Source organism: Nuphar pumila, chromosome 11 (assembly GCF_984573655.1).
Source record: "Nuphar pumila chromosome 11, dmNupPumi1.hap1.1, whole genome shotgun sequence".
In the NCBI taxonomy this organism is placed as follows: domain Eukaryota; kingdom Viridiplantae; phylum Streptophyta; class Magnoliopsida; order Nymphaeales; family Nymphaeaceae; genus Nuphar; species Nuphar pumila.
Genome location: NC_143259.1, coordinates 5,002,262 through 5,074,350, shown reverse-complemented (window position 1 = coordinate 5,074,350; position 72,089 = coordinate 5,002,262). Strand labels below are relative to the sequence as shown.

At 37.6% G+C, this 72,089-nt stretch overlaps 3 protein-coding genes and 1 non-coding gene across 4 annotated transcripts; 3 read left to right on the top strand and 1 right to left on the bottom strand.

Annotated features, from left to right (window-relative positions):
• The first annotated feature begins 19,372 nt into the window (after window positions 1-19,372).
• LOC149821724 (adenine phosphoribosyltransferase 3-like) lies at window positions 19,373-27,370 on the top strand. The gene is made up of 6 exons (XM_089980678.1): window positions 19,373-19,796; window positions 19,903-20,013; window positions 22,413-22,505; window positions 24,656-24,805; window positions 26,012-26,070; window positions 27,155-27,370. The coding sequence occupies exons 1-6, from the start codon at window positions 19,688-19,690 to the stop codon at window positions 27,206-27,208; spliced, it is 576 nt and encodes a 191-aa protein (XP_089836804.1). The 5' UTR covers window positions 19,373-19,687; the 3' UTR covers window positions 27,209-27,370.
• Window positions 27,371-30,850: 3,480 nt separating this feature from the next.
• On the bottom strand, window positions 30,851-30,924 carry TRNAT-AGU (transfer RNA threonine (anticodon AGU)). Its single transcript has one exon. It is a non-coding gene; the product is annotated as a tRNA-Thr (tRNA).
• A 2,630-nt stretch (window positions 30,925-33,554) lies between these two features.
• On the top strand, window positions 33,555-35,039 carry LOC149821722 (WRKY transcription factor WRKY51-like). The gene is made up of 4 exons (XM_089981420.1): window positions 33,555-34,087; window positions 34,313-34,438; window positions 34,761-34,858; window positions 34,941-35,039. The coding sequence occupies exons 1-4, from the start codon at window positions 33,555-33,557 to the stop codon at window positions 34,973-34,975; spliced, it is 792 nt and encodes a 263-aa protein (XP_089837546.1). The 3' UTR covers window positions 34,976-35,039.
• Window positions 35,040-39,423: 4,384 nt separating this feature from the next.
• LOC149821721 (flavin-containing monooxygenase FMO GS-OX-like 2) lies at window positions 39,424-52,799 on the top strand. Its single transcript, XM_089980852.1, has 7 exons — window positions 39,424-39,989; window positions 50,154-50,224; window positions 51,127-51,279; window positions 51,419-51,501; window positions 51,901-52,036; window positions 52,114-52,287; window positions 52,489-52,799. The coding sequence occupies exons 1-7, from the start codon at window positions 39,437-39,439 to the stop codon at window positions 52,681-52,683; spliced, it is 1,365 nt and encodes a 454-aa protein (XP_089836978.1). The 5' UTR covers window positions 39,424-39,436; the 3' UTR covers window positions 52,684-52,799.
• Window positions 52,800-72,089: the final 19,290 nt, after the last annotated feature.

The following is a 72,089-nucleotide window of genomic DNA, read 5'->3' as shown; positions in this document are numbered from 1 at the left end:
TGCATGCATCTAAAACACCTAAAACTAAGATCAACTTGGTTATATGCAAACTTAGTTACAAATTGACTTTTAAAAATAATAAACCATTTTATTGAGCACTTTTAACTTTCTTAAAGAAGAAGACTTTATGTTCAAGAAGATTTTAAGAGAATTTGAAAAGATAGAAGAACTTGGAACAGACCTTAATTATGGCGCATCTTCAAATACAATGTTCTTCTAAAAGTATATATAGGCAACAAAAATGAAGAATGCTTCAATTGTATTTTCACACTGATATAATATGGTCTGTATTTACTTTTGTTCTTCCAATTGTTTGTAAACTGTTGATCTACATTGAAAGTTTCATGCTGATCAAAAGAAAATTGTGGCTACAATGTCTATTAAAAGAAGCCAACAAAGGGTGTGGATGCATGTGTGTCTGTTTGTGCATGTGGGGACAGGAGGAGTTATATGCCTTACTGTCATACAGAAAATTGCGTGAATATTTTTATCTTGCAAATACGTACACATTCTTCAATAATTAAATGTCATATACTCGTATTATTTTCAAAGATAAACTGCCGTTTTATTATATTACCATGTTCAAACTTGCCATTAATTGTCTATTATTATTTTAACCTTAGGGTCATGACTTCAATACCCACAGATATAGTTGCATGACTGGTAAGGTCCTGCCTAACCCTATCCAAAAAAACCAAAAGTGAAAGAGAAATTAATCTCTCCCCCTCCCAAGCAAAGTATTCAAACGTTTGCTTGGTAGGCTATTTTAACTCTTAGTTATCTAAATTATGGATCAATTTCTAATTAAGGGCTAACACCCTGTCCTCATCGTGGGTTTTTCTTGTTTGCAGTCTCTATACATAGATATTGAGATTAAAATCAGGAGTTGAAGAGCTACTTTAGCCAGATCAAGCAAACCATGAAAATGATTGGTAAAAAAGACTTTCAAACACTCATTTCCCCAGAATCAGCGATCGATATTGATACCCACCATCAATTTCAGAAGAAAACGATGTATAATAATTGAGACAGAGAAATAAGATCTTCAGAATTATGTGGAGAGAGAGAGAGAGAGAGAGAGATGTCTTCCTGCATAATGGACAAGATATTTTTCAAAATAACATTGAGGACGAATTGATTTCAACAACGCGAATAGAAATTAAATTATGTAAAAGATCTAGATAAGTATTTGAAAAGAACTCATGGAGAAATATCGTGAAAAGTGACTAGCGATTCATTTGTTGGTTTCTTATTTCTTTTAGGTACATAGGCTAGCTTTATTATGTTTTTTCTGATCGACTTATTATGGCCTCTCATGGTCCATATACCACAAAAAAGAAACAGAAAAAATATGAAATGTACATTTTAAAAGATCAATTCTTTTTTCTTTGAAACCAGGGAATGAAATCTAATGCGACTTGCTTTCGTTGTTCCTCGATCTTCATTTCTTTTCACAGGAAAGCCTGACTTGTGGGAATACCAAATCCCATATATAGTTAAAATGTCACTGTTAGATTAGATCCGTTTCCGAGTGGCATCACTGCATACATTGCTTGGAGGGCACAAGGGTCAATGTCCAAGTTGGGAGTTAGACCAATTTTTTTAAAAAAAAAATTCACATGGGAGGCAGAAAAACTGCCTCCAAAATTGGAGATCTGGTCGCGCTGGCCTTGCCTGTTGTACTTACGGTCACCGTGTTGGCGGCATTAAACTGTGGTATATTGGCATTCAACTGTGGCATATTGCCCTCCACCGAAGTGGTATCCCATGTGGTAAGTGGGGTCCTGTGTCAAGCTGAATGCTCAGGATCGAATCCTTCTGCCACATGGGGCAGCTGTTGTTCTGGTAGGGATCAGCCTAACCCCAGATTGCCTTTCAAAAAAAAAAAAAAAAATTTGCCCTCGACCCCTTGAGAAGGGCTACCTTGTTTGGCCTTGAAGAAGGGGGTGCTCACACTTGGATTCAAATTTGAAATAAAGAGAAATCTCCCTATCCCCAAAGCCAGAAGGCTAAGTGGACAACCCTTTGGAGTGGTTGACACGGTGACTTTTGCCACTCCGGCAATCACACAAGGCCCATGTTCAATTATATAGTGTGAAGTAATTGAAAAACGAAAAATGGATATCAAATTTTGATACAGTATGGTCATGATCAGTAGGCTGTTGTTGGTGGTCCATATGATGTCACGTGCTTGCCCAAGAGGCCATAATGTGGAGATTTATGACCATAGAAAAGGAATACATGGTTACTGTGCCTATAGTGGCATAGTTCTCCAAGGATGCTATTTGAACCCCTTATTTTCTTAATCATTGTAGTCTACCAAACCAGGCCTGGCACTGTCCCCATATCTTATTCAGTTTTAAAGAAATGGACAACCTGTCCACCTGTTGAACCATACCTGATTGATTCCTTGGTCCAAAAACTACTATTTGCATCCAAAGACAACAAAATTGGAAGAGAAGAACCTAAGGTCACCCAATTTTTAGAAAATTGAGATCAGGTGAAATGTGATTGTACACTTACAGTATGCTGCACTCCTCATCACCCACCATCTTTGGGATACAGTAATGCACTAAAAGTGTGCTTGCACCTGACCCTCCCTCTTTCTCTTAGTCCATGAACTTCTAATTTTGACTCCTTGTTCCTCATTTGAGGCATACACAGTGTAGGTCTCTCTTTTTGCCCTTTCTTTTTTTAACCACAGAAAAGCTGCCAAGTGGATATTGTGGATTGGCCCCTTGTTCGGCATCAGTGTTATAAAACATGTGCTTTAAGGTGCAAAAAGTGTGCCGCCTCGCCTTAAGGCACGGCTCTCTGTGCCGCAAGGGCGCAAGCTTGAGGCACCATTTTTTTTTTGTACAACAAGATTTCGAAGACATAATCAACAACATTTTTTAGGTTAATCTCTTATATTTTCCAGTTATTTCAGTTATGTAATTAGTTTCTTAGTATATTTTAATTTTTGTTGGTTAATATCATATATTTTCTAGTTATGTAATCAGTTTTTTAGTTATTTTTATATGTTAATCTCATATATTTTAACTTTTGTAGGTTAATCTCATATATTTTCTAGTTATGTAATCAGTTTTTTAATTATTTTTATATGTTAATCTCATATATTTTTCAATTATTTCAGTTATGTAATCAGTTTCTTAGTATATTTTAATTTTTTTTGGTTAATCTCATATATTTTCTAGTTATGTAATCAGTTTTTTAGTTACTTTTATATGTTAATATCATATTTTTTAGAATAATCTCATATATTTTAACTTATGTAGGTTAATCTCATATAATTTTCAGTTATGTAATCAGTTTCTTAGTGTATTTTTAACTTTTGTTGGTTAATCTCATATATTTTTCAGTTATATAATCAAATTTTTAGTTACTTTTATATGTTAATCTCATAATTTTTAGAATAATTTCATATATTTTAACTTTTGTAGATTAATCTCATATATTTTTCAGTTATTTCAGTTATGTAATCAATTTCTTAGTATATTTTAACTTTTGTTGGTTTAATCTCATATATTTTCCAGTTATGTAATCAGTTTTTAGTTACTTTTATATGTTAATCTCATATTTTTTAGTACTTATTTGAGATTTTCTATTTCTTATTGGTTGTTATTTCATCAATAAAGTAATTTATTATTTTTTTATATTTTTAGATATTTTTTTTTATATATTTTTCTAAAAATTTTAGAAAAAAAAATTTGAAGCTTAAGCTTTAAGCCTCACCTCAATTTTTGGTGCACCGCCTCGCTACGCCTCAAGGCTTTTCACAACACTGTTGTGCAGCAAAACCTCTAGTGCTATTCTCCTTGCCCATTAGGAAGGCGCTTAGAAAACTATGGTTAAAAAAGAAGCTAGCTTTTGTGAATCATAATCTTGCCACACAACTTTGTAATCAATAGGGTATGCTTTGCAGCATCTGGACACTGATATGTTGAGAGGGAGGATGAGGTGCAAAAATGATTGCATACTTTTTGTGTGCTGCTGTACCTCATCACCCATCTAAAAGTATGTAATCACATTGCACCTGATCTGCCCTCTAATCATTGGGTATTGTGTAATCGAGACCTTCAATTTAAAAGCATAATGCTCCCATGTTTAATTTTTCCTGCATTAAGCAATCCAAACAACATTATTTAATTGTATCTCTGTTGCTGCAACATTAGTGGGACTTGGTATTTGTGGGCTTTGCACTAGTCATCATGTGAATGGTAGTTGGAAAATATATTGGGTACGACACGCACCAGGCAAAACGATACGCAGTAGTAGGTGGTAGATGTACAAAAAGATGCTACAACCACGATCAAGAGCCTCTTATTTCACATGCACAATCATTTGGCAGGCCATGATTGTTGGCACCAAGGCCTTACATTGCATGTGTGAGTAGATGGACATTTCAGATTTTGCGAATCAAGGTGCACATGGTGGTTGAGATTGCAAAATATTACCGATTAAACGCGCCCGGAATCCCTCCCGGCCAGGACACCCCGCTCAGGTGGTTTCCCTGTTCTGAAAAAGGAAAGAAAAAAAAAAAACATAGTTTTAGATTTAGTACATGAAGAAACCGCTCTCAGGATCAAAGACCTAGTCGCTTTGGCTCTGCCTGCCGCACTTACAGTCACTACCCTGGTAGAGTGGGCTTACCCCTCACCCCAGGGAGGCACCTTGCTTTGGCTTATGCAAGGGGTTGACGTCCATGAGATTTGAACCTAGATCACCCACCTAGTGGCCTAGGCACCTTGGGGCGAAAAAAAAAAAGCATAATACTCAAAGAACATCTCGTTACTTTATCAAGTAAAGTGTTTGGTGGCAATGAAAAGAACAAGAAAACACAATCAGTTATAGTTGGTGCATTTGTAAAACTATGATTCAGCTAATGCCACAAACGTCCACCATGGAAAAAATCTTAGAGAGGGAAAATCTTGCAATATTTTGGTTTATCTCAGAAAGATCTGAAGAAAATATCAAAATATATAAAAATACAAAATATCATAAAGAAGACATAAATAATATGAAATTGCAAACAAGTGTTTTTGTCATATTAATATTGCAATAAAAGCACGATGTTGTCAAAATAAGCAGTATTTGTACTTCAAAAAACAGTTCTAGTTTGTTGAGCTTCCATCTTCTATAACCTGTCCTGGTTGCTGTAAATTTTGGTTTTCTTGAGAAGATCTCAGGAAAATATCGGAACATAAATAAAGAAATATAAAAATAAAAATAAATGAAAAGAGGTATATAGTAAACGTAAATAATGTAAAATTACAGAACATATTAAAGTGTTAATATTGTGATAAAAGCACGACATTATCTAAAAATAGGACATATTTGTGGCATAGGCCTCAAAGGTTGAGGGAGAGAGCGTATGGCGTTGAAGGACCTTGAACGAATGCCGTTCATCTCTAACTCCAAGGTGAATGATACCCAAGAACCCACCAGTACAGGAACCCTCTAAGCAAACTACAGCCGTCCATTGATGGCATTGAGAATTTTTGTAGGGCCCATCCAGATCGAAACCTTTCATTTTAAAGGTTTAGGGGTGCCATTCATCTTAGAGATGAACGAATCCCAGTGATCTGTGGATCCCTTGGACCCGATCTGCTCTTGTTGAGGGTGTTGTGGCTGGGTGAAGAAGCCAATCATACGCCATTAGCCATGCACATGCACAACGCATGATGTGTCCGCAATTCAAGCAAACAGATGGTATGCATTGTGTGCATCCACTACCTACATGAAACAAGGTGCTAGCAAACTGATATTTTCTCGATGGGGGTCGATAGATTATTACATCCACGAGGATCAGGGGCGGATCCAGGAATCTAAATTAGGTTGGGCACAAATGCACAGTAAAAAAACAAATCAAAACTCTTAATTCTAATAACATGATTCATAAATATGTTAATTGAAAAAGAAACATAAAACCCTTAAAATTCTAGCCAAAATCAAGCATGTATTGGAAAAATCATATTTAGTGTTGATTGAAATAAAAAAAAATGTTTAATTAAATATTCATGGCATTTAAGAAACCAAATAAAAATTTTGAATTCTAAAAAAAAATCAAAGATTTAAGGGTTTAATAAGTAATAACCAAAATCAAGCATGAATAGAATCTTGCTTAATGATATATAAAAAAGAAAAATAACACAAAAAACCCAAAAATTACAAATAAACATTTTCATCATTTGGAAAGATGCTAACCAATATGCTAATCTCTGAAAAATTCATGGATTTATGTTTATTAAAAAAACAAAATCCCTAATATTCTAACTAAAATCAAGCATTCATTAAACATTTATGTTATTTAAAAAACAAACTGAAAAAACAAAAACCCTTAAAATAAAAATATTCATGCTATTATCAAATAATTCTTAAGAAAAAGAACACAAAAATAAATTAAACCCCTAATTAAACATTTGTATCATTCAGAAAAGTGCAAATCAATACCTTAACTCTTAAAAAAATATATATAAATATATTCTAACTAAAAATAAATAAATAAAAAACTAATTGTCTAACCAAAGGAATAAAGAGAGAGAGAGAGAGAACTAGCTACACTGGGCTCGGGGGTCACCCTGACCGGCCTGGCCCATTTGGGTTGAGCACGAGTGGTGCCCACCCCGACCCGAGGCAATGCCCACCTGCAGTCCAAGTCAAGGTGTGCACTACCCACCTACGCTGCAGGTCAGGGTGCCGTTGTCATGGTGGGCACATGACCACCTTACCCACCATGTGGCTCTGCCCCTGACGAGGACACAACATTTTGGTCACACACGAACTGAATACCCTATGATGACACGGCTTGGATATGTATGATTCATGAACATCATTTTAATAGATTTTTAGTAAAATTTAAATATATTTCAATAAATATCACTTTATATATTATATATTAAAATATTAAACATATTTTTTATTGATTTAAAATTGAAAGATCATTTGTCCTCACATTCTATTCTCTTAAAAACTTTTCACCTGGTGTCATGTGTCGTGTATCCATATCTCTGTGACATGGGCAACAGGTTAGATGGTGCCAAGGTTCTAGCAGTAGCAACTCACAAATCTATTTGAAAATAATTCATTCTTTGCCTAGCGCGATCATGCGCTGTACTTGGCTTCTCGATATGAGAGAGAGAGAGAGAGAGAGTCCACATAAAATTATGTAAAATGAAATTGGCAGTTTCGGCTGTTGTGGATGTGATGGTGCCAGTTTGATCATCTACTGTATTGACTAAAGTGCGATTGAACCCAAACACATGATATGTTCTTGATAAGGGAGTCATGGTAAAACAATCAGCATCATCGATTTTGGGAGTTACCAAAGGGGTGTTCTTTTCACTTCTTTTGACTCAAACCGGAGGCGATCAGGAAGTTAGAGTGAATCTTCGTGTCACTTCATAGATAGATAGATAGATAGATCGATAGATTGATTGATAGTAGTTGGCCATGTATAATATCTCATTGTGCGAGCCACACAAATTGGTGGGTGTACTGCTTAATGGGCAAGGGGGAGGTAGAGTTTTGACACTAATGAGATGTTTTTTCTCTAGTTATCTAAAAAGAAGAAAGAAAACTTCTTAAGCATTTACACTAAGCAAAAAAAAACAGGTGAGCTATGTTTGCATGAAGCATTTAGGTAGTTTCAAATATGCAACTATATGTTTTGGCTGGCCTATTTGTTGGTCTATGTAAGCTTGTATTTTTTTTTTATTACGTGGAGAAACCTGGGCCCTGGTAGCGAGTGGAGCTCATGAGCTCGACCACCCAGGGGGTAAAACTCTGTGGCTAGGACTCTTGCCCTCTCGGCCTATGTTGGCAAACTAGCCAAGGCCCTCTAGAGCTACGCTAACACCTTTGGGGGGCTGTGCACTTGTATTTTAGTATTTTATGTGCATAGCTCTTAATAAAGTGTAGAGGCCCTCTCCCCAGCATAGTTTAAAAACTCTTCGGGTTGACCCGGTCACCAAGTCAAAAACAAGGTTGAACTCGGTTTTAACAAAACTCAGCCAGCCGAGTGATCATGGGTGAGTTGTGCATATATATATATATATATATATATAGAGAGAGAGAGAGAATTACATATATTATATAAAATATAATATAAATATTATGTATATTATATAAAAATATGATTATATATGTTAAATAATATAAAATATAGATAATAATCATAATCATAATCTATACATATATTTATATGTTGTATATAAAATATAAAGTTAACATCACTACAAGAAACCTATAGATTAGCGACGACCAAAATCTGTCGTTAATCCGCCGCTAAGTCGTCGCTAAACAACTTAGCGACGGCTTCACGGCAGATTAGCGACGAATATCTTCCATCATGAATTTTTTTATGCTAAATAGCGACGGAATATATCTGTCGCCCATTCCGTCGCTAATTAGCGATGGACTATATCTGCCGCTCGGTCAGTCGCTAAGGTCGTCGTTACTATACGGTTGTTGCAGTTTGGCGATGTATTTATAGTCATCGCTAATCCATCGCTACCTTCAACATTAATATTACATAGCGCCGGATATATCTGTCGCAAATAAGGAAAAAAAATTAAAAAATATTTAAAAATTAAATATCGAGAAAAATTCTCGTGATACAATTTATATTTTCTGTGAATAAAAAATAAAGTACACATCAAAATACATATAAAAGGAAACTAAAATAATTAATCGATTCACTTTAAAATTCGCAAGCTCTAATTATTTACAATTCAACATTTACATTTTTGAAACAAAAAGAAGGTAGAACAAATTCAACACATTAATCTAATCATCGCCAAGATTTTGTGCATCCTCTTGTTCATTGTCTTGATTTGTCCCTTCAGCTCCACTACGCTGATTATCGCCAGCAACCTACACAAGAAAAGAAAGGTCAGTATTGATGAACAAAATATATTGAAATAAATTATACTCTATATGTGATTCTATCATCCTCATATGTGTTCTAAGGCAATAAAAAAACTGTATAGGTGTTCTAAGGCCGACAAAAAACAATATATGTGATTATATCATGCTCATATGTGCTCTTAAGGCAGTAAAAAAAATGTATATGTGATTCAATCATGCTCATATGTGCTCTAAGGCAGTAAAAAAAGTATATGTGATTCTACCATGCTCATATGTGTTCTAAGGCAGTAAAAAAACTTTATATGTGATTCAATTGTGCTCATATGTGTTCTAAGGCAGTAAAAAAACTGTATATGTGATTCTATCATGTTCATATGTGTTCTTAAGGCAGTAAAAAAAACTTATATGTGATTCAATCATGCTCATATGTGCTCTAAGGCAGTAAAAAAAATAGTATATGTGATTCTATCTTGCTCATATGTGTTTTAAGGCAGTAAAAATTGTACATGTGATTCTATCGTATTCATATGTGTTCTAAGGCAGACAAAAAACTATATATGTAATTATATCATGCTCATATGTGTTCTAAGGTAGTAAAAAAAATTCTATATGTGATTCTACCATGCTCATATGTGCTCTAAGGCAGTAAAAAAACTTTATATGTGATTCTATCATGCTCATATGTGTTCTAAGGCAAGCAAAAAATTGTATATGTGATTATATCATGCTCATATATTTTGTAAGGCAGTAAAAAAACTGTATATGTGATTCTATCATGCTCATATGTGCTCTAAGGTAGTCAAAAAACTTTATATGTGATTTTATCATACTCATATGTGTTCTAAGGCAGACAAAAAACTATATATGTGATTATATCATACTCATATGTCTTCTAAGGCAGACAAAAAACTATATATGTGATTATATCATGCTCATATGTGTTCTAAGGCAGTCAAAAAAACTCTATATGTGATTCTATCATGCTCATATATGTTCTAAGACAATCAAAAAACTTTATATGTAATTCTATCATGCTCATATGTGTTCTAAGGCAAGCAAAAAATTGTATATGTGATTATATTATGCTCATATATGTTCTAAGGCAGTCAAAAAAACTGTATATGTGATTCTATCATGCTCATATGCGTTCTAAGGCAGTCAAAAAACTTTATATGTGATTTTATCATGCTCATATGTGTTCTAAAGTAGACAAAAAATTGTACATGTGATTTTATCATACTCATATGTGCTCTAAGGCAGTAAACAAAATGTATATATATGATTTTATCATGCTCATATGTGTTCTAAGGCAGGCAAAAAAATGTATATGTGATTCTACCATGCTCATATGTGTTCTAAGGCAGTTAAAAAACTTTATATGTGATTCAATCATGCTCATATGTATTCTAAAGGCAGTAAAAAAACTGTTTTTGTGATTCTATCATGCTCATATGTGTTTAAAGGCAGTAAAAAAACTGTATATGTGATTCTATCATGCTCATATGTGTTCTAAGGCAGTAAAAAAATTGTATATGTGATTCTATCGTGCTCATATGTGTTCAAAGGCAGTAAAATATTATACTGAAATATTATATAAAAGGTTAGTATTGATAAACAAAATATACTGAAATAAATTATATCCAATACACCTAAGTTAAGGCAATCAAAGTGATATGAAATCTAACAACATGCAATATATCACATGAAACTTTTATACCTGAGAGGCATCTGCAATCGAAGTTCTCTTGTTCTGAAAAAAATAATGAACTCATCTCGGAGAACGTCGGCAATTGTTTCATGGAAGTAGTCACACATTGTGTCATTAACGATCTGGCGTACATCATCACCGGAAAGAATAGGATGCTTGGAGTTGATGTCGATGGGAGAGGTCTGTGAGCCAAGACTGGAGGAAGCAACGACTGGTGAGGTATGCATATTACTCCCAAACCCGAACGCACGACCCTTTTTGGGTTCAGCTGCTGTAGTCACCCATGCTGCAGGATCAAATGATGGATGCTGAGTAGAGTCATCGCCATATCGTTCTACCATATGTTGCTCATATGCCTTCTACAAAATAATGTTTACAGTATGCATTAATAATTAAGAATTACAATGTTTATGATAACTTTTATATTATAATAATTATTAATATAATAAATACATACCGTTGTCATTCTCGCCTTCTCTGATACGAACTCTCCTGTGGTCTTACGTTTATGTGTTTCAACAAACACATCTTTGTATAGTACAATGCCTCATTTTTCTTTTTTCTGCGAAGTGAAATGATAAAAGATTTAGTTAACAGGTTTACAACAATACTTATAAAATTGACAATATATATATATATATATATATATATATATATATATATATATATATATATATATATATTGATGAGTTACCATTTTTTTCAAGTGGCTCCCAAAAGTCCTAGATCAACCTGTGTGTAGATGGGCTTCGGGCAATTTTGCTCGATTTTGTGCAGCCTTCGCTGAGCAATTTCGAAATGCATCTCCCGCCCACTTGTAGCACATTCCCTCCCAATAATCTCTCCTGACAATAATAGGGTCATGGCCCTTCCACTGTAGTGGATCATCTATTCTGCCAGATATTTTTTTGTTGCAGTCTTCATATTGTGCAGCATGTCTGCAAATCAATTGACAACCACCTTTTGTCATACCTTCCTTGCATCATGTTCCTCCATCGTAGTCGTGAAGCGATTCGAAGCCTATATATATTTTTAAAAAGTTAGTAGACATGACTGTAACAAAAAATTAAATATGAAGCATATTAACTATGATGAATAACTATATACCGTGAATGAGGACCACAATTTGTCTATCACCTCTTTTTGATACTCTTTTTATTGAGTGACTGGTTCTGGTAGATGTTGAAGAAGTGAATTTCTAATATCGCGTACTACTTCTTTTGGCTCAAACCTCGTGTTGCACATGAATTGGTGCACAGTAAATATCAATATACATTATTTATAAGATATGCAATAAGTGAATATGAAATACTTATGGTCGATTATCGATATACACTATTCAAATGAGTCTTCTTGTGCCATTCTGAGAAGACTTTGCATCTTGTGTTGGCTCCTGACTTGTATGATCAACTGGTGTTGGTGGGTCATGTACAGGCGAAATATCATCTGTAAAAAATATGTTAGAAATTCTTAGAATGCGCATTTCAACTAATCAAGCATCCAATTAGTTAAATTATATACCTATCAAAGGAGCCCGTGAAGATAAAGGTTGAGCCTAACTACTACTGAATGAACGACCACTGTAAGCTCCACGAACCATATTCTAACAAATAAAAAATGTCATGCAATACATTCAAATTGTTTCAAATCATTCACATCAATGCAATGCATTTCAATACATTCAAATAATTCAAATCAAGTATTGCAATACATTCAAATCATTGGAATACCTACAAATCATTTACATCATTGCAATATATTCAAATCATTCATATCAATCATTGAATATATTCAAATCATTCATATCAATCATTGAATATATTCAAATCATTCAAATTATTGAAATACCAGCAAATCATTCACATCATTGCAATATATTCAAATCATTCACATCAAGTATTGCAATACATTCAAATCATTCATATCAATAATTGCAATACATTCAAATCATTCACATCAAGTATTGCAATACATTCAAATCATTCAAATCATTAGAATACCTGCAAATCATTCACATCATTGCAATACATTCAAATCATTCACATCAAGTATTGCAATACATTCAAATCATTCACATCAAATATTGCAATACATTCAAATAATTCAAATCATTCACATCAAGTATTACAATATATTCAAATAGAGGTTTGTATTACAAGATTTTGCTCACTAGCTTGAGAATTCTTCCTCATCACTTGTTTGACTTTCATATTCTTCTTCTTCTTCATCATCTTCGTCATCTTCTTCTTCTTCTTCTTCTTCTTCATCTTTTTCATTATTTGCCCATCCACTTGGTATATCATTTGGATCACATTCTTCTATGAATGTTTTATAGACCAATGGAGATATGACATGCATATCATACGCAACATTGTGACCATAAGAGAAGTCATAGATATCATCTAATTGATAGTAATCACTCTCTTCAGTTAACTTGTCTTCATGTAACTGATCATACTCAATATATAGTTTGAACTTCACCTTGCAAACTGCCCACCATTCATTTCTATCTGATTTTTTTGTACTCGGATATGAACTATAATAAACTTGTTGAGCTTGCGAGGCTAATATGAATGGTTCATATGTTCCAAACCTTGGTTTATGATTCACTTCCACAATGCCTGAGGCTTTGTCGACTCTTGTTGAAGTTGGATCAAACCAATGAGATTTGAATAAAGTTACCCTATTATTTATGCCTAAGTAAGTCAACTCCATTATTTCCTCTATAACACCGTAGTAATCATGTTAGTTTTCATCGTAGCTGCTACCCTTGACACACACGCTACTATTCATCATTGATTTGTTTATACTGTAATCTTTTATATGGAATCAATAATCATTTACGATGTACCCGTTGTAACATTGCACAACTTTAGTCGGGCCATTTTGTAAATCACATATTCCTTGATCTTTAACATCACCATGGCGGACCTACACACAAACATAAACAATGATTGTGATCACGACCAATTAAGTAACTTAGTGGTAATTACAAGTGCACAATTTATGTGAGCGCCCTTACCAACTGATTCAATCACTCTACAAACTTAGTTTCACGTTCTTTTTGTACTTCTGCATCAGTGAGATGTGAAACTTCTCTTTGCAACTCCAGATCAAATCGTCTGCAAACCACAAATACTTATATTATCGAACCATATATGCATGTATAGAATATAAAAGGATTTAGAATTGTGTTGCGTCTACATATACTTACTCGATGTATGGGTCGATCACTGAGCAATTAAAAAGAATATAGATGTGTGTTGCGTCTTGCCTCGATCTGTCAAGAGTCTTGATCGGCAACTACCAAATGCATGCCCAAGTGGTTGAAATATCGACAGCTTGTCAGCTACAGTTACTTGTTCTCCATCATTGTTACAAGGCAGACATGTGTAACGTGTTAGAATGTGAGTTTCAAAGTACATAGATGAGAAATTTGAAATCTCTTCTAGAATGTATGCCTCATAAATAGAGCCTTCTACTCTTGCTTTATTACAAACCTTTTTTTTTAGGTCAAACATGCATTTGTCAAAAATATACATTTCAAATTTGAAATATCTGTCATTGAAGAGACAAATATAAGAAAACATATACCTTTCAAATGGGTATATCCATCAATATTGCACAGGACCACCAACCCTTAGTTCATATGGCAAATGTATGATCAAATGTTTTATAACATCAAAAAATGTTTGCAAAAAAATCTTTTCTAGCAGACAAACAGTAGTGATGACAGAGTCCTCGAGATTCTTTACATCAGATATTACGACTTCCGATGCACACAATGTTCAAAAAAATCCACTCAACTCAGACAATACCACCCACATAGGTTTGTCTAACATATCATGGAATGCTAGGGGTATCAATCATTGCATAAAGATATGGCAATCATGACTCTTCAACCCATATAATTGTCCATCGTCAATCTTCACAGCCCGAGCAATGTTAGGGACATATCCATCTGGAAATCTCAATTGTCTCAACCATTAACATATTTGCTTTATTTGATCATGTTCAAGCACGTACCTTGCCTTTGGTTTCAGTACTTTGCCATTATATGCTTTGAGTTCCAATTCTGGTCCTTTACATATTACTTTTAAATCCATACGGGTCTTCAGATTATCCTTTGTTTTCTCTTTAACATTCATTACTGTATTGAACACATTATCAAACACATTTTTCTTCACATGCATCACATCTAAATTATGTCATATCAATAAGGTTAACCAATATGGTAGTTCCCCAAAAATAGATTTCTTTGTCCAATTGTGATCATTCCCAAATCCAAGGAAGGGCGTCGAACTACGGGTATCTACTAATACATCTGAAAAGTATCACAATCTTTTTAAAATCTTTATGCCAGACAATCTTGTGGGTGAACCTTTTATTTCAGTTGTGCCTGCTCGAAACACATTTTTTTGTCGTCAGAACGGATGGTTGCTAGGTAGAAATCGACGATGATACTCAAACCAGCAAGGCTTCCTTTCATGCGTCAATCTAAAAGTTTTTGTATCCTCCATGTAGTACGGACATGCCAACCTTCCATGTGTGCTCCAACCAGATAATATACCATATGCAAGAAAGTCACTGATTGTCTATAGAACAACGACCTTCATATTGAAATTTTGTTTTTTGTGGGCATCATACATAGTAACACCGTCATCCCACAATATTTTGAGTTCATCAATCAATGGCCTTAAATATACATCAAGATTTTGACCAGGTGATGTCGGACCAGAGATTAATAGAGACAAGAAAAGATTTGGATTCTTCATACACAAGCTTGGTGGAATGTTATATGGAATTACAAATACTGGCCGACATGAGTATGTAGTTGATCTACCCCCAAATGGATTAAATTCATCTGTACATAGACCGAGTCTAACATTTCGCACTTCCATTTCGAAGTTCTGATGAGTACGATCAAAGTGCTTTCAGGCTTCCGCGTCAACAGGATGCGTGATTTTATCTTCATCATGTCAAACTTTATTTGCATGTTATCTCATGTGTTTAGCTGTCCTTGAAGACATATACAATCGTTGCAATCTAGGAGTGATAGAAAAGTAGCAGAGCAACTCGTATGAAACTTATTTTGATCTCGTGCTATCATTGCCTCTTGTCTTTGGCTTGAACCGAGGATGCCCACATGACGGGCATGATATGTTGTTTTCCTGATCCTTGAAATAAAACATGCAGTGATTTGAACAAGCATCTATCTTTTTATACCCCATACCTAGAGTGTTGACCATAACCTTCGCATGATAGAATTTTTTTGGCAATTTCTCATCTTTGGGCAGCATACTCTTCACAATCATGCATAAACAGTCAAAACATGATTGACTCAAATTATACTCAGACTTCAAATTCATTAGTTGAAGAACTGCAGACAAGATAGTGTGACTCTCGCAACCGTTTCAAAGTGGCTTATCGGCATCTCTAAGTAAATCATAAAATCTACTAGCTGCATCATTTGGTGATTCTTCATCTACTGCAGTTGTTATATCATTAGGACCCATAGCAGAACCCAGTTCTGTTCCTGCAACATCAAATATCAAATTCATATATGAATTATCGTGCACCACATTCACCCGTGCATCAAAATTGTTTCTAAATTCTTCACTATTAAACGTCCAATTCTAATAATCACTCACAAAACCCTTCTTGTATAGGTGATGTCTAACATCATGAGGTTCTACAAATTGATTGTTCTTACAAATCTTACAGGGACACCTAATCTGACCTATAGAATCCATTGTACTAACACTTGCCATTGCAAATTCAATGAAACTTTCAACACCATCCATATATTCATGTGATAACTCATTATCAACTATCCTACGGTACATTCATTCACGATTTGTAGTCATTTTGTCGTATGATGTTACGAATAATATCCTAACCAGTTAAAAGAGAATCATCAGTATGATGAAGAAAATATCAAATTTATCATGCAATATATGATGTCATTCAATCACAAGAATTATGATGCGTGCATTGATAACTTAATATTTTCATGTGCAAACTATTCATAACACAATACATTCATTTGAAGCATGCTTACATTATATAATTTCACATGTAAGTCATAATCAAATTGAAAGTAGTTACATGCAAGCATGGATACAATCACATCAAACATTGCAATACATCGAAAACATTCATATCAAAAAAATGTCAAACATGTACCTGCAATAAACACACTCCAGTATCCCGCTAACTATGATCATGCCTAGCATGAAATCCGTACTCAAAAAATAAGAACACTTCTATTCTCATAAATTAAAATCATGCTTAGCATGATCTCCAAACTCCAATAAAAGCAGTCCTACATATCAACAACTAAGTGAGTGTGTGAACAGTAAAATGTTGCATCCAATAAATTAAATAACATGTGATGCGCTTGCATCACTTACTCACCACGGGTATTTACCAGATTTGCATTGTTTTTGTCACTTACTTACCACGGGTGGTGGGGCACAAGCGGGATCCATTTAAAAATCTTCAAAAGACATTGTATTAAAATGAAGTCACCGTCTGCCGAAAGGAAAAAATTAGAATAAATATCGAAGTCGGACAGGATTCCGGCGAGGTGGAACACCTCCCGGGCATTGACCACCTCTCCGTTCGGCCCGACCGCCTTCGGTCGGCCAGTCAGTAGGCCAGCGATGTACGGAGGCGACCCCCTGCCCGAATAAAAAAATGAGGCAGGGGGCGCGACCCCCTGCAGGAAAAAAAATGAGCAAGGGGTCGCCCCCCCCCCCCCCCTGCCGAAAAAAAAGTGGCAGGGGGGCGACCCCCTGCCCGAATCAAACAACGAGGCAGGGAGTCGCCCCTTGCCGAAAACACAAAACGTGGCAGGGGGCGACCCCTTGCCGGAAAACACAAAATGCGGCAGGGGTCCCCCCCCCCTGTCGCGTAATGTAAATGAGGCAGGGGGGCCGACCTCCTGCCAGAAAAAATAAAAGGGGCATGCTCCCATTTTATCGAAAAAAACCTAAAATTTGATTTACCTGGGAGTCGCCGGGCGGGGGGGGGGGGGCGACGTGCCGGGCGGCGGACCAGGGAGCGACGGGCGGCAGGCAGCGGGCGGTGGAGGATTGCGTCAGGCGACGGAGGATTGCGCCGGGCGGGCAGGAGAGACGAAACAGGAAAGAGAAAAAAAGGCTCTGATTAGGGATTTACGTGAAAATTAGCGATGGACTAATTCTGTCGCAACGCCATTGTAAATTTAGATGACCAGTTTGCGACAGAATAGTGTCGTCGCTATGTAGCGATGAAAAAACATATGTCGCCAAATCCGTCGCTAACCGTCAGGTGTGTTGCGATAAAAACCTGACGTCGCTAACTAACGACGGAGGTAACGACAAAAGGGTTCTGTTGCTAGTTCCGTAAATATTATAAATCTTAGCGACGGATTCGTTTCTCTCGGTAATACGCCGCAAGTTGACGATGAAAAAAATCCATCGCAAATATCCGTCGCTAATTGACAATTTTCTTGTAATGCATGACCCAACCTAGTCACCAAGTTGACGTGGCTGAGTGACGAGTCACTCAAGAATGTGTCGAGTGATGAGTCACCGGGTTTTAAAACGTTGCTCCTCAGGATCTTTCATGAAAAAAGTAAACTAAAACATAAAACTATTGAGAAGCTACCAAAATTTCTCCTTTTTTTTTTCTTTTTGTGCCAGTGTAAGTGAGTGCTGCTGGCTCGAACCACCCAAGTTTATTTTTACAACGTTTAGGCCCTGTTTGGAAACTAGTAGCTGAGATGGGAAGTGTGGCATCTGTCAATTCCACGCTTTAGTGTAAATACAATGTCAGTTTCGAAACAGCTAGCATGTAGTAGTTTGACCAACTTTTTGTCAAATGCATTAACTCCTATCCCAGTTCCTAGATTCCAAACAGGTCCTTAATACCAAAAGGCGTGAATTCATCGCGTCAAAATGCCAATGGGTTGGTTCCTCTGACAAGTGTGGGCCCTGGGGTTTAAAAAGCCCCGTTCCTCCGTGTAGTTCGTAGGTATAAAAGCCGTAATTCGTACGGTTGTTTTTTTTTCTTTTTTGTATTTTTCTCCTAACCTTATTCAATATGTTTATTCCATATACGTTGTTTAAAATCTCGAGGTGGATATCCTGTCGACGAATCCTTCACACTTTGCGTACTCTGCCCCCTTCTTAATCCACAAAACCAAGTGCGGGGCGAGGCACCCAGACCGCACCCACCCACAACCAAGGTCGGGAATGCTGGGAGGGGGTAAAGACGTCATTTTCGGGAAAAGCTCGTGCCATTTTTCGTCCCCGAATCCGCAACGTATCTCTCGTGCCATCCGTCCGATGGTCCCCATGTATCGCGCCCAGAGATACGCTCAGCGTGCAGCCCCGAACGGAGAGATTGATGACCTGGCAATATGACAGCTGGTGCGTTTCGAGTGGCTAGGCATTACCACGTCGGCGGTCCCAACCAATCTTAACGGCCCACCCAAAAGCTGACACGTTTGACCTCAGCCCCTCTCGGTGTCCCCACCAAACTGGTGGCGACTGGCGAAGCAACCAAATGTTGTGGGTCCCATGTAACATACGTTTCCGGTGGGGCCCATGGACTGTATCTGGGCAAGTGGGACGTTAAATTATCCTTTCCCAACGCTCTCTTCTTCTTATTTTTTTTCTCTTTTATATGTTTTCGAAAATGTGTAATTATTAAAAAGGTGGTAGCATTCATTGCTTAGCTAAATAAAATTTTCTATTTATTTTTGTTTCTAAAATAAAAATATCTGTTTTCCCCGGGGAGCGCGTTTCAGAGTTTGGGGGGGGGGGAAGGAAAAGAGATCGCAACTTACGAAGGAATTTTTCTTTTGTTGGGTTTTGGGGTAATCCCTTTCTGGCTATCGTTCTCGTGTTTAACCAAGGGCGCTCGATCCTTTTACTTCTCGAGACGATTCGCTCTCTGACTTTGTTCCGAGAGCGCTCTCTCTCTCTCTCTCTCTCTCTCTCTCTGTATATATATATATATATATATATATATATATATATTGTCTGCAGTCGAGTTGGTGCAGCTACAGAGGGACCTGCTCTGAGCTTTGAGGGAAGCTCTTTCTCTGGTGCTGTATCGAAGATGACGGAGAGCCAGCAGGAGAAGAAGGAGGAGGATAAGGAGGAGGAGGACCCCAGGATCCACGCCATTGCATCCGCCATCCGCGTCGTCCCCAATTTTCCCAAGCCCGGTTTCTACTTTGCTCTCTCTTTGTCTCTCTGTGAACCTCCTAGACTGCATGAGTTTCTTATGTGATGGTGCCTCGTGTGTGCTTTGGTTGTGGATGGTGATGATAGGCATAATGTTCCAAGACATAACGACTCTGCTTCTGGAACCAAAGGCCTTCAAGGACACCATCGATCTCTTCGTCGCGAGATACAAGCATAAGAACATCTCTGTCGTCGCCGGTATGTATGACCAATCTCTCTCTCTCTCTCTCTCTATATATATATATATATATTTATTTATTTATTTATTTATTCCTGTGTGTGTGAGAGAGTTTTGGAGGTGTTGCTCTTCGCGTTGTGCATGGACGCCTAGGATTCTGATTCCTTCAACGGGATTATTTCTCTGGTGTCATAACTAGCAGAGCTTTTTCTTGGACGGTTTTTACTTTTTTTTTTCGGTTTCTTTTTGTCTAATCTTTTTTATGCCGAGTTTTGTGAAAGGGGAACCGGGCGGGATATAGACCCGACTCGGTGATCGAAGGTTGGTCTGAAATCGAATCCTCGTCCGCACGAGTCTGCGAAGTTTTCTGTAGGAAGTCAGGCTTCTCTTTGGATTGTGCAAACCTGGTTCGATTCGCTCCACTTGGGCTCTCTTCTGCGAGATGCTGCATTTGTAGTAGTGCCCACGTTCTAAAAATACTAAAACACAATTTCTAGGAACACTTTCAGGCATGTCTGTGACTGTAACCCCTTCAATCCTTCATGTATATGTGTGCCCGTCTGTGCGTGTGTATGCGATTGTGATTCTTTTATTTATTTATTATTTGTTATTTTTGTTTTGTGTTCTATTTTTATTATAGGAGCGGAATATAATTTGTAAAACTCTCGCGCATGTGCTGCTACAAAAGAAAAGAATTACAAAATATGCTGCCCTTTCAATTCCCTGTATTTTCATGGTACTAATTTTGCCTGGAATGTTGGTTTCTTGTGCTGCCTCCTTGGCATGTCGAAATCTCTATTCGTGTCTGGGGTTTATGTAATATACTTGAATGTTGTTAGTAAGATTTTAAAATTTGTGTTTGCAGATTTTTCCTTCGGATGTGGTTTGTCTTTCTTAGGCATTCTTTTAATCGTTTTTTGTTCCATATGGCAACATTTTGTTAACACATGAATATCAGATTAAAAGTATTTTTTCATTAAAAAAGATCTGGATCGAAAAAGATGCAACAGAAAATGAGTTAAGACTGCTTCTTGTTCTGTGAAGCAGTTATCCAGCTCCACATTTTTCTGGCCACGCTGAAATCCAACCTTTCTTTCCGCATCTCCTTTACCAGAACTACACGGCCGGGTTCACTATGCAAGTCTTGTTTCAACCAACATCTCTTTCGGTTTTTCTCTCTTTTTAATAAAGTGTTGTTTTAAGCATGGTTGGCCTGCCCCGTGACTCGGGCAAAAGTCGTTTGGGGTCTAATTCGTGACTCGGTGTGACTGGGCGAGTCAACTCCGATGACTCGTTTTTTTTTAATATATTTTAAAAAATCATTAAAAATTAAAATAATATTTAAATTTCTAAAAAAAATAAAAGAATACAAGAAAATGTAAAAGGAATATAGTTGACAGGATTAAAGTGTGGATCTATTCATGGTCCATGAATCCCATTGAAGCTTAAATGAGTTTTTTGGTTGAATCAATCTACATCTTCTGGTGTAGTCCAGATGTTACTGCTACTTGATGTACAAAGAAGGCATAGTGAATTACAGATCAGAGAGAGAGAGAGAGAGAGATCCTGCAAACCTGAACTTTGAGTGGGGACGTGAGACAGAGACAGAGAGAGTCCTCTCAAAAGGTGCAAATAGGAGACTAGAGAACAGAGAGAAGATGAGATTGGAGCACAGAAGGCAAGAGGTTGAATTTTTTGGGAAACCAACGAAAGGATCAGCTTATGAGAATTTCATCCCACGCACACTACAGGTTTCCTTCTGAAAAAAAAAAAACTTCTAAAATCACTGTTTTGGAAAATTGATCATGAACCGGACAGAACCGGTCAACTTGTCAACTCGGACGAGCTGTCTGGTTCCCACCGAGTGGTAGCCGGTTCTGGCTCAAACCGAGCAGAACCCATATCGTCACTCGGTGGGCGAGCCGGCCGGTTCAGACCGGCGAGTCTGCCAGCCATGGTTTTAGGCGCTTACTCTAAATACTTATAAATATAAGAGTTTTAAAATGCTAAGGCGTAGGAACCATGAGATTTGGATCCAAGATTTATTGTGGTTCGAACCTAGGATCAGGTGAAATTGGACCTATACAAACCTTTTATGTAAAATGTTTATTGTAATATATTTTTGTTGTTATAAAAAAACAAATGTCTTTTTCTTCCCAAAGATTTGTTGAACAATACAATCTTCAGAAAAGTTTTGCTATGCTATGTTGTTTCTGTCTGGAGGTTTTCATGTTCTTGTTTGTGCTTTTCTGAAGCACTGCAATAGATTATTTGTTGTGGAAACTTTTGGTAATTGCTCCTATAATCTCACATTGAATCATGCTGAGTTTGGTGCTCTAATCATCATATCTTAGGTAATTGCTCTACTTGGTAGAGGAACTGAGATGTGGTTGTTTAAATACTTATTTGTCTTGTGTAGGTATTGAGGCTAGAGGATTTATATTTGGACCTTCTATTGCTTTGGAAATAGGTGCAAAATTTGTGCCTCTGAGAAAACCAAGGAAGTTGCCTGGTAAGTTTTCATTTTGTTCTATTTCCATAAGTTTTTATTTTATGGTAATTCTTCTGTTTTTTTTGCTTGATTTTTTTTTTGTTGAATCTAGTGTGCTTTAGTTGAGTGAGTGTGTGCGCCAACATGTGAAATTTCCAGTTGAATTGGAACCACTGCTTGTCTTTTGACTGCCTTTGAGAATTAGTAATCTGATGTTACCTTTTGTTTGAAGTGATTTTTTTTTTGTTATGTATCCTTATTGTCAATCATAATGCTTAATAGAAAGTTCCTTTAATAATTTGCTTGTCATATGAATCATTTATACTATAGTTTCCCAATTTAATTTTAATTCAAAATTGTCTCCTTTTTCTATGTACTTTTTGCAGCACTGTGGTTTCTGCAATTGTGTATGTTTTAGTTGCAAGCTTATCCTGAATTTGTTTATTAGTTGTAAGGCTTGTTCTGATGTTCTTTTGGTGGGTTTTGGTGAGTATAGGAGTCAAGGTATTGGAGAATAGATGATAGGAAAGTATGTTGTCAAAGTAAGGAATTGCCAACTTCCTCCTTTTGCCCTATGGTTCTGCTTTTCTTCTTCTTTTCAAGCTTACAAAGGAAATATCCCTTGAGGTGACTTGCCTGTAACTTTTGGCCATTCTCAACCTATGGAAAGTGAATGTTTAAATGGTTTAAAAGGAGGCATATTTGAAACTTGTGGCAATTTACATTACACAAATATTCTTTGTTATTTTAGGACACTTTGAAATATGCTTGTGGTTGTGGTGTTGATGGCAATGAGAATGTCAATAATAGAAAGGTACAAAAATGAAAAACAAACATGGCAATAATATAGTAATGATGATTGTAATAATAATAATAAAATTGATCATTACTGATGTTGTAAGTAGCATAACATATCGTATCTATGAGGTTTTCTGATATGATACACAAGGTGTGTATCTTACGATATGCCCCTGTATTTTACGATACACTCTGATATAAGATAATCTATAAATGCAGTTTAAGTGCGCTTATTTCAAATTTTTTTTTTCGAAAACATATAAGGTCCTTTGGGGCTAGTTCATATTCATCCCTAAAGAGATTAAGAGTGGTTTTTTTTTAGAATAAGAGATTAAGAGTTATTTAGAGAGATTTTCTGCAGAAAAAGGAAGATAATGATGATGATGATACTCATGATTGACGTTATCTAATTCATTTTTATTTAAATTTTGAAAAATCTAGTTATGTAAAATTTGTTGAAAACACTTGATTTTTTTTATGTAAACACACATTATTATGAATCTTGTGATTTATTAGTTTAGATTTATTATTTAATATGCATATTATTTCATAGTTTGCATTATTCTTGTGAGATATGCATGCCATTTATAGCATATTATCTTGATTATTGCATGTTCAATGACTTATGCATGCCATTCACAACACATAATTGTTTTGATATGTGATATTATAGTTTTATCTTATGTAATTCATTATTGTTGCTTGCGTTATAATTTTTCCTGATTTTTTTTAGATTTTTAAATTTTTATTTAAAACATGATTTTTTATGATACGATACATTACTTATCTTATTTCGAGCCCGGATGGTATGGGTTACGATACATTTTTACAACCTTGATCCTTACAGTTCTGTTTCTACTCATGGCATGCTACTATGAACGACATAAATCTCCAGTCATATCATGAGGGTGATGAAGGAAACCTGTTCTGATATGCCAACCACTCTTGCATTTAGTTGGCTTTAACTTATTTCATTGATATGCTGCTTAAGTCATTTCCCAGTAGTCTGATAATTAAATGGTAAAATGACTAAAGTTGTTGTGATGGTTTCTTTTCTTTTTCCCCTGTTTATAGAAATGATATAGAAGTTTATGGCTTCTGATTTAGTTTTATATTAGTACCCTTTCTTGATCTAATTTTTCCTTTTGGAAACACGCGTGATGCTTTTCTAATTAGATGATTTATTCTCTGAGACTTGAACGGATTGTTCCCCATCCACCTAGCTATCTTAATGTATCGATTGCGAGTGTTTTTCTATGATTTGGCTGGTAAATTTATTATGAACAAATTAAGCCATTTTTGTTTTCATGGATATTTTTCTTTGGATGCCTCAGATGTGTGTCTGAATTCCTTTTTCTCTTTTGGATTTTCAGGGAAAGTTATTTCTGAAGAGTATGTCTTAGAATATGGGACAGATTGTCTTGAAATGCATGTCGGAGCAGTTGAACCTGGTGACAGTGCCTTGGTTGTTGATGATTTAATTGCTACTGGAGGCACACTGTGTGCAGCTATAAAGCTGCTTGGTTAGTTATGACTTTCTTTTACGTTTTAACCAACATGAAAATAAAGAGAGATGTTTGAATGGTTTCATTCTAAAGCTTTTTATGTTTTTATCCAAGTAGTATTTGATTAATATTTTTGTTTCTGGCCTGCATGCTGATGTAGTTTGTTGTGAGACTAGGGATGGATTCTGTTGCTAGAACTGTTAACTGGATTTGTTGCACTTATGAAGCAACTTAGTTTTACAAGTTTTGATCTAATGTACTATTCATGCCTTTCTGTTCATATTTGCATTGTCACTATAAATATCCCTCCCTTTTTTGTGTTGGATTCCTATTTTCCTTACAAAAGGTAATTTATGTTGAATATCTTAATTGTTTACCATCTGTGAACTGCATTAAGTGTTGTAATTTTCAAAGGCAGATGAGTTTGCCTACCATAAGAAGGTTGTGGTTTGTAAATAATGAATCCAATGTGTTGGTTACTAGTGTTTCTTGCTATTAATGCTATGCATCAGGTGGTTCTTGTCATGGGTATTCAGTTATAACATTCATAATTCATCATTCTCATAACCAAATACATTTATGGTTTAGTCTAGAATCTAATCTACCATGGCGCTGTTTGTTGTTTCTCCTTGGTACTTGTTATATCGGATGTGTTGATTTCGTTTGTCACACTAATTCAATCAAGCTATTGGTGCAAAATGTGTTTTTCTTGGTTGTTCTTTAGTAGAACTTTGAACAATATGGTTTTACTATGTCCATGATCATCTGTAACTGTTTACTGTATTTGATATATGCTTGTGATGTATGTTTTATTCTCATCTGGCACCTCATTCAAGAAACAAAGTCTGGTAGTTTTTTTTATTCTGCTCTACATGATGTCAATCTCAGAGTGCACTATTTTTATATTTACACAGAGAAACCACCTTCAAGATCAGAGACCTAGCCGTGCTGGCTCTGCCTGCCGTACTTACGGTCGCTGTCCTGGCAGTGTAAAACTCCGTGGGCTTACCCCTTGCCCCCAGGGAAGTCCCCACACTTTGCCTTGCACAAGGGGTGACACCCAGGAGATTTGAACCTAGATCACCTGCCTAGCAGCCTAGGTTCCATCCCACTATGCCAAACTCCTTTGGGACAATCTCAGATTGCACTTGCATTTTGTGTTTTCATTTTTACTTCATTTTGACCTCAAAATAATCATATTGTTTGGAACTGTTCGTGTTGCAGAGCGAGTTGGGGCTCAAGTGTTTGAATGTGCTTGTGTAATTGAGTTGCCTGAATTGAAGGTATGTGTTTTATTCTTAATAGTTTCTGAAAATCTTTCTTGACATTTTTACTTTTTATATATTGGTCCTGTAACACACACACAAACACACCTATATATATATATATATATATATATATATATATATATATATATATATATATATATATATATAGAGAGAGAGAGAGAGAGAGAGAGAGAGAGAGGTAGTAGCTGTTATCCACTTTTCTAGCTAACCGAACTTTTGAAGGGTTTTTTCTATGGTTTCCTTAAATTTGACCAAACATGTGTTCTACATGCTTGATTTTATAGGAATTGACTCTTGGATCATCTGATTCCAATACACAAGTAGGTTTTTATAAGGTTTAAAATTTGACGGTCTAAGATTTTTATAAATATTCAAGGCTTAAAAAATCATGTTTTTTTTAATCTAAAAACATGATTCAAGTGTCGTTCCCTAATAAATTGGCCATGTCAATCACATTTGTACTGTCAGATTTAAGGAAAACATAAAAAAAAAACCTTCAAAAACACAGTTAGCTGGATGGTTATTTCTGTGTTTTTGAGATTCTAGCTGGAAAGTTCTTTACTCATTGAATAAAAAAATTTCATTGCAAATCATGATTCAAAGACATAAATCTTGTCAGCATTCCTTATGGTGTCGCTTTGGTAAATGCCGATTTTCATTGTCTATATGATATCCGATTGTCTATTGATCTTTCATTTCTGGTGTTGTGATCACAAGGTATAGTCCTAAGCAAACTTTAGGACTATTTAGTTAAGCAAACTAACTTTCCCAAGCAATTGAATTTGGTATAGTCCTTTGTAAAGGAGTTTAGGAAGCACACTTTTTGTTTGGCTCCAGTCCTGAGGAAACTGAAAGATTACTCTGGAACAGTCAAGATGTTTATGATTGTTGAGGTGAATGATTGATATGCTGTGGTGATTTCTTCTGAAGAAAATGCTTCCTTCTTGAAGTTCCATTTGGGTTATGTTTTATCTGAAACTGTGTTAGTTATAAAAATGCTTGGTTGTTGTTCTTAATTGCATACTATAGATACAATGATTTTAGTGGATTGATAACTCTATATGCTGTAATTCCTCAGGGGCGTGAGAGATTGAACGGGAAGTCACTATACGTACTTGTCGAGTCACGTTGATTTAAGAGAGAGGTGGCCATATTCATTTTTCATCTGAAGAGCTGTGATCTACTCCGAGTAGCATTTTTGCTTTGTTTTATTTCCCTTTCTCAGACATTTGCTTCTTTTTTCTGCAACTTGCAAACGCAAATCTTTAATTTGAAATTGTGTTGCATTAAGCAAGTTGTGATTATTAACCTGTCTCCTCGGTATTCCATGATCCATTTGCACCCCGTTGGTGTTATCTGCAAGAGGTTTTTAAGACATTGAGTGGATGTTGTCATTATGGTCACAGATACCATTTTAGTTGTCATTAAAAACTGCACTTGTTAGAAGAAATGGGATGTCTTTAATTTTAAAAATGCAAAGAAACAGACATCCCCAATTATATCAAATGTAGGTTGTTTTATTTTACGCTGAGTAATTTCCAAAAAAACACGAAACTTATCAGTTTTTTCACAAAAAACTGAATGTTTGCCTTATCACTCAACCATCCACTTTATGCACTTTTTTTTATATTTACTCGGAGAAACCACCCCTAGGATCAGAGACCTAGCCTTGTTGACTCTGCCTAAGTACATAAAACTCTGTGGGCTTACCCCTTGCTCCGAGAAAGTCGCCACACTTCAACTTGTTTAAGGGGTGACGCCCATTTAATTTGAACCTAGACTGGCAGCCTAGAGGCCTAGGCCCCATCCCACTACCCCAAACCCCCTTTGGCTCATCCACTTTATGCACTTGGACTTAGAGATTAATCTCTCTCTCTCTCTCTTGTGCTTGATTTTCCTTTTCTATTTTGTACTTTAAAGTTCCAAAGAGGATTAACTGCTACCAGAACGTATAACGTAGACCAAGATCTGTGTCAGTTGTTGAGATTATATAGATTTTATTTAGTTTCTACATGTAACGTAACATATATACAGATGACTTTAAAATATTAAGTGATTTTCCTGAAACTACAGTATCAATTTGATTTTACTGCTTAAAAAGTTAATGGTTCTTAAGAAAATCCGAGTTCCAATCATGATGTTGTTGATATGAGCTAGAGGCAATGATTTGATAAGGTGCAATTTGATGGTCGTCTTTCCCACTAGAAGCCTTTTTTCATCATATTGTTTTCCCACTCAGCAAAGGCAATACTCACCGGGTTGCCTGAGTGGCGGCTGGCCTGGTAAGAAGGTACTGACCCCTTCATCTCAAGTTCAACTCCCACAGGGTGTGAAGGTGCTTTTACCTGGTGGGCTTTGTAAGGGCTTGGGTGTCGGTAACCTCACCCGGAGTTTACCTCACATGGAGGTAGGCTCATTATGTGACCCCGGTTCTTGGCGAGGGTTGTGGTTTGTTCGTGATTTTGTAAAATTTAAATTTGGTAGACTAGCTTGGAACCCTGTAGGCTATGTTTGATGCTGTTTGGTCAGTTGGTGATGAAATAACCCACAATTATCATTTTCTGTACTGTGGTTTCTTTTCTTCTTTCCCATGTAAACATGATATAAATTGGATAGGTTTTTTTCTATTGAAAACACATTTGTTTTGAGATGCATTCTGAATTTCTTGCTGGTGATTTCACCTGGATGTTGCAAATTTAAGGGATGGATCTATAGATTGAGAATTTGATGGATACTGCTCTAATTAGCACGTGGCCCAAACTCCAAAATGTTGTTTCCTTCGAGTGAACGTGGGGAGGTGACTATACAATACATAGATCCCCTGTTTAGGGACACACTACAACTTTGATATTTACAGTCAAAACTGTCACTAAAACCCACAAAAGCAGTTTCTAACTACAGTCGCTACAGATTTCATCACAAACATCTAGCAATGGTAACTATCATTATTGTATGGTTTTTTTGCTATTAGTTGTCACCTTTGGCGACAGCTTTAGCTGCCACAAGATCCCTTTATTCAATAGTGTCGACTTAGACTGTCACTATAGGTGTTTCAGTTGAAAAAAAAGAGAAAAAATCATTAGTGACAGCTTAAGCTGTCACTAATAGACATGCTAACAAATATATAAAATAATATTGTGGCACTCATAACACAAAGAAGCTGGTACACATACACATGGCCCTCTTCACACCCTTTTTTTCTGGCCATTACTTGATCCACAGAGTTGTGCCAATATACACAAATATATAGTAGTGAATCCAATGCTTATTCCATCATTTCCATCATAAGACATTCAACAATAGACTTAACATAGATTAATGCACCAGTGAATGAGGATCAAATGTTTGAGCAAATTAACTATAAAATCTGTGCAAAGAAAAAAAAACATATACACTTATATTTGTGACAAAATCTAAATTTCAAAATGGCAAAAGACCCAAGTCAGGTTGCCTTATGCTCGTATTCTCATTTTCAGTCTCTATGGATGACTTTCACAAACTGTCCTTGCTAAAATATACATTGAAATCTTTGAGAGCATCTCTGACATCCCTTGTAAGTCTCAGTAGACTGCAAAAACAAGATAGACCAAATAAAAAAAACTACAAATTAGAATCAAACAAAGATAACACGATAATCTGTCACACAAAAAAAAGAGAACTGATTTAACTTGACCAGTCAAGAGATAAGAAATACAAATAACTCAATCAACTTAAAATAAGAACAATAACATGCACATATGATACAGTAATCCACATATTATTCAATTACTAACTCTCAGACTAAGAAACATTTCATGATATACATATAATCACTAAGTTTTCTTGTTGATTGGTCATAATCTAAAGCTATCAAACCTTTTGGTAGTAATAGCTCAGAAAAAAAAGGAAAAATGAGGATGTTGGAGGTATCCCTCATGAGTGTCACTTTACTAACCCACATTTCCTTTATCTGCCTCCCTCAATTAAACTTAATGAAACCACATTTTCTTTTTTTATTTGTCTCATGGTGAGAAAAGGAGGGAAACGGATGCGAGCTTAGTAATTTCCAATGAAAATTGCATGAAACAATCAGGCCGTAAGTGGTTGGTTGTTCTGGCCAACACCTAAGAAAATAATCTTGATTATGTCAAAAAGCCCTTACAGTATAGAATATGTAATTTAGTACTATAAGTTTTAAAGTTGTCACATTCCTCCTTGGAAGGACTAAAACTATAATTATGACATTTATATGAGATGTGAAAAGGAATGTTCAAAGCAAGAATCATAAATATATAATGAGAAACTTAGGGGGGAAATAAGAAGCACCAGGGAACTAATTGTTAATCTATGATAAGCTAAATTTATGTCTAAAATGTTGTCCACTATTGGAGTATCTCCAATGTTTATCCACTGAATATAAGCTTGTTGTGTAGCATGATGAGATGAGATTCAACCTTCAAACCGGCAATTTTTGCAAGCCAAATGAAAAATATATATACGATATTGCTAAACAAGTATAAGACAATAACGGTTGAGAAAGATGCCACCTTTACCCAAAAATGAAAAAGAGAAAAGAAAACAAGTATGACAAAAATACAATCATAAATCAAAATAAAACTAATACAACCAAAAGCAAACATCCAATAACAGTAGATCAAACAAAACTACTTGCACTTATACACAACAAAATAAACATGGATGACCCTGATTTATGATTGTACTTTTCACTGAATCCATTTAAGCAAATAACCAATTAGGTTAGTATATATAGTCTACACAAATTTATCAAAAAAGTTGCTTTCATTGAAATTCAAACTCAAGTCCTCCTGCTTACTAAACAGGTGCTCTAAACAACTGAGCTATGAAAGCATATGCATGCAATGTAATAAACTTGAGGAAAGTTTAAGATGATAAACTTTTTTCTAGCCATTAGAGAGAACACTAGTTGAGTGAGAAGCATAAGATGCATTAACTGTGAAAATGTCTATAGAGAAAATATGTGCAAAAAAACACAATATTCTTGATATGAGAAGTGTGCACAAAGGCACAAGGAGAACACTCACAAGTGCACAAAGGCTCGGATACACATGCACATATTGAATGAAAAGACCAATATACTTGACCCACATTTTTGCAAATCCAGTGTAGGGGGTTAGATCACATCTCAATCCATAACTCTATCATGTGTTACCAATGGGAGCTTCCCTTGTTTGGAAGGAGTTATTAGTGCACGTAACCATGTGTTAGGATGTTGCAAGTTCAAAATCCAATGGTATGTTGTGTAACTGGTAAGGGTCTGCCTAACCCCAGCTTGCCTTTCAAAAAAATACTCTCATGTGTTCAGAGTTAAGTGATATATCTAATTTGGATTTAGCCTTTATTGAATCTGGACTAATTAAATTGGAAATTCACATTCAGATTTCAGATTCAAATGGAAAAAGGATAGTACTGGATTTGGATCTGGTTAGCACAAGATAGCTAACAAGATACGTTTTTTGTGTATATTTGGATTGGATGTGAAACCTCAAATTGAATCTGAACCGTATTATTAATATGATGCATCTCTCTACCAGATTTGGATTCACATACACACATTTGCTACAAACATTAGTACATTACTATGCATTTGTGTACACCCCAATATACATTCCTGTCTGCACTCCTACCCTTGTTTACGAGCCCATCAGTTAAAGGCACCCACGCATTTGATAGGAGTCGAACCCTAGACAAAGGGGTCAGCACCTTCACCCCAAACCCGCCGCCACTGGGGGGACCTGGACCGGTGAGATGCCCTCTGCATTTTGTGCCCTACTCGGGCTATGCCAGGTTGGCACTTGACAAAATCTGCAGCCACGCCCTTGGTTGTGCTCAGGCCCAGAAGTTGGCGCTTGAGGCTGATTTATCCGGTGCGTAAGGTGATGCAATTGATACTGGCCTGCATAATATGACCAGACCACTTAGTGATACGGATGGCAGTGGACTGGGGTGGGGGCGGGGGAAAAGGTCTCCACCCCCACCCCGTCTCAAAATCTGGACCTCCATCCCCGCACGGGTTTGAATTTTAACCTCCATCCCCGATTCATGTCTTCCATTCTCGGTCCAAATGGGGTGAGGCGGGGCAGGGCCCCGTTTTCTCTCAGTCTATTGCCATCCCTAAAGAAGGATTGCGGGGTGGGGCGGGGGAAAGCGTAAGTCCATCCACACCTCTATTCCTGCATGGGTTTTGATTTTAACCTCCATCCCCATTTCATGTCCCCCATCCCCGGTCCAAACAAGTTAGGTGGGGCGGGGCCGTTTTCCCAAGTCCACTGCCATCCCTACTTAGTGACACAAGTCAACCGGCATGATGCTATATGCATATATCATTCTTTTTATCAATGCCCTTAAGTTGCAAGCTGACATACTCACAGTTGAAAGGTATGATTATACACTTTATGTGGTCCAGAATGGATGCACGCAGGAGGGTTAGAGCATAGCAAAAATTAGAACATGATTGTGCACTATCATCTGTGGTTCTTAATCGATGTAGGAGGGTTAGATTAAGTCTGGCTGGTTCCCCATGAGGTCACTTTAAGATAAGCAAATCCTATCTTTAGGTTATTTGTTATTATTGTATGCGTCCACTACGAGATAACCTATAAGTATCCAAAGACCACCGATGGTGCACAAATGAATGTATCCTAATAATGGAATGGAGTGAAACAGCCTCCCTTTTTTTTGAATTTATAACTCAAAGAAACCGCACCCGGCCAAGACTTGTCGTGCTGGCTCAGCCTGCCATACTTATGATCGTCGTGCCAACAGCATAAAACTTCGAGGTTAGGACCCCTACTCTCAAGGACTATGCTACTCATCGACGCAGAGAGGCAACACCCATGACAATCGAACTAATCTTGCTACTCTTCGTGAATATAAAAGGTAAATTTGAACTTGGTAATCAAAGCAACTCAATACTTTATACGTGAAACCAAATTCGTGCGTTGGTATTTCTCATTGCAGTTGGCCAATTTGGGAAATGTGAAGAGGAAGACTGGTTCTTACGCATGCAATGCAACCAACCATACTTATCTCTTTGACATCCGCTCCTTCTTTTCCTTTAGTGCGGCAGCTACCCCTTTGACCCTTTTCATCATGTTCACCTCGCTTTTGCAATTTGTTTTTTTTTTCTTTCATTTTCCCTGGGAAAAGTTGGATTCTTTGTCGTTTGAGCAAGCAAGGTATGTTTACTACCAATGACCTTAAGTTTGATTCGGTTAATGGAGTTTAAATGGGATTGAGAGGCCTGAAATTTTGTTGGTTTTGCGTTTGAAGAACTTTGGCTGATTTGTTGATGGGATCTCAACTGTGTTAAAAGTTTCCATCTCTTCACTATGAACACTGGGGCATTAGATTTGTGCCTTTCTACTTCACCAGATTGCAATTCAGACATATTTCAAGTTGCCCAGAGTGGTATCAGGCTAACCAATTTGTTGGTCAGCTGTATTTCTTCCCAAAAATGTATGGAGGATGTTGACAGCATTGCTGAAGATGCAGTTTCAAATTTCAGGAAACTGCTTTCACTTCTTGACATGTTGGCCTGCAAGAATATAAAGAAGGGGCCTCTCCTGAATCCTACAGAGATCAACCCCAGGATATTCCTTGATAGTCATGATTTTAGCATACCTGCCAAGTCTTTTCCTGTCAATTTCACCATCCCTTCAGCAACTGTTCCACAGCTTAGGGTGTCTGCACATCCACAACATCTTGGATTCAGATCATGGCAACCAAGGAATGGTTACTCAAAGACATCTTCTCTGTTTCATGGTTCTATGGGGGAAGCAATGGCAATCAATCCTGGAGGATCTGTCATTTCTTCATTGATTGTTGATGGCACTGCTGCATCTCACAGAAAGTTTTTTCAGTACAATCCAATCGGTGTATCTCAGGATGTTTTTTCTGTGTATTCTTCCATGAGCAAGTGCGTAGAGAAGGCGGATGAAGTAGGTGGAAAATGTGCATCAGCTGCAGGAGTTTGTCATTGCTCAAAGAGAAGGTACCATTTTCCAAATTTCCACCCTGTTTTTCCTTTGTGCATACTGCTATTGGGAGAACCATGCTATAGTCATTCTTCATCTACACTTTCCTTTATTCCCCTTCTTCCTTTTTGCTCTCCTTGTGATCATGGTGCTTTGATTTGTGAAAATTGGAAAAGAGAGAATTATAGGAACTGTTATATCGGTTTCTGTTTAGTCTACTCATTTATTGGCTTTTCTTGCAGAAAACTCAAAATGAAAAGAGTTGTCAGAGTTCCTGCTGTTAGTAGCAGACTGACTCACATTCCTGCAGATGATTTCACGTGGAGAAAATATGGACAGAAACCAATCAAGGGATCTTCACATCCAAGGTACTTATTACTTTCACCTTTTGTATTTATAATTCTAGCTAGGCTTTTGGTTTACAAACAGGGTATAAGAACAGAACTATATAGATGAAGTTAAATCGTATAGGACATGATAACCTGAATGTTATTTTCTGTAGCATACCCTTAGATGTCGATTGAGTATTGTTGGATTGTTTAATAGGTACTTCCAAGTCTTGTGCTCTTTCAATGTCTTTCTATTTCATAAATTTCACTCGCCCTTCCGTTGTGTTTCCTTGTCTTGGTATGTTTATGTGATTGGTTCAGACAACAATTACAAATTGATGCATGTAATTTCATTTTGTAGGAGCTACTACAAGTGCAGCATCCTGAGGGGCTGCCCTGCTAGGAAGCATGTAGAGAGATGTTCACAAGATCCCACCATGCTGATCATTACTTATGAAGGTGACCATAGCCATTCAATGCTTTAGCAACATTCAAAATTCTAATTTGGCAGTAGCAGCATACATCTAAGACTTTTAAACAGTAGCAGATGCAAAGGATATGCGCAGAAATGGTTGACATAGATCCTGAAAATGATTCTTCTGTAGGTTCAACATGTTCAACACATTACTGTAAGAGGAAAAGGCAAAAATTTAAGGAAAAAAAAAGTTGAACATGAGTTAGGCAATACCATTTGATCAAATATGCAGTGATGGAGTGCCGAATGGACATAAAGGGCCTTAGGGCCATATGTGGAGCGGTCCCATCTTCTATGGTGCCAAGAAAAGCTGGGCTCGAGCGCAGCAGTAATTGGCTCGAGCACAATTGAGTGCTTGAGTCAATCGCTTGATCTGCTCAACGGGTCCAACCCGTTGACAACCCTACTTTTGCATGAAGTTGGCTGCGCAGTGTGCTTTTATGTTATAATATTCTACCTACTTATGGTTATCAGAAACTTTTTTTTTTTTTTTGAAAGTCTAGCTGGGGTTAGGCAGATCCCACCAGTTATTATTCAACGTACCACTGGGGTTTTGAACCTTCAACGTCCCAGCACAGGGAGACGTGCACTCACAGCTCCTACTAGGGGTGGCAATTTCTGACCCGACCCACCAACCCGCCTCTTAGGCGGGTTCGGGTTGGGCTTAAGTCAACCCGTTTAATAAACGGGTCGACCCGTGTAACCCGTTTATTAAACAGGTCGGGTTCGGGTTGGGGGTATGCCAACCCGCCAACCCGGCTGACCCGTTTAATAAACGGGTTAGGCGGGTGGGTCAACCCGTCTGCCCGACCCGTCAACCCGACCCGCCAACCTGTCTACCTGCCAACCCGATCCGTCAACCCGCCAACCCGACCCGCGAACCTGAAAACCCGTTTACCAGACCCAACCCATTTATTAAATGGGTTGGCGGGTCGTGTTGGGTTACCCGTTTATTAAACGGGTCGGGTTCGTGTTTGCCACAGCCGACCCGTTTAATAAACGGGTCGGGTTCGGGTTGAGGTATGCTGACACGCCAACCCGCCAACCCGACCCGATTGCCACCCCTAGCTCCTACACACCACCAGGGAAATGGCTGGTAGTACCATCTCTTTTTTCTCATTTTTGTAAAATAAAATGGTAGCCGACCATTTTTTTGACCCTTTTTTTTTGTTTTTTTTATTTTTCATTTGCTCGACCATTTTCTGGCCAGCCACCGGTGTTGCCTGGTAAAGGCAATCAGGCAACACCGAACCCATTATTTTCTGACCGGTGGCTGGTCGAGCCTAAAAGTGTGCAATGTGGTTGCGCCTTATCTCAATGCTACCAGCCTACCAAGATGAATGAAGGAAAAAAGACCACCGTGGGGTCGCCCACGTGGCCAGGGGGGGGGGGGGGGGGGGGGGGGGGTAGTTGTGAAGGTGCTGAGACGAAGGCACCGGATCAAACCCCACTGATGCACGGGTGTGTCTGTAGCTTTCAGAGGTGGGCCATGTTTCACACAGGGGGTTTTCTAGCTTCGGCAAGGGTTCCTCGTCATAAAAAACAGAATGAGGGAAAAAAGGAAAGTTGTGTGGTTCAGTCAAAAGAAAATTCCATGATAGCTAACAGAAATAAGGTTTTTTAAGGGTAAAATGGTGACTTCAATGCACATTTAATGGATCTAAACTCTGAGTTATTTTAATTAATCATGCAAAACTTTATGTGCGTTTTCAACATTTTTTTAAAAGTCAGGTTTTACATTTTCTAATAAGTTCGTCGGCACAAAACCCCTAGTCCCCTTCATACCAAGGGCTAAACTCAGCTGGTACCTGATGCCGATTTAGCTTTAGCTTGATGATAGAATATTTCAAAAAAAAGTAATTACAGAAATCTGCTTAACTTATTATCTATTTACGAAAAGCTGTCCGACATTTCATTTATTACACTAACCCGCCTACTTATATGAGACACATTCCAAATGTAGGGGTGCAAACAAATCCAATACAGTTGGATATCTGATCCAAGTCCCGCATGTTATTTTCAGATTCTAATCCATGAAGTAAGATCCTAATGTCCATATTTGGACTCTTGTAAAACAGATTTACTTAAGGTTCAGACAAAAATTCAATCCCTTTGCGTTACATCGCTTGCTTTTTTTACTTTTTACCTGATCTAATATGAGCACGTATGTTTGGAATCAAATAAGATCCAACCATCCCTCGTTGGATCTGATTTGGCTATGGATTAGGATTCAGAGTTATTGTTCACATTTAGATTTGAATTTGGATCTAACATGATCTATTCGAATTCGATCCAGTTTGCACCCCCAACCACTTGGTCCAATCCACCAGTCGACCTTTGTTTAGTTAATTGAAGAGACTCAAATTGTCTCGGGCTGGTCTTTCGAAATAGGATATGTGCAATGTGGAGTTCTACTGAGTGAAAAATGCATCGAGTGTAGAAACACACGGTATGCGTTCGCTTGATCAGTGACATGCAGTGGTATCACGACATGCGATAGGCATCAATATCGTCATTAATGCATCGTTGTATAGCGGTACAGACGTGGAGCATTGTTTGGTTAAGCAGTGTCAACGGATCAGAGGATATTGCCTTTGGAGATTTGGTTAAGGATTTCTCGACTTACAAAAGTGGTTTCATGCATAACGGTTGGACGCACAAAGGTGCGTGTGGGTTAAGACTAATTTCTCCAAGGATCACATTAGGTGAATCCAACCAAGTATGGTGACTCGGGGCTAAGCGAGCAAATGCCTAGGTATCAGTGAATGAGTTTGGGTGATGCTCTTCGCTATGGTGTTCAATCATTAACTGGTCTTCGGACTGAGGGCTGCAAGGTCTTATTTCTTCAGTGATGAAGTTTTGCTATGTTGTGCGTATGGAGCTGCAATATGTTTCTTGACATGCAAGGCTAAGACCAAATGTATGCTTCTTTCGATAGTGATAGCTGGTATAAAACAATTATACACTAAGCGACATGAACTACATGGAATGCGCATTTGAAAATATGCTTGATCAGCTTCCGCTAAGCAGTTGCTCACGAGGTAGTGTGCAGGACCAATGAAAATGATTCGGCACATGAAAAGATGTTGGTACGCGGTCTTTGGCCGTTAGGCTGACCAACTTGGACATCTTGACACATTGTGGGTTTGCGAAGATTTTATGCCCACGATAGAACGATATAAAATATAACAACAATAAGAAAGGATCATCGTGCCGCACTAGCTTATTAGAAAAAGTAAGCTCGTAACACAAATGCTTCCACGATTTATTTGATTAACAAAAGACCTTTGTAAGATAGTGTTGGATGGAGTTTAGGGATGGGAGTGGACTTGGGAAAATGAGCCCCACCTCACCTCGTCTTGTTTGGACCGAAGATGGAGGCATGGATGAAGGTTAAAATAAAAAACCGTGGAGAATGAACTTAAACTTTCCCCGGCCTCTTCTTGCCCCACCCCGTCTCATCCTCGATGCTCGTTAATAAAATGCTAAAATACTTTTTAGGAAGAAAAAACTGGGTCCCGCCTCACCTCACCCTGTATGGACCGAGGATTGAGGACATGAAATGGGAATGGAGGCTGGGATGGAGGTTAAAATCAAAACCCTTGCAGGGATGATGGAAGGCAGAATTTTGAGATGAGGCGGGTCTACTGCCATCTCTAACGGAGTTGCTTTAAGAAAAATGACAGTTGTATGCATATTTCTTACAGTAGATAGCAGAATGTAATATAGCAAAAGATGTTGGTTGGGAGTAGGGGGGTGATAAACGACCTGAACCAACCGAGCTTGAAGTGTTAAGCTTGGCTCACTCTTGTGGCAAGCTAAGTCGAGTTTGAGCTCATAATGAGCCCTAAGTTCAAGTTGGCTTGTTTACAAAAGAAATACATTGTTTTAGAGTTGAAAAAAAAATGTAAAATATGTGTAAAATTCATCTAAAGTATACTGCTTCCTACCTAATGAGCTCCTACAAGTAAAAGCAAGCCGATACCTAGTGTTCATGTTCAGCTTGCCGAGCCTATTTTACGAGTTTGAACAAGCTTTTTGTCAGCCGAAGATAAGCCGAGCCACCAGCAGCTTGGCCTTGTTTCCCAGCCTTAGTAGGGAGTCAGGTGGGCGTTTGAATCCCCATCTGCGGGACACACCGAGCATGCCCCCCATGCTCCCACACAAATGAGGGATGCGCAGATGCTACTTTGGTGCATCCTGCAAATGCAAAAACAGTGTCTGCTGCTGTTCCATCCCCTGGACGGACAAGAAAGGACACCCAAAAACAACAAAAAACAAAAGTTTTTTTTTATGGTGCATGAACAGGGTGGCACAGCGGGTCCTGTTCTGTCCTTTGACAGTACAGAACAGGCCTCGATTAAAAAAAATCCTGCCTTGGCTTGGCAGTTGGCACAGTGTGACTAACGGTTCGAAAGTTGAAGACCCGACCCAACCCGAGACCACTGACGTGGTGCTGACTCGGCGTGAAAGGTTTCGCCTGCACTAAAAAAAATACCACCGCCATGTCGGACGGCCTCTTGCTGCTACTCCGGCGAGGACTGCAAATGCCACCACCGATTATGATGACGGCCACCGGCCCAACCCACCGGAATCGGACGGCGAAAGAGGTGGCGGTGATCGGGGCGGGGGCTGCGGGACTGGTGGCGGCGAGGGAGATGAGGAGGGAGGGCCACAGCGTCGTCGTCTTCGAGCGCGGAGACGCCGTCGGCGGCATCTGGGTCTACGCGCCGGAGGTTGAGTCCGACGACCTCCTCGGCGTCAACCCAAATCGTAAGGTCGTCCACAGCAGCCTCTACCGGTCGCTCCGCACCAACCTCCCCAGGGAGATAATGGGGTACCTCGATTACCCCTTCTCGGCCCAGCCTGGCCGCGACGTCCGGAGGTTCCCCGGCCACCGGGAGGTCGCCAACTACCTCGAAGACTTCGCCAGGGACTTCGATCTCGTGAGGCGGATACGGTTCCGGACCAGTGTTGTCCACGTGGCCAGGGTCGGCGACGGGAGGTGGGTGGTCCGATCCAGGAGGGTCTCCGATGGCGAGGCGGAAGATGAATTCGATGCCGTCGTCGTCTGCATCGGCCATTTAACGGAGCCACGGATCGCCGACGTCCCTGGTAATTGGAGGCTTCCTGTTCCAGCCTCCTTTCCCTGTTGCTCTTTTCTTACTTGGGCACGTTTGAAAGTGAAAATAAATTCTTAGCAAGAAAAAATGGTTCTTATGAGAAGTTTTGATATGATATTTTTTCTAAAATAAAAAAAATTTCAGTTGTTTGTGTGCATGAGAAAAACTCTCCCGCCGCAGCGTTTCTCCCTCCCGTCCGCGACCGGCGTACCGAGAGGTTCCCTCCATTTTCTCTCCCTCTCCCGCCCCCAATTGGACCCGTCGTCCATCTCCCCTCTCCTTCCCTTCCATCGATCCCTCACCGTCAATCTTCTCCTGCTTCCTTTCCTACCTTCCGATACAGGCGTCGACAGCGCCCTGAACTATCTATTCCCGCAAGGATGAAGGATCTTGGGAATTTGACGGCTGAATGGACGGGATCCGATTGAAGGAGGCAGAGGGAGAGGGATGTTGGGTTGCACGAAAGGGACTCCGTCGTTGAGGGATTTTTTTTTTGTGTGTGCTTTGTCTACTCCATCTATTTATTGGGGCTTCCCCTCAACCCCTGTGTTCCTATCGTAACCGCCCCTTTTATGATGTTTCAGTTTTTGAATTTTCTGAGATTTCTCTCCCATGATTCACGACCCTGATTTTTGGCCATTATCGGTAACGGTCATAAGTTACCAACATCTCTCGATCAACAAATCATCATACTCGCACTATTCTTATGAAGTATGCCATCTCAATTCTGATACTCCCACTATTCGTAAGATATACATTCTTCTTTGCTCATATGTTCCTGAGCCCCATTAAGCCAACATGCTTAATGGAATTCCTTTTGTCAAATGATCAATAATCATATCATTGGTGGGGATATAAGATAATTTCACTTCCCATTTTTGTACAATATCTCGAACATAGTGATATTGTATTTCTATATGCTTTCGGTGAGAGCTATTCACTCTACTCTTAATCAAGCTAAGTGCTGCTTGATTATCACAATACATCTCAATTGGTCCATCTACCAAGTTGAGATCCATATCTTGTAAGAACCGTCTTATCCAGACTGCATGAGTAGTAGCCATGCTACAAGCAATATACTCAGCTTCCTGTGTGTATCTTGCAATACACTTCTGTTTCTTGCTACCCCAAGAAACAACAACACTATCAAAGATGAACAAGTGTCCAGAAGTAGACTTTCCATCATTTTCTTCCTCTCCAAAGTCTGCCTCAGAATAATCGATAACATCAAGCGTATCAGCTTGATAAACCAACTTGTGGTGCAAAGTTTCTCTCAAATATTTCATTATCCTCTTAACAGCTTCCCAATGTGTTGTTTCAGGATTAGCTTGGTATCGACTCACCAAGCTCACAGGATATGCCAAGTCAAGTCTCGTACTCATCATAACATACATTAGGCTTCCAAGTGCTTCAGCATACGGCACCCTGAGCGGATCTTGTCCCTCTCCAGGACATTGCTCTTTTCCCAACCGTTTCCCAAGGACCAACGGTGTAGGTGTGGGATTGCAGTTATACATTCCGAATCTCTTGAGTACAGACCGAAAATACCCTTCTTGGTTTATACTCAACATTCTAGACTTCCGATCTCGTATAATTTGTATACCAAGAACATAGGAGGCCGCACCCATATTCTTCATGTCAAATCTTTCACGTAATTTAGACTTGATGTATTTCATCATCTGAATATCTTTTTCAGTGAGCAAAATATCATCCACATATAAGGATAGTAATATATATGTGCTCCAACTCCGCCTGTGTATAACTGTTTAGTTATACACTGCCGGTCCCAAGCCCGGATAAAGGAGGAGGGTTGTGGTAGGACTGTGACAACCATCATAAAAACTTAGTCATACCCTATGAATATGAACCAATATGAGAATTTCGTTGGGGCGTTCCCTACTGAGTGACGCGTTGTACTCTATAGGCCCGGAGGCAGTGATAAATGGGCAAGAGTTGCTAGGTCGTCGCCCGAAAGCGACGCGTCACACCGGCGCCCGGGTGTGGTGTCAAATAGGCAAGGGTTCCCTCACTTTGTTGGACGGGTGGGGGTAAAGAAGTTAGTCCAAGACCATAAAATTAGGTTAGCTACTTGGAACATAGGATCTTTAACTGGTAAGTTGGTAGAGTTAGTAGATGTTATGTGTAGGAGAAAGATTGATATTTTATGTCTACAAGAGATCAAATGGGTAGATGAGAAAGCAAAAGTGATAGAACCTTGGGGATATAAGATTTGGTATATAGGAATGAATAGGAATAGGAATGGAGTATGGATTATTATGAGTCGTGAGTTTATAAATAATGTAGTTGAGGTCCGTAGGAAGGGTGATAGGATTTTACTTATTAAATTAGTATTAAGTACAGATATTATTAATATTATTAGTGTTTATGCACCTCAAGTAGGTTTAGATGATTTCATTAAGCGTCAATTTTGGGAAGATTTAGATGGAGTAGTACAAGGGATATCTTATGGAGAAAGGCTTTTCATTGGCGGTGACCTTAATGGGCATGTAGGCATTAGTAGGGATGGATTTGAGAGTATCCATGGAGGCTATGGTATAGGAGAAAGAAACGAAAGTGGAGAAAAGATTTTAGATTTTGGTTTATCCTATGATATGATCTTAGCAAACACTTGGTTTAGGAAGAGGGAGTCTCACCTAGTAACATTTAAAAGTGGGGTTAATACGAGTCAAATAGATTTTTTCCTACTTAGAAAGAGAGATATAGGTTGTTGCATCGATTGTAAGGTTATACCGGGAGAAAGTGTAGCTACACAACATAGAGTCTTAATTTTAGATCTTAGAATTAGACAATGCCGCAAAAGGGATAGACATAGGATAGATCCTAGAATTAAGTGGTGGGCACTGAAAGGAGCTAAACAAGGAATGTTTGTAGAGCGGGTAGTTAAGGAAGTTTTTTGGTGTCTTGAGGAGGATTCAGAATCTTTGTGGAATAAGATAGCAGGTGGCATGAGAAAGGTGGCTAAGGAGGTATTGGGTGAGTCTAAAGGCGGTGCATCGCTAGGTAAGGATACATCGTGGTGGAACGAGGATGTCAAATTAGCTATTAAGGTTAAAAGAGAGTGTTATAGAAATCTAAGTAAAAGTCGTGATAATGAAAATTTGGAGAAGTATATGATAGCAAAGAAGGAAGCTAAAAAAGTAGTTCGGAACGCGAGGGATAAGGTATATAAGGAGGTTTATGACAAGTTGGATACCAAAGAGGGCGAGAAGGATATTTATAGGCTTGCAAAGATGAGGGATAGGAAATCGAGAGATCTGGGTATGGTTAGATGTATCAAAGATGAAACGCAAAGGGTTTTAGTCAAAGATGAGGAGATTAAGGAGAGATGGAAAGATTATTTTGATAAGCTATTTAATGAAATGCTCAGGATCTTGGAGACTTTTTCATTTATTTTCATGAGATGAATCGTGACTTCATGCGCAAGATTCAAAAGAAAGAAATTGCAGAGGCTTTGAAGAAAATGAAATCAAGAAGGGCAGTTGGCCCAGATGGTATACCTAACGTGGCTTGAAAATGCTTGGGAGAGAAAGGTTTAGAATGGTTGATAAATCTTTTTAACAAGATTTGGCGGACAAATAAGATGACTAATGAGTGGAGGAAGAGTACTTTGGTGCCTCTATATAAGAATAAGGGTGATATACAAGATTGCACAAACTATCGTGGTATAAAACTCATGAGTCATACTATGAAACTTTGGGAGAGGGTGATTGAGTCTAGGTTGAGGAAGGTTGTCATGATATCGGAGAATCAATTTGGTTTTATGCCTGAAAGATCAACTATGGAAGCTATACATCTTCTTAGACAACTTATTGAGAGAAATAGAGAGAAGAACAAAGATTTGCATATGGTTTTTATAGATTTGGAGAAGGCTTACGATAGAGTACCTAGGGACGTTCTCTGGTGGACAATGATAAAGAAATGTGTTTCTCTCAAGTACATTAGTATAATTAAAGATATGTATGAAGGAGTAGTAACCAAAGTCCGCACTTGTGGAGGGGTGACAACCGATTTTCCTATAACGGTTGGGTTACATCAAGGATCTGCTTTAAGCCCTTTCCTATTTGCTATAGTGATGGATGAGCTTACGAGATCAATTCAAGAAAATGTGTCGTGGTGTATGTTGTTTGCTGATGATATTGTTTTGATTGATGAGTCTAGAGCTGGGGTTAATGCTAAGTTAGAATTATGGAGACAGACATTGGAAGCAAGAGGTTTTAAGTTGAGTAAGAGTAAGACAGAATACATGGAATGTCGATTTAGTAAGCAACGAAGTAGTGATGGGAGTGTAGTGAAGCTTGGTGAGCAAGAAATACCAGTGGATGATTCTTTCAAATATTTGGGATCTATCATTCAAAAGTATGGAGAAATTGATGGAGATGTAAATCATAGAATAAAGGTTGGGTGAATGAAATGGAAGAGTGCAACTGGAGTGTTGTGCGATTGTAGAATGCCATTGCGGTTGAAGGGAAAGTTTTATAGGACGACTATTAGGCCCGCTTTACTATATAGTACGGAATGTTGGGCTGCCAAGAGACATCATATTCAAAAAATGAGTGTAGCTGAGATGGATGTGTGGAAATATAATAAAAGATAAGATTCGGAACAAGGAGATACGTAAGAAGGTAGGCGTTGCACCCATTGAAAATAAGATGAGAGAGAATCGTTTACGGTGGTTTGGACATATTCGACGAAGGCCTAATGATGCTCCAGTTAGAAGGATGGAGAAATGAGAAAATATATTAGTTAAAAGAGGTCGGGGTAGGCCTAGGAAGACATGGATGGAGGTGATAGGAAATTATATGAATGCTTTGAACCTCACCGAGGACATGGCATTAGATAGAAATGAATGGAGGAGAAGGATTCATGTGGAAGACCCAGAATGATTTTCTTTGTTGGTTCATATCGCCGACCCCAATTGTTTTGGGATGAAGGCGTAGTTGTTGTTGTTGTAATATATATGTGCTCCCACTTTTCAATACATATAAACAGTTATCAGCTTTATTTGCAACAAATCCCAGTTAAATAACTGTTTCGTGGAACTTTAGATACCATTGTCTAGAAGTCTCTTTTAAACCATATATCGATTTTTTTAACTTGCATACCCTTTCCTCTTGGCCTTCCTCCTGAAATCCTTTAGATTGTTGCATATAAATATCTTCCTCCAACTCTCCGTTGATGAACGCAGTCTTGACATCCATCTGATATAACTCTAGGTCAAGATGTGCTACGATGGCCAAGATAATTCTGATCGATGCAAACTTGGCTACTGGAGAATAGGTTTCCTGATAATCAATACCTGCTTTCTGAGAATAACCTTTGGCAACCAATCGAGCCTTGAACTTATCAATCGACCCATCAGCTTTAAGCTTCCTCTTGAATACCCATTTGCATCCGATAGCCTTCCTTTTCTTGGGTAAATCACATATTTCCCACACTCCATTCTTTCTCATGGAGTTCATTTATTCCTTCATGGCTTCTAGCCATAAATCAGATTCCTGCGAGTTCATCGTATCATTGAAATTTATCGGGTCTATGTGATTATCCTCTTCTATATTCATAGATAAACATGAAGGCTCACACAAATACAAATGATAATCATGCATCCATGCAGAAGTTCTCGATCTTTTGTTGTCAATAGCAGGTGTACTAGATGATTCCGCATTCGTAGGATTTTCATTTTTCATTTCTGTCTGAGGTTCATCTTCAATTTCTGGATCATTTTTAGGAATATCATTGTAATAGTCATCGCCTATTACAAGTAGAGGCTCCTTCTCCTTTTTCAGAGATTCCTCTTCTACAACATTTTCTAGAAATGTTGCATCCCTATACTCAATGATTCCTTTCTCTTTTGTGGAAAAATCTATATCCATATGATTTCTCACAATATCCTACGAAGCTGCATCTAAGTGTTCTATTATCCAACTTATCTCTGACTTGGTTTGGAATGAGAACATGGGCTACAGACCCCCACTTCCTGAGATGACTCAAATGTGGTTTCCTCCTATTCAATAATTCATAAGGTGTACTCATAACAGTTTTAGTGGGTATTGTGTTCATAACATAATTCGCAGTTATCAGTGCCTCTTCCCACAAGTTCTTTGGGAGACCAGAGTCTGATAACATGCATCTTACAACATTCATCAGAGTTCTATTCTTTCTTTCTGCCACACCATTTTGTTGTGGCGTATAAGGCATTGTCAAATTTCTTTTGATTCCATCTTCTTGACAATATGACTCAAATTCCTTTGAGTTATATTCTCCACCTCTATCTATTCTCAATGCCTTAATATTTCTTCCAAGTTGCATTTCTACTTCCATCTTGTATCTCTTGAAGCAGTCAAATGCTTCTGACTTAAGAGAGATTAAGTAGACATAGGCAAACCTTGAAAATCATCTATAAATGTTATGAAATATTCCTTGTTGTTGTACGTCTTTGTACTTAGAGGGCCACAAATATCCGAGTGGACCAACTCTAATAATTCTTGTGATCTTTTTCCTTCTGAAAAGGGTTTCTTAGTCATTTTTCTGACTAAACAATGTTCACAAGGTGATAAATCCACCTTAGTCAAACCTGGTATTAGATCCATTTTGACCATTTGTTTCATTTTAAATTTTCTAGGATGACCCAATCTAGAGTGTCATAGATCACATTCCGACAAAGTACACAAGGAATATTCAGAAATCTTAATATTATTATTTTCAATGTCAATTATAGGGATACAAAACAAATCATGTTCCGGGATAAACTTTCCCATGGCAAGTACTTTCTTGTCTTTCCCTATTGATACTTTTCCATTGTAGAACCTAACTTCTAGGCCTCTCTTCATCAATGCTGGCACAGAAATCAGATTTCTTCTCATTCTAGGTGCATAAAATACATCTTTGGGGACCATGATGTTGTCCCCAAGATCCAATCTATAATCACCAACACTTTCCACATCTAGGTAGGTGTTGTTTCCCATATACACCCTTTGTTCTCCAACATTGACCTTCCTCATAGACACCAGCCCCTTTTTCGTTTTTGCTATGTGCCGAGTAGCCCTCGAATCAATCCACCATTCATTAGAGTCGGTTAATGTGGCATTGTATTCAGTCACTTCAATGAATTCTTTCTTCTCAGTTCCCCCAGCATTCTGTGGTCTATTCCCCCCTCTATTTTCTTGCTTGTTGGGACAATTGGCTTTGAAGTGACTATATTTTTCACAGTTGTAATAGGAACCTTGGGGAACCTTCTTGCCTCTTGATTGGAATCTTCCTTTGAATTGTAGTTTCTTGGTTCCAGGCGGACGATTCTGGGTCATTGGCTTCTGGTGTGCATGGTTGGCCTCTTCCGGGTTCACCTCTAGTTCTCTTCTCCTGGCTAGTATGTTCTGATCAATTGCTAACCTAGCTGGCAGGTCTGTGACACTTAGAACAGAACCACTCATTCTCAATGTTGTGGCTGCCATATCAAGCGAGGCTGGCAAACTATTCAATATAGTTGCCACCTGCATTTTCTCTGGAATCTCAGTTCCAGCAGTTTCCAACTCTTTAGCCATGATAATCATTTTGTTGACATGCTCAACAACGCTATCACCTTCCTGCATCTTACATGTATTGTATCGATGCAATAGGAGTTGAGTATTCACTTCAGTCTTGATGTCATACTTCTCTTTGATAGCTTTCCACAGTTCATTGGAGGTTTTGTAAGTTTCAAATTTTTTTATCAAATTGTCTTCCATGAACATGAGCATAAAGCTCTTGGCTTTCCTGTCATCCGTGATCCACTGATCCCATTTTTTCTTTTCCAAATTCGTAGATTTGTCATTAATTTCTGGTTCAATGGTATCTATGACATGTTCCACAATGTCATGGATAAGGCCAAATCTGACTTTCCGGTGCCACATATCATAGTTGGTTCTATTCAGGTTTCCAATTTAGCCAGTTCAGACGCAATGAGCTTGATAGCCATTAGAACTAAGATTGTTCTCCGACGACTATGTTCGGCTTCTCTTCCGGAAAGGCGGACGAAGCCTCAAACCCTCTGCGACCCTTCCTTTGATGATCTGGACGAACCCCCAACCCTGATCAGGGATACCTCCTCCAACGAGCCAGACAAAACCCTAACTTCGATCGTCGATGCCTCCTCTGGCAAGCCGAACGAAATCTCGATGCACTCCACTGGAACCGAACTGAGGAAAGAAGAGACGACGGAACAACCAGCGTTTCTAGAAGTTTTTGAGGACGAAGATGCCGATACTAGGCGTGATTGTCACCTGAGCGAAGAGGACGAAGGTATCGACGGCTGGAGCAGCGAGTATGTGAAGTTTGAGTTATTGCCGGAGCTCACAAAGAACGTCGTGTTTCTCGGGTGTGAGACATCAGCGCCCGACGGGCTTTGTCAGATCTATGTTCTTTTGTTGGAGACAACCTAAATAGGGCAAGGGTGAAATCGGCTGGACGGAAGGCGCTTTGAGAAAAGGCGGTCCGGCGGCAAGGGGTGCACTCCCTGGTGTTCGGCAAGGCGAAACGCGGAACCAAAGGGGAGCAACGGCAGCGAGACAAGTGGGAGAGCGACGGCGACGATCGGTGGCAGCTCTGATACCAGTGTTGGGTTGCACAAAAGGGACTCCGTCGTTGAGGGATTCTTTTTCATTTTTTTTGTTCTTTGTCGATGGATAATCCATCTATTTATAGGGGCTTCCCCTCAACCCCTCCGTCCCTATCGTAACCGCCCCTTTTAGGATGTTTTAGTTTTTGAATTTCCTGAAATTTCTCTCCCACGATTCATGACCCTGATTTTTTGCCATTATCGGTAACGGTCATACGTTACCAACAAGGGAGAGGGTTAGCAGCGGGGCTTTTGATGGCGGAGAACTGAGGCCTCAGCTGCCTGCAGCGGCATCCGTCGGCATTCTCGAAGCCGCTGTTTGCCTCCCCCAACGATTACCACCGCTTCCCCAAGAGCGGCGGACCGGGAGCAACGGCCGAGGAGGAGACGTATGCTATCTCGCTCTCGCCCTGCCTCACGATCCCTCCTGGCCTGAGCCCGACGACGTTGCTCTAGTCATCCATTGTCTTCCTCTCCAGCATTTCAGTAGGGTTCGTGCCTCCACTGGTGGTGGTGGTGCACCTCACCATTTTCTCTTTGTAGAAAACATTTCTTTACCTCTCTCTTGGAGGAATGTTTCCTATCAAAAGTGTAATTTTTAGAAACTCTCTCAGAAAAAAGGTTTCTAGTTTGTAGAAAAATGTAAGGATTTTTCATCTAGTATCACTTTTCCTATTTCTCACTTCTAAAAGTTAGTATTTTTGGGTTTTGTGAAGATTTGAAGCATTTCTTGTCTTTGTTTACGATTTAGTATTTTGTTATTATGCCGTTGCTTGTACGATCGGAAACAACATTTCCTATGATAGGTTTAGAAAGTGAAAAAAATAATTTATTTTCATATGAAAATAAACACTCTCTCATGAAACATAAATATGAACCAAACAATGGATCTATTTTCTCAAGTGAATGAGGAAATAGATCCCAGCCAAAGTGAATTCCATGGTATAAGAGGTAACAGCTTCCCCATGTAGGATTTGATTCCTATGGAAGTTTTTGTCACCCACAATTCTTCTGTATTTGGATTTGAAACTAGTCAAAGTATCGAAACCATATTGGGTCTCACCTATTTGGGATTGGATGTATTTTAATTTAAATAGAATTTGAGATTAGTTCATACTAATAATCTATAATGTAAGAAAAACATTATAAGCTAAATCATCTTATGTTTCACAAAATGAAAAACAAACTCGAAACTAATTCATAGGAAATATGATTCGTTTTTTATGAGATTCACTTGAACATGTGAAAAAGAATGCTTCCTACCAAACGTGTCCCTAAAGGATTTTCTAACTTCCTTTCCTTCAGGAAAGAAATCTACTAAAGGATTTAGTAGGATTGGAATCTAAATTCACTACTTTTCTTGAATCCAAACTGCACCGCTAAGATAACATTTCTTGATTCATGCTATTTGGTGTTACTGAGATACTCAATGTCTAAAGTCTCAAACCATAAAACCTCGGGTGCCTGCATAAGCGTTACAGTGATGAATCATATTATTTTCACGTCTACTGTTACACGGCTGCTATTTGTTGTTGCTTTCTGCAGGTGTTGAGAGGTGGCCGGGGAAACAGATGCATTGTCACAACTATCGTTCACCTGAACCGTTCAAGGATCAAGTATGATAATCACTATTTTTGCTTTACATGTAATCCTCTGCTAAATAATTGACAAGACTTTGTTTCGGTAATACTTGCACCAGTGTTTGTATATATACTTAATCTTGTCTTGATCTTAGTACTGTTTTTTGTCTGATTTGGACCCTCTCTCGTGAATATGCTATTGTTCTCAGACTATCACAAGCATGATTTAATGGTGTTTACCATTTGCAGAAAAAGTCACACAGCACAGATATTAGGGAACATTAGAATGAGATAATATGGGGTCGTGTGGTTGAGCACTTTACTTCCCAGCACGTCATAACAAAATCCTGTTAGAAAAGAAAAATAATTCTTCAAGAATGAAGATGTGTTATAATCCCTTACTTTTTACTCCTGAACACAGGATCTGGTTATTTTTATTTAGCACTCGTATGCTGAAAGCAGAGTTTACTAGAATACCTTTGAATTCCTCCAATCTTGTGATCATTAACAACTGTCTGCTATTCTAATTCTGCTCATTAATAAACTATGTAGGCCTTTTTAGTTCTATCAAATTCTCACCCCTGTTCATAATTTCAAACTCGTCAACAATATTTAGAATCCATACCCTGCTTCATGCACTGGCATTCCAAGATCAACTTTTTCCCAATAAGTTATGATAGGCAAGCTCTGACTTTTTCCCAACAAGCAATGCTGCGCTCTGAATGAGTTTATATAGACAAATCATTGTAAGATCTTTATGATGTCATATTTGATTATTACATTTACTCAGATATATTAGAACAGCAGGATTGAATCTGTAGCTTTTGATTATCCAATCCCATGTACACTAACAAGACTTCAACTTCAAGATCATTTTGAGTCATGTACATAAGGTACCAAATACTGGTGCAGCTCATTCTTTCCCTTCCTGTTGACAGGTTGTGGTTTTGATAGGCCTCGCAGCGAGTGGACATGATATTTCTAGAGACATTGCTCCAGTAGCCAAGGAGGTTCATATTTCTTCAAAACATGCATCAGATGAAATGACAAAGAAGCAACCAGGTTATGAGAACATGTGGCTTCACCCCGTGGTAATTAACATTATCTCAGTGATTTCTTCTGGCTGAATTTTTTGAAGATGTTGAGAAAGAATCTATGAGGGAAGAAAAAGAAAAGAATAATGCATTACTGAATGAACGAGAAAAGCTAATATTACCAAAAACCTTGCAGGTCAAAAGCACCTATGAAGATGGTAGAGTGGTATTCAATGATGGAAGTTCAGTTATTGCTGATGTCATTATGCATTGCACGGGGTACTGTATATTCATCTATATAGCTGAAAAACTTAAGCCTTAAAGTGAAATGTCATTTTTTTTTTCTTGAAAGGAGAAATGTCTGTTACTCTGGTTGTGGAGGCTTGTCTATTTGTTATGTTTTTGCTTCACCAACGATGAGGACAAGAGGCTTCAAACTGTGCAGGACGAACGAGAGCATTTGGAAGATTTTGAAAACAAATTTGTGATCAACATGCATCTCTTCTTTGGATACAGCCAATGGCACGATTAGTTTAATTTGATTTATCTTATGACACATAGTTTGACACAAATGGGCACAGGCTCATACCTGCATAGCGAACTATCCTTTAGCTGCTGCTTGATTTTAGTGAATTTAGCTTTACTCATCATAAAAATTTACTAACGTCTCTTTTGCAGATATGAATATCATTATCCATTCCTGGAGACAAATGGTGCTGTAACCATAGATGACAACCGTGTTGGACCACTGTATAAGCATGTTTTCCCACCGTCATTGGCTCCATCCCTTTCATTCATTGGAATACCCTGGAAGGTTTTCTCTTAGGCATTCAAACACCGTGTGATGGTTTTGATGGAGCACCTGTAAAAGCTTTCATTTGGTGATTTCAGGTTTATCCATTTCCATTGTTTGAATTACAAAGCAAGTGGGTGGCAGGCAATCTCTCAGGACGGATTTCGCTTCCATCTGAACAGGAGATGCTGGAAGATGTAAAAGCTTTTTACTCAAAGATAGAAGCTGCTGGATATCCTAAGCGTTACACTCATGATATTTCAGATTACCAGGTAATTAAGATTAAACTTGCCTTATAAATGCAGAAACCCTTATTGTCACTTGGGATGAATAATGGGTCACTGCACCGCATATAATTTTTAATGGCGGTTAAATTTGCATCCTATTTTTCATGTTAGGCTTATCATACTTCAAAGGAACTAACTTTCATGGTTTTTAACTTTTGTTCCAAAACCATGTTGTCCTTTTGATAGTCTGAATATGATGATTGGCTTGCAACACAATGTGGATGCTCTAAGGTGGAGGAATGGAGGAAGGAGATGTTTGTAGCTACTTTCCAGAATTATCTAAATCGTCCAGAGACTTTCCGTGATGAATGGGAAGACCATCATTTGGTTTTGCAGGCCCAAGAACACTTTCTCTCCCTAGAAACATTAACTGCAGGATGAAATTTTCCTTCTGTTGGTTGTGTATTTGTATTGTTTTTGCTTTGTTCTCATCGAGTCATTGTTTGCCTGAAACAGGCTTGAAATTCTTTTAATAAATCTGACTAGGGCAGCAATATTCTGAAGTAATAATTACCAAGCACTGATAATCCGAAGCAATATTCTAAAAAAAAAAACTGCGAACAACATTTTGTCATATATAAGAAGCATAATCACGTTACATATACAGTCTCAATCAAATGTTTGTGATAAATAGGTATTTCACATTCATAAAAAAAAAAAATTAGGTCTTTTAGGGTGGGCAAGAATGGTTCTATAGTGATTCATCTAAGGTGGGAAGTGCTCAGTCTGTCAGTGTATAAGCACCCATATGATTCATCTAAGAAGATAGAGAAGAGGAATGAGAGGAAAAGGGTTGAGTTTTTTCTCCAAAGTAAAGAAGGGAGAGGGTGTCGGCCATGGGGTTAGGGAAATGAGAGAAGAGGGGGAGTCGGGTGCTCTAGTTGGCCCTGCCCTTTCCTCCTTTCCTTTGTACCCCCAAGTGGGTCGGTTCCCATCCAAACCTCAACAAAGCTCAGAAAAAGAAGTAATTAAATAAAAAATAAAAAGGAAAAGAACAATGAAATGAAAAGATATGAAACAAAATAAAATTTCTGAAAATAAAAATACAAATCCAATAAAATTAAACCTCACAATTAAATTGGGTCCAAACCCATTTGACTCCAAGTCCACAACAAATATCCGCTTATACTTAAAATCCTCCAAAAAATTGCTTAAAACTCTAAAAATCTAAATTTTAAATCATAACAATTCACACAATTAAATATTTAACTCATAACAATTTACGAAATCAAGTATTTAGCTCGTACCAGTGCTCGCGTAAGCAAAATGCTCATTTTTATAAAATTTTAACCACTTAAAATTTCACGGGTCTTACATTCTTAGTGGTCAGTTTGCTTACTTAAAATATTGACTAGCACACACCATGCGAAATTGAAATCAGATTCAGTTTCCATAACTGAATGAATATAAAAGATTTTTTTTTTTTATATTTACACGAAGAAACTGCCCCCATGAACAAAGACCTAGCCGCACTGAGAAAGCCAGTAATGGGCTCTTTGGAAACTGCCTCTTGGAGATGAAAAAGTGGAGTCCATAATTGTCATGGATTTAGTAAATCCTTATGGTCGTTTGGGCGCACTCTCTAAATTTCATTAAAGATTCCCCACTTCCATGGTCGTGATGTTGGGGATGCAGTTTTTACCCTCATAAATGAATTGTGAACGAAATCCAACCAATGTATTCACTGGTGTAGCAATTTGGTAATTCACCCTCGTGGTAGCTGAAATGAGGAATTGGAACTGGCAAATGTCATGTCAGTTCCTATTTCTCCCTTTTCCCTGGCTTCCAAACAGTTTTGGAAGTGAGGATTCTATGCTTACCACTGTGGTGACCTCCCGATGGTCACTTTCCAAACAAAGCCTAAAATTCATTAAGGATTCCCCCACTTCCATGGTCATCATGTTTGGGATACATTTTTTTCCCTCATAAATGAATTTCGGTCACCTGTGTATCCATCGGATGTGTCACTGGTGTAGCATTTGGTAATTGCCACCTCACCCCATGGTGGTTTGGGATGTAAATGTGTCAGATTCGATTCAGATCTAAGCATTATTGAATCCGACTTAATCGGGTTTGACCTAACTAGATTCGGAGTCTGATGAAAAAAGAAAAAACCAAATTAGGATCCGGCTAGCTCAAAACTTGATATTTACACTTAATGGGTTTGGGTTTGAATGTAAATATCAAGTTTTGAGCTAGCCGGATCGGGTCCAGATTTAGCTACCAAACCCGACTAATATGTTCGAATTCTAGTTGGATATCGGGTTACATCCGACCCGTTGACATCCCTAATGGTGATAGCTGAAATGAGAAATTGGAACTGCCAAAGGTCATGTAAGTTCCTTCATTTTCCCTTTTTCCTAGCTTCCAAACATTTTTGGAAGAGGAGATTCCACACTTTCCTCTCGGGCGACTTTCTAATGGTCACTTTCCAAACATAGCCTTAGTCTTAGTGGAATTGATTCCAAATTCATTATATTTTTTTGATCCAAACACTCACTCTCTCATACCCTTCTGTCAAGGTTTTGTTTCTCTAATGTAGAAAAAAGAACTCTTTTTGTTCGTAGTGATATGTACTTTCTTCATATTGGGGACAAAATACCAGCTACTAATCAGGTTACACACCGTTAGCTTCAACATTCATTATCGCTTGAAGTTAGGAAACTTTACTGTAGCTGTTGAGTTGGGTGGCTTATTGTGCTTGTGCTTATAATTTTATCTTTGGGCTGGCATGAATAATGTAATTCTCTAGCCCGTGGACATCGGCAAGGTCACGTTTTGAGAACGTGTTTGTATAACATATGCAGAGAGCTTTTTCTCAAATTAAGATCTATACATAGGCCTGCTCTCAATGAGTTGTATAGACGAATCACTATGAAAATTTTAGTGTCATATTCGATTGTTACTTTCATTCGTATTGATATCAGAGAAGCAGGCCCAAAAATATGCAGATTAAGATCAGTTATGTACATAAGATTCCGGATACTGGTGCAGGTCATTCTTTTCTTTTCTGGTGATTTTGATAGGCGGCTATGCCAGTGCTCATGATATTTCGAGGACATCGCTCCAGTAGCTAAGGAAGTTCATGTTTCTTCAAGATCTGCGTCGGATTAAACGGCAAAGAGGCAACCAGGATATGACAACATGGGGCTCCACTCCATGGTAACAATCACCATCTCTGAGATTTCTTCTGGCTACATAGTTCAAAGAGGTTCTTGTGAAAGAACCTATGAGGGAAAAGCGAAAGTAATAAATCATTATATCATGAGCAAGAGAATCTAATGCTAGTCAAAACCTTTGCAGATCAAAAGCACCCATGAAGATGGCAGACAGCTATTCAATGATGGAAGTTCAGTTGTTGCTGATATCATTCTGCATTGCACAGGGTACTTTATATGCATCTATTAAAGCTGAGGAACTCAAGGATTAAGATAAAATGTCAGTTTGGTTACGGGGGCTTCCCTGTTTATTTTGGTTTTGCTTCACCAAAGTTGAGCATAAGAGGCTTTAAGCAATGGAAGATAAGAAAACAATTTTGTGACCAACGTGTATCTCTTCTTTGGGTACAGCCAATGACAATTATTTCAATTTTGATTCATTTTATGGCACATATATTGACATAAACCTGACAGGGTCACACCAGCATAGTCGAGCTCATTTCCTTAAATCATTATTCATTCTTGTAATTGAATATTTTCTTTTCTGTTTCTTCATTGTGTATTTTGTTTTCTAAATAAAAGAGTGGCTACTAATTCTTTTTCCTTGAATCCTCTGATCTGAACAATGTTTAAAAGGCTTTTAAGTGGCCAATAGTCTTATTCTACTCAGACTTGTTCCCTGGCTTTGAGTTTCCAGCTGACATTCCTTTGGTGGCTTATTCATTTTAGTAAATTGTCTTTATTCATCAAACAAATTTTTGCTAATGTTTCTCCCTTTGGAAATTCTCTCATGATATCTTGTCTCTTTTTGCAGCTATAAATATCATTTTCCATTTCTAGAGCCATGGTGCTGTAACCATAGATGACAATGGTGTCGGACCACTGTATAAGCATGTTTTCCCACCATCATTGGCTCCATCCCTTTCATTCACTGGGATACCTTGTAAGGTTTTCCCTCATACGCATTATAACACTGGTGATGGTTTTGATGGTGGACCTGTAAAAACTCACTTGGTGATGGCAGGTTTTTCCTTTTCCATTATTTGAGTTGCAAAGCAAATGGGTGGCAGGCATTCCCTCAGGACGGGTTTCACTTCCATCTGAACAGCAGATGCTGGAAGATGCAAAAGCTCTTTATTCACAGTTAGAAGCTGCTGGATATCCCAAGCGTTGCACTCATAAAATTTCAGATTACCAGGCATGATTGAACTTGTCCGCTAAACGCATAAACTATCATTGTCAGTTGGGATGAATAACGTCTCAATGCACTGCATGCAAGTTTAATGTTTTGGTTAAGGTTGGAGGCTATTATTCTTCATGCTGTGTCACTATACTTTAAAGGAACCAAGTTTCATGGTCTTACTTGTTCCAAAAACATGTCCTTTTGATAGACTGAATATGATGATTGGCTAGCAACCCAATGTGGGTGCTTGAAGTTGGAGGAAGGAGATGTTTGCTGCAACTTTCCAGAATCGGGTAATTCGACCGGAGACTTACAGTGATGAATGGGATGACCAGCATTTGGTTTCGCAAGCACAATAACACTTCGGCTCTCTTGAAGCTCACAAATACAGAATGAGGTTTTTCTTCTGTTGGTTATGCATCTGTATTGTTTTTTCTTTGCTTCCATTGAGTGATTATTGCCTCAACAGATTGAAGTTCTTCGAATAAATCTGACCAAGGCAGCAGTGTTCTGAAGAAATAGTGGCCAAGCACAGATAATCAGATGCTATATTGTCATGGAAACTGTAACCAGCAGACTCGAGTAATGTCATTCTGACCCACTCCAGGTCAGGATCTTGACTGTGAGTAAGCATGGACTCCATGAAAAAACGGGTCTATGGCAGACCTGGATAGTATTCCATGACAAAATAAGCCTATGACAGGCTTGGATAGTACTGAGTGTCTTCTCTCATGGGCTCATCTAGAGTTATGATCCTAAAATCTCCTGGAAAACAGCCAATGACTGAATGATTGAAGGTTCCCAACCAAGATACTTTGCAAGAGAGATCAATGGTTTTGGGCATGCCTACGATAAGAGAACAGTCTTTATAACTAAACAGCAAAATCAGAGCAATGGATTGAACCATGGAAGTTCATTTCTTAAGCCACATTTGACTCAAAAGCCAAAAAGATCCTATCCTCTGACATATGATGTAGACCATCCAACTGATGCATCTGAACATCTACGATTAAGGGTATCATCGGGCCTGGTTTACCCTGACCCGACCCGAACCAAACCCTATAGGGTTCGGGTATGGTGATAAATAAGAAGACACGATTAATACCCGGATCCAGTTCTGAAGGTCCGATTAATACATGGACCCGGGTATAGTTTGTGAAATTTTATACCAGACCCAGACCTGACCCTAGGTCCGATTAAGACCCGCATTTTTTCAATGTAAAAATGCTAAAAAATATGGTTTTATCGGGTATGGTCCGGGTTTGGTTCATGTAGTTCTTATCGGGTCGGGGTATGGTTTTTCTTAATAGTGGACCTGATTAGAGGCTCTTGAACCTGATACCATACCCAAAAATCTGGTCCAATCCACCTGAGTCCAAACCAAACCCGATGCGTTGACACCCCTGGCTAGGATCAGTCCACATCCATCTGAGAATGTAGAAAAATCCTAGCTGTTGGTTGGATGGCTAGGATTGATGTAGGATGGATCCCATCATACGTCTGATGATGGGATCTGTATTCTTCAAAAGCTGTTCCGTAATATGGGCCTCGATGACAGTACAAATTTTCACATAGGCATTCGTTGTATCTTGTTGTTTTATACCACGTCCCCAGTTAACTCTTCTTCATTCTTCAAATTAAGTAGAAAACACCTACAACTCTTTCTGCTAGATATTATGGCACTCTCAACAGTACCAACTACCAACTATATTCCCCTTACATGTATATGCCCAACTGATGCAAAGGGAGGTTGATGTAAATAACACAAACAACATATTACGCTCTGGCATCACGGGGAGATTGGGATACACATATCACAGACACGGCAAAAAGACACCAACTTTCAAAAACTTCCTCGTTTCAGCAGTAATAGTTAATACTGAACAAACAGAGAGGGAATCGATATTGGTAATCGACAATACTTCTACAATGGCTAAAAAGGAGCAAGACAGAACAGAGACTTCTCACTCTAGAAGGAGACCTCGTGGAATTCTTCAGTACGGCCATCTTGGTCAAGCAACTGGACCACCTCTGCCATCTCCTTCAGTTCAGCACTGTTGCATTGCCCTGGAAGGTCGAATTTCCTCCTCCTGAATGTTGCCAGCTTCACCGCAGGTTGCAGATCCACTGCATCCAGCATTGCTTCCAGCTCCATGATCATAGTCATCCGCGCCTGCCTGATCATTGAATCCGTCCCCTGGCAAACAAGATCGAACATGGCAATTCAGACGGTTTTTGTGAATTACAGTAGTGATTCGGGCCGTAGACCAGATGGGGAAGTATGGTTTATAGCAAAACAGAGAGTATGTCCAATGAATGTCGTATCAGGCAACTCAGAATAACAACGAGTATTCAAGCAGTAATTACCATGATGACATCGACGGTGAAGAGGAGGACGGTTATCTTCTCAGAGAACCTTTGGCATTCTTCGGCATCGACGGCGAGACGGCGTCGGTAAGAGAAGTTGTTGAAGAAGGATCTGAGCTCCTTCAATTTGGCTTTGGCGATAGCGAGATGCCTAAGGCCTCGGAGGGTCTGTGAGCGGCGGAGAAGGTGCGCTCGGAAGCTAGTCTGAATGGCGAGGGCAGCATCCTGAGGAGACGGTTCATTCTTCTTGCCTTTACATGCTTTGCTCTTTATAGCTGCTGCTCTCCTCTTCGCAAGCACCTCCTATGTATATGAACCGAAAAACAAGAAAAACCATCACCACTAATCTACCTTAATCAGTACATCCATTTCATACATGAAGCTATTAATGGTTACCACCTAATCACCACAGGAAGAAGAAGAAGAAGAAGGTTACATGCTTGAGATCGATGGCAGGCCCCTCGATCTCAACCATGCACATGGCGGGGGGCTTCCCCTGCTTGCCCTTGTCCTTCTTCCCGGCAGACGCCTCGAACTTGTACGTGGCGGCGATGCACGAGTCGTCTCCGTCGAGCACTTTGATCTCAGCCTTCCACTTATGCTTGCGATCAGACCCCGTCCGGCCCTCTGATTCGAGCTTGTAGCTGTAGGAGACGTCTCCCAATCCCCTGCTTCCATTGCCGAGGAACCCTCCTGGATCGGAGGAGAAAATATCTTCGAAGCCTAGCTCGAGGGGTCACGTACTTCAGCAATGCGTCCCTCTCCAGCTCGGCAGAGCAGAAGAGGCTAGAGGGGAATACTGACGACGAAGACGATGAGAAGCGATGGCAATCCTTGGTGAAGCTCCTGAGGAAAGTGGAGAAGGGGGTTCGGTGGAACTTGATCAGATGCGTGCCGTGGCTATCAGATGCATCGAGAGAGCTCAGGTGGAAGAAGTCGAGAAGGGACAAGCTTGCTGGTTCCTCCAGTGGTAGTGGTGGGAGGTGGTGGTGGTGGGTTTTGGGCGGAGAACAGAACAATGTTGTTAAGGAAAGATGGTGGTAGTCATCAAGAGAGATGTCACAGAGGAACTCCACCCTCCTGAAGAGACTCATTCTGTAGGGATTCACAGAGAGAACGAAAAAAAGAAAACAGAGCAGAAAAGAAAAGAGAACGAGAAGAACAAACGTGAGACAAAAAGGAGGGGGGAAAGGAAGGAGTCTAAGGACTTAAAAAAAAAAAAGACTAGAGGGCCATTTTTTAGTTTTTTTTTTTCTTTTTCTCTCTTAATCTCTTCGTTTCGTTTATTATTTGTTAATGATTATTAATTAGTGGGATATAAGGAAAAGTAGAAGCTATATAATCTGAGTAAGTGGTTTTCTACTCTAGTGCGTGCTTGCCCACTAACAAGCTCGTCCCGTTATGATTTATTTTGTATTGATTGATGAGTTTGTGGACTGTTCATGATCAACTCTACTGCACGACTCTAGGCTAGGAAGTGAAAACTTGATCAGGCTAAACCAAACCTATCATACCACACAGAGATCCCAGAGCGGACCAGGCCCACAAAACCTTGATCAGGCTAAACCAGACCATCCAAGTGACCTGGATGCCGTTCATCTCGAGTGAGAATCAGGTCAAAGGGTACTCTTGATATTATCATCCTTTGAGTTCCCTTTGATGCCGTTCATCCATGTGATAAACATACAATACAGGGTCTCATTCTTCTTTCTCTCAGTTAGCATATAAATACCAGAGTTAGTATAAATTTTATTCTATTTTATTTAAAAATTATAAAAACATAAAAAATAACAAACTTTTTTAATAATTAGCTCACATATTTAAAAGCTACTCTAATTTAGTGGATTTAAAGAGAACCTAATCAGCGACCACTTTCAAAATCGTGAAAATTAGCTCTTTCACTCCAAAAAAGTCAACACCAAGAAGAGAAAAGGAAACTTGAGAGAAAGAGGAAGAATCATCTTCTCTAAAACTCATGGAGGGAGAGAGAGAAAGCTACAAGTGATGAGTCAGGAGAGTGAGATAGTAAAATATGAAAAAGAGAGACGGTGACAACGATTTTATAGGTAAGAGAGGAAGAAAAAACAAAGAGTGAAAAACAATGAGAGAAAAACCATCAGTTATAAAAACAAGCTGTGAAAATCATGGGTTGTAAAACAAAAAGTAAAAACCATTGGTTATAAAACAAGAAGTGAAAATCATGGGTTGTAAAACAAGAGATAAAAATCATAGGGTTTGGGTTTTGGATTATATATATAATATGATTTTTTTGAGTCCTGAATGGACAAAAATGATTTTTACTTTAGTGAGATCCATTTGGGTCTCAAATGAATCTAAATTTTTACTTAATTTTTTTTAGATTTATTTGGGTCTTAAATATATCCAAATCATCATTTAGTATTAATGAGACCCATTTGGGTCTCAAATTGATTTAAAATCTTGTTTACCTTTGAAAAAACTGTTTGGGTCTCTAGTGGATCTAAATCTTTAGTGAGACCTATTTGAGTCTCGGACGAAACCAAAATTCTTCTATATCTAGTTTAAACCCTAATATGGGTCTAAACTCTACCTAAACTCATTTTGGTCAATCCAAATCATTTGAAGATCCAAACTTGGATAACTTAAGATCCAGTGAATCCAATATACTTATTTGGATAGTTCAAAGTCCAGATCCAAATACTTCATACTAAACTTCATAGATTCCTAATAAATGCCAGAATATTATCACTAAACATTTATTATTTAATTGATAATTAATAACTAATTTAATAATTTAAAATGCCAAGATATTTTCCACTTTATTTATTTCAAAATCCTAAAAAATTCATGGGTATTACACATATACTTGGGTCGGGTCATATCCATAATTAGATAACACTTAATATATTCAACTTGCGAAAGCCATGACTTTACAACCATATATTAGAATTTAGTGATTTTTATTGTGTTAGAAAACTTATTTAATTTTTAAATTCTGTCATTTTAAGCCAAATGAAAAATCCACATTTTTCATTCCCAAAAATTCATGAGAATCAAACAATTTTTTTAGTATATTTAGTTGCTTACTTAAATAAACTTGATTTGATTTCTTATGTTAATTAAAATCATATTTATGATTGTTGATTATAATTATATATTTGTTTCTAATTATAAGTATTTATTATTTGAAATATGATCTATCTAGATAAGCTTAAATATTTCAATTAATTATTTATGATCATATATTCTAATTTATAATGTTGATTTGGTCATGGATATTTCATTTGCTTATTTAAATTGACATATCGCATAGATCGTACATAAAAGTGTATAGCTAATCTCATTATTATGATTATTTTAATTAAAAAGAAAATTATTTTGTTTATTATAGAACAAAGTAATGAAATTCTATACTTGGCTACAACCATACATCGATATGTTATATTCTCAATTGGTAATATTCTTTGTAATATTTGATTTTCATAAAATTTATAGTAGGGGTGGCCAATGGGCAGCTGTTGGCTAAGCCAACTCGACCCACCATGGGCTGGGTTTGGGTCAAGGGTTTAGGCCTTGATTCATTAGTTATCGGGCCAAACCCCAACCCGTTATACCGATGGGCCGGGCCCGAATCGGCCCATGAGCTATCGGGCCAACTCGATGAACCTGAGCTACTTAATTAATTTTTTAATAGTTGATTTTATATATATATATATATATATATATATAGTAACTTGGTAACTATTACAATTTAGATAATTAGTTTTATTGATCATACAAAAAATAGAAAGATAATTAAATGGGTGCGTTAATCTTTCATTTAATTCATTGCTTTTAGTATTATAGAAATTAATTTGTGAACTTAATTAAAAAATAACCTACAAATGGGTTTAGGTTGGGCTGGGCTGAGCTGCTGAACATTGATCCATTGGGCCGAATCATGAGCTGCTCTTCAAACCTGAGACTGTTAAAAACCGGTTCAAAACTCAGTCCATTCAGGCCGAGTAACACTTAAAACCTGATGGGCAGAGCTCTAAACGGCTTAGGCTGGCCCGAAACCCAACCCTAGTTTATCAGTTATTTTTTAGATCCACCATGATGGGTGGATCATATTTGATATAATGGTTATTTGATTGATGTCCAACGTGCATGTCATAAATAGGAACAGGCTGGCTTGGCTTTCAAGAAATTTGACCTTTTGCTCATTCACTTTTTTTTTAATTCCCTTTCCTTTAGGTCTCTCTCCCTCTCTCTCTCTCTCGAGTGAATGTGCATACATTGCTAAGGGTACATAAACTGTAAAAAGATCAAATCCTGGCCCGATCATGCTAGATCCAACTCTTAATACAAATAAAGGAGAGTCTATCTAAATCTAAATTTGAAAGCAACTAATTGAGTGTGTAAGTGGATCCGGTATATGCAAACGATACTAATGTCTCCAACTGATTAGACCCGACCAAGCTCAATGTTGCTAGACCCATGGTTCATTCAGACCCATTACACAATTGGATGAGTTTTTAAGTATTAAAAATATAGATTATAACTTGGTTGGAGTTGAAAACATTTGAACCTGAACTGGTTTGCACTAGAACCTATTGACCCATATGGGTCTATAATTTGTATCTGTATTGGATATAAATTTTAACCCATATTAAAAAGCGGGTCCATTATTAATTGGATTCAACTTTTACTATTGAATCTAACGAAATGAATTTGGATTTTATCAAATATCCAGCCTGAATTTGAAACATTTGCCTCCCTCAAATGGATTGGATACAATTTGATGTTTGAGAACTAAGTAGTTTGGGTCCATCTTTGATTATTATGTCCAATCCGTTTTAGAGATGTAAACAAATGAAATTCAGGTTGGATAAATGAACAAATCCAGACTTATTTAGTCAAATAGTCAAGGTTGGATGTGATTAATAATAGGATCCAAACTCAATACCAAATTTTGCACCAGAATATGAGTCCAGATCTGAGTAAAACTTAAATATAATTAAGTATATGTAAATGCCCTATTTTAAGGATCTGGATACAGTTTTAGCTTATCTAATCCAACTCTAAAGCTGAACCTGGAACGGATTATGCTAGATCTAATCAGGTGGACTTGATACCAACTATGTTCAAACCGAATCTGACCCGTTTACATAACTAAGTGAGAAATGCCCTATTTAGGATCTTTCATACATCGTATGTCAAGTTATAATTTTCAAACTTGCAAATGTAATACCAAAAAGCAGCACAAAACTGGTGGGTATGAGCCTTTAGAGATAAAGTGGCTATAAGGTGGGCTACCTCCAACGGCTACATGTGTCCCAAAATGACATGAAGAGTAACATATTAAATAAAAATATAAATTAAACTAAAATATAAGATAATAATGCAAGTTAATATAAATTTACATGCCCTTTTAAACCAAGATATTCTACCCTTGAAGTTGAAGGGACACTTCTTACTCGGGCATGTCCCTCCAACTTCCTTTTAAGTTTTACAAAAAAAGCCTTTGAGGTCAGTTTTACAATACATACAACTCTTACAAAATTAGAGAATTCCAGCATATGAATTGAAAGGTAAGATGTTGTGAAACAGAAAATCTGTCTTTGGCGATTTATTGCTTAACTGTGTATGCCTTTGACTGGAGTTCAGCCGATTTCATGAGTATTGAAAGTCTTATAGAGCCAAAAAAAGAACAAAAGAAAAAAAAATTATGGTGGGTTGGATATCCGACCAATTTAGGTTTTACAAACATGACCATATAATGCATATTCAAGTAGGCAGTAGGGTTTGGACAGTTGTGGAGTTAGACATGAGAGTCTCACACTAATAAGCATATGTTTTTTTTATGATGAAGTTTTCCTCTAAAACAGGTAATCTTGAGATGGGGTTATCGACAACCAAGCCTTTACGAAGCCTACTAGTGAAAGTCACCTGCATGTGTGCTATTGTCGCCTTGCGTCCTCAGTGTGGTCCTGCGGTTTGTGGTTTTTCCAAGATCGGCCAGTGGGCTTCAATAAATGTCAAGGAGGAAAATGCTCAAGCATATGTTTGTGTAATGGATGTGTATTATCCTGTCTAGAAGGGAGTGACATGACTTCATTATTTTTAACCAACCTGGAATTATGAATCTATCTTCCATATACTTGACCTCATGTTAGCGTAGTGTGTAATTACATATATTTATGATGTTTATGACATTTATATATAATTACATATGTTTATAAGCTTTAAGAATGTTTGCATGAAATTATTTGTGCTTTGAAAAATGCATATATCACTTGAATTTTGTAGGCATGACTTGGATTACGTAGGAATTATGCATTATTATGGAATATGCATGCATGCATGGAATATCATGTTTTAAATATGCATGCTTGGATTTTCATATGTATGATTTGAGTTTACTTGTTTTGTATATACATAATTCGATATACAATTTATGAACATATGGATAATATATATGATGTTACTTATAGCTATGTTATGATGTCAATGTATGAGATGATATGCTTTTATATGATGTTGAAATGCCACATGATGTAGAGTTATGAATGCATGCGATAAATGTTTAAGCTCAGGGTTGAGGTATGGTTCATGAAACCTTGTTGGTTATGTTAAATATATAATTGTATAAATGATGTATGAAATAAAATTTGTGATAGATCTTTTGAGATCAATTGAATATTCGAGCTCAAACAGGTGGCTCATGACCTTGTGAATGGTCTACTTAATTGATATGTGTTGGTGCCCCCAAAGTGGTGGCCAATAATCTTGTATTTTATATTACCATTGGACTGAATTTATAATGTAATACATGTTGAATATATACATGATTATGCACGAACTGGTGGTCATCGATCTTGTGAGTGGTCAACTGTGTTTATGCATGTATGACAATAAAATTCACTTGATAAAAATAACTCATTGAGAAAATGTTTACAAGTGGATGATCTTGTGAGGTTTTATATATCTAAGACCAGATAGTCAAACTAGGGTGAGCCTTTGAGGATGTATAGGTCTAACACCAGTAGTACGACAGATACAAGCATGTGAGGGTGTACAGGTCCAATACCAGTAGCCTGACTAGGATGATTCTATTATGGTGCATTGGTCAAATACTAGGTAATCCGACAAGGATGAGCCTGTGAGGAAGTACATTTTCAAGACCAGGTAATCCGATGAGAAACTTTTTTAATATTTGGTAAATCTCAGTAAGTGTGAACAAGTTAAATATATTGATTGTGATGATCAAATGAGCTGGTTGAGATAGCCAGAGATTTAACTGTACTTTATTGTAGCATGATTACATACTGAACTCATATCGACTATATATCATGGTATGATTGGAATGAATATATTGATATATTAGGTGAATGACACTTTACGTCTACAAACGAATATGTTGACTTATTAAGTGAATAACATCACACCTACTTAGTCATGTTGCTAATAAATGAATCATATTTTTTTGATTGACATATATCACGTATGTGTACCATGATGGATATATGATTAAATGGATTTTGTTATCATTAATGTATTATATGTATTGGCTTTATACATTCACCATGTATTTTGGTATAGACCTACCAGGCTTTCATGAGTCTGATCCATCTTATGGGCATACAGGTGATTATAGGTTTAGTTGCGGATGCAGGATGCTGTGACGATATTGACGAGCCAATCATTTTTCTTTTCTAGGCACTGAATTGTGGATACATGTTATTAAAAATATTATCGTTTATTAGGTTATAATATTTTGAATATTGTCCACATTAAATTTAGTATAATCGTTATTATGAGGAATGTTACTCGTCTGAGGTTTCAAACCAAGTTTTAAAATATTTTCGCTGATGATTATTCAATAAAAAAAATATTAATTTTTATGTGTTTAACAAGTGGTTAAAAATCTTGAGGCATTATATTATATACAAGATCTAACCATGAATTAATAAATAATATATATAAATCAATAATGATATTAATAAAAAATATATATCTTTCACTAGCCAAAGTTCTCAAATATATTTTGATTGAAAAAGAAAGAAAAAATATGATACAAGGCTAGATCAACTTACTTTAACTTGAACCACCATCAAAGTATAACTAAACTCAAGCTTTTGTGTCTACCATAGGTTTAGGAGTGCATCGAATGGGACGGACCTGGGCTTGCCTCATGGGTACATGACACAAGGCTACCCAAAAGGATTTTTTAATGCTTCACCCTAGGGTGTAACCCTCTATTTATAGAGTATTATTCTTTCATTAAGAAAATGAGTCTCAATTGATGTCAACCTCCAACCACACTTTCTTAATTGATAAGTTTATCCATTATTAGGTAATATTTTGCATTAAAATATGTCTTTAAAAGTTGTAGAGATTTTAGAGATATCAAAAACAAAATGTAACAAACACAATAATTACAAACATATCTCCAAAAAAATATTTTTAAAAAAATGTCAAGATGTTTTTATTGTCGAATTTCAATGACTAAACTAAATATCTAGTTTGATCAAAACAAATATTCGCTTTCGCTTTTTATATATGCTACAAATTCACTTATCTTTAGAAGCTACTTGCAAAACTTTAGTGATATGACTCTTTTGCATCTAAGAACTACTTATTACAAGCAAAATTGTTCTTATATTTGTCATTTTACAATTGGTTATGCTTTTAGTAAGAAGGAAAAATGATATATTAAGTTGCTCTATTCTTTTCTACCATTTTAGAGATATCGCCCTCTCCATGACATCTAGTATCGTGATTCTTGTCATTTCAAGGCAAGCTTTTCGAGATGAGTTTTTTGTTTTTGTTTTTTAAAAATTTATTAAGATGAGCATTGAAAAAGTGATTCAATGATATTGCATAGTAGAACTTTGTAGTACCAAACTGAAGGTAGATTTTTGTTTAATCTCTATTCTAGTAATGATGGAGTTGAGTAATCTAATTTTTTTTAGAGCTAAGCAAAATACTTTAGGGCTTGTTCGGAATCTCGGCGTCCAAGCACTTACCAAAACCATTTTGAAGTTGTTTGAGAGGATGTGTGGATTTCATAGTTGCCTCTTCAGATATTAGTTTTCAAACATATATGAGAATATGATAATTTTCTTTTTTGAGAGGTTAAGACTTAAATTTAGTTTTGACTAGGTTGACCTGTGACCCAATGGTCTGGACTTCCTTATTCAAGATGCTTGAACTAGGTCCATGCAAATCAGCATACCATCTACCCATGGTCATTACATAAAAAATTAGTTTTTTTGTCCACCATAGCGTCTATCCATCATCCTAAACTACCCATGTTCATCACACGAAAAAATATTTTTTAGTTCAGGATAGTGTCATACCCATCATCCTGAACTATCCATGTTCATCAAAAACAAATTTGAGATCTGTCAGCTCAGGCTTAGCAAAATAAAGCTTATCACAATTTTTTGATACTTATCACATGAAAAAGTATTATCAAAATACTACTAAAAAAATACCACCAACAATAAAGGGAAAAATGAGAAAGAAAAAAGTGAATATAGCAAAATGAAAAAAAATACTTGGAAACAAGTTTTGAGAGAAATAAAAGGTTTTGTGCTATCAACATAGCTCTCATTATTATTATAATACACACTCAAAATCTACATCATTCTCAATCTCCCACACAAAGTTTAATTTAATTAAGAAAACAACTACTAAAAAACCAATATAATCTCATTTTATAGCTCCAAACTGCAACCAACATAAAGAGCATATTTGTAAAAATTACTTCATAATTTGGGCATTAACAATGTTATGCAATAATAGGCAATCCTTTCATCAAAATAGGGTTGCACACCTAAAGCTCACAGTTCACTTTTTCTATCACTTTATAAGTTTGTAACAAAAGTAAAAGGAAAAATGAGAGTGCATAGACTTCTCCAATTACCAAAATAAGAGTGCATAATCTTCTCTGATCACACAAAAAAAATATTTTTTATCTTGCAACCAATAGTTTATTAGTTATGTGAACCATTTAACTTTGTCAAAATCCATTGTTTCTTTAAATGTGGCATCATAGCAAAAAAGCAATGAGACATTTGTTTCTTCTGAGTAAAAAAGGCCATTGCCTTCATGTAGTCATGATCAGTAAGATCCAAAGACTGAAGTTCCTATGCGACAAGGCATTGTGTTGCCAACTCGGGTTCGTTGGCTATGGTATCTATAAGGAACTTGAAGACTGATAATAAGGGTGCTAATATTTCTTCTAATGAATCAACAATCTTTCCTTTCTTGTATGGTCTTTCATTGTGATTAGCTTCAAGTTGACATCTAAAATAAGTTGAACTCTCCACTTCAGGTATGGTAGGAATAGCTGTTGTTGGAGATTCTTTGTCACCAAAAACATCCTCTGTATCTTGGGCATCATATTGTGGGTGATCCGGAATATAGCATTCATCTTCATAGTTTTGATTTTTACCTTCATCAGTCACAACATTGACAATAGTAATTGATGCCCCTTCTCCTAGTAGCATGATCATTCCATATAATGATGCTGAGTTTTATGAAGTTCGAAATATCTTTCTCTCATAAATACTTTAAATCAGGTTTTACCTAAAAAATTAACAAAATAGTTGCATTAGATATTAGTTTTTATAAGAATAATATGTTTTATCAAGGTTTGATTCAATGATAGAAACATACCTCAAAAAATTCATTCCAAACTTCACATGGAGCAGTGACTTGATGATTAGCTGGATCATAGCCAAATCCACTAATATTCAGAAGCTCCTTTATATGATTGTATTGCTTTGTCCATGCCTTTAATCGATATTGGACATTTTTAACTATAACTGCAATGCTTAGCTTTATACTAGTCTCATTAGCCATTCTTGTCATAGTTGTTTTTTTTAATATTTATCAGGCTTTCATCCTTGATGAGTTGCTTGCAAACATAGCTCAATGAGTAAGCCATCTACTTTAATTATGTGAATCCCAACGAAATTGTGACTTTGAATCCTTATTTTTATCTTTAGCTTGACCTTAATTGACATTGGCATCTCGTTGATAAAGAATTTTGAGACTTACCTTTTAAATCACATTTTTTTTAAAAGATGTAGGGGGCGCCATTCAAGTCTCTGTCATCCTTCTTCAAAGGAAAGGTAAAGCCAAGACATGTTTTTGAACTTTCGTAGCTCAAAATACAAATAGCAGATAATATAAATGAACAAAAGAAATGTGTAAGTATCTACTTTAAACTAATAAAATTAATTAATTAAATAAAATAAACAAATAAAAAGAGGAAAAACAAGCACACCTTTTTTGAACTCGGGGTCTGTTTTAGGCTTTACAGTTCTTTCGTCCATTCAGCAGCACTTCCATAGGAAAGTGAGGGTTTTCTGTAGTTGTTCCGGCAGAACCTCCACGCAAGTGAGGAAGATCAAAGAGACATGTGTCAGCGGTCTTGCATTTGTTCTTCTCAGTGCCAGTGTTCAGACGTCTTCCTTCCCCCCTGATCATAGGGGTTGACCCCTATTTGTAGGTGTTCAGATTTAGATCTGATTCAAATGAATCCATGCTCATTCCAGATAAGAGGAGATGCTAATTGGGAGGAGTCATTCCCAAGAGATAGCTTATTCAAGGAAAATATTCTCTCAGAATTGTGTAAAAGTGGTTAGAGATGAGGCAAATGTGCCTCATTTGCTCGAACAGATTGAATGACTAAACTGGTTTGATCGTCTAGAAATGGATGACTAAATAGGTTTGACCATCCTCTAGAGAGGATAAACCAAATGTCGGATAGACTGAACGACTGAACTAGAGTAGTCGTCTAGAAACTAGTCTGGTGTTAAACGACTAAATTGAGATAGTCGTCTAGGGTTGGATGACTAAACTACTTTACTCGTCCAACGAGTCCTTAGGGTTTTCTCATGCTATCCTTTTTGTGAACTCCAACCTCCAACTTGATTATTTTTAAGATAGCATTTTGGGAACCTTGAAAAAATTGAGTGTCTAAACATCCATAACCCTAAAAAAGTTTTATACAACATAATTATTAATGACAAAGATAAAAGTCATCATAACATAACAAACATGACAAGTCATATTATAAGAGATCAAAGTATGCAATGAAAAGAAGACAATCTACAACAAAATATATTTCACCATAATGACATTAAACCATAATAAAACATCAACAATATAGTTTTAAGATAACATTTTTACTTTATATCACTTACAAACTAAACCACGATAAGAAATACATTATATCCCAAAACAACATAAAACAAATTTAAAATATCTAACTAGATGAATGATCAGCACACATTCATTGTATAAAATTGTCTCTAAAGTCTCGCAAATCATCTCGTTCTTGCTGAGACCTTGATAGACCCCATATTTCATCCCCATCCACTTATGGTTCATTATTATGTTCACCTTCAAACATATCAACATTTTCTTCAAGTGAATCATCTCCCAAGCTTCTTATAAAGTTGTGCAAGATACAACATGCTAAAAAAATCTTCGCTTGAGTTTTAATTAAAAATTGTGGAGCTAATCATGGAATACTGAATCACTATTTTAATACACCAAAAGCACGTTCAACTACATTACGTAGTTGGGCATGACAATGGTTAAAGTTTCTTTGGGTTTTATTTCTGGGGCACTATTTTCATATTCACTCATATGATAACAAAAAGCACGATGTGAAGCCAAGAACTCTGATACATTGGATAATTTGCATCTACTACATAATATTTTAATGCAATAAATGTTTTAACCATTAGAATTCATTTGATAACCTAGTACAATTTTGTTGCTAAAATAAACATTCAATATGTTTGTACTTACCACGAGGGGCTTTTGTAGATCATATGCTAACACTCTAGCATCATGCACAGATCCTTCCCAACCGGTTAGAACATATTGAAATTTTATATTGAAGGACGCAACAATTGAGTAATGTTACGGTTCCTATCTCTCCGTCTTGGTTGATCACGTCTTGAAACAAAGCAGTAGTGTGAGTCTCATCAATGGTACTAACACAGTCTTATATTAGCATTCAAAATAATTATCTTCTATTGTATAACTTATTGAGAGAATTAATTTACCTTAAAATATGGACTGAACTTAGG

Excerpts from the sequence above, each read along its gene's own strand:
- LOC149821724 (XM_089980678.1), top strand. The coding sequence starts at position 19,688 with ATGACGGAGAGCCAGCAGGAGAAGAAGGAGGAGGATAAGGAGGAGGAG. Across the intron at positions 19,797-19,902 it reads CCCCAATTTTCCCAAGCCCG|GCATAATGTTCCAAGACATA; the intron begins GTTTCTACTTTG and ends TGGTGATGATAG. Across the intron at positions 20,014-22,412 it reads GAACATCTCTGTCGTCGCCG|GTATTGAGGCTAGAGGATTT; the intron begins GTATGTATGACC and ends TGTCTTGTGTAG.
- LOC149821722 (XM_089981420.1), top strand. The coding sequence starts at position 33,555 with ATGGAGGATGTTGACAGCATTGCTGAAGATGCAGTTTCAAATTTCAGG. Across the intron at positions 34,088-34,312 it reads TGTCATTGCTCAAAGAGAAG|AAAACTCAAAATGAAAAGAG; the intron begins GTACCATTTTCC and ends CTTTTCTTGCAG. Across the intron at positions 34,439-34,760 it reads AAGGGATCTTCACATCCAAG|GAGCTACTACAAGTGCAGCA; the intron begins GTACTTATTACT and ends TTCATTTTGTAG.
- LOC149821721 (XM_089980852.1), top strand. The coding sequence starts at position 39,437 with ATGATGACGGCCACCGGCCCAACCCACCGGAATCGGACGGCGAAAGAG. Across the intron at positions 39,990-50,153 it reads ACGGATCGCCGACGTCCCTG|GTGTTGAGAGGTGGCCGGGG; the intron begins GTAATTGGAGGC and ends TGCTTTCTGCAG. Across the intron at positions 52,288-52,488 it reads ATGATATTTCAGATTACCAG|TCTGAATATGATGATTGGCT; the intron begins GTAATTAAGATT and ends TCCTTTTGATAG.